General features: G+C 34.6%; 1 pseudogene; it reads right to left on the bottom strand.

Annotated features, from left to right (window-relative positions):
- Positions 1-16,308: 16,308 nt before the first annotated feature.
- Positions 16,309-41,220, bottom strand: LOC124994474 (UDP-glucuronosyltransferase 2A3-like; annotated as a pseudogene).
- Between the last annotated feature and the right edge of the window lie 9,677 nt (positions 41,221-50,897).

The raw sequence follows: 50,897 nt of genomic DNA, 5'->3' as shown, positions 1-50,897 counted from the left end.
CAATCTGCCATCCGCCCGCCTCTCCCATACAGGAATTTTCGGCCTCCCCATCACCTGTCAGTCTGCATTCTGCCTGCCTCTTACGTTTCAGGAATTTCTGGCTTACGCTGTCGCCATCTTCCTGCCTCCCACATTAAGTCCTAACATGCTATTGGTTCCTTCGAGCCCAGGAGATTCCAATATCTGGGAGAGGCCACGCACCATCTTTCTCTTTTCTTCCCTTCTTTTCCCCCAGCGGACGTGAATCATCCCCATAAAATAAAGTCCCTTGTGTGAGATCTCATGTCTTCGGAGGGTTTTTCTGGGAGCTATTGATGAGCCACAACTACCCCAACAGAAATGATGTTCATGATGGAGTAAGAAAGAAGCCAGAGGTAAAATCCACATAATGAGTGGAAGGGGATCCATGGAGATTGGTCATTTGGTGGAGAAAAAGAGAAAAGGAATCTAGGAAAACAGGTGAGAGGAGAGGAAAAATACATATAAAGAGAGAAAAATTTTAAATATAAAAATATACAAGAGAACTGTAAAACACCATGCATATATCACTGTCCTCAATGAACTGATACGAAAAATACCTTGCTCCAATTATAGTGGAAAGAAAAATATTAAAATAAAATAAATCTTGATGAAAATTTGAACAACTGTCTCTGTTGGTGTTTGAATGTTTTTCAGCCCAGTCTCTGACTTCTCATGGGATAGCCTGTCCCAGACTGGTCCTGGCAGACCCAGTCACTATTACACTCTACCAGACTTCAGGTGTCCCAGGTTCAGTCACATTTCATTTCCAAGATCTCAATGCTTTGAGAGACAGCACCAGGGATGAGCAATCCCGAGAAACAGCAACTATACGGCGGCTACAAACACTCCCAGGAGGAAGACTCCAGGTACAGCCAAACAGCAGGCACCCTAATACTGAAACTCTAGGTCCTAGCAGGAGTCCCCAGACGGGGGTGCTTGTGCCCAAGATGTTGATGACAGCACACCTGGTCCTGGCCAGCATCTCAAGATGGATGCAGCTATGTGCAACCAAATCTGGAGTTTCCCTGGCAGCAGACCTCTGAGTGGTGGTGGAAGAAGTAGTGGCAGGGATTGGTGGCAGCTTGTCAGTAGCAGCTCCAATAGGTCATTGACTTTCACAGTACATGGGGGGATTAGCAGCAGCAGCAGTAGTGGTCATTGTCACTGTAGTTGCAGCATCACCCAGAGAGAAGACCTCCAGGTGACCTCCAGGGGTCAGCAGTGGCACTGGTGGCAGTGGTGTTGGCGGCAGCAGTGTTGGTGCAGCAGTGTAGACAGCAAAGGAACCCAGAGGAAATTCCTCCCACCTTGCCTGCAGGGACTTTGGTGGCAGGGGAGCCTGGAGGAAAGACCACCAGGCATCTGGGGCAAGGGAGTCAGGGGCAGCTGAGCCCTGAGAGAAGACCTCTGGGTGGGGGCAGGAGATCTGTTGCTATGGTATGTTTTATTTTGTAGAAATGGAGGTTTTGTGGATCCCTATCTATATGCTATTTTTCCCACTCTCTTTACTCAGGAACCAATTATTCAAGAGTTAATCCTGAACTCCCTTGACACTGGAAAGAAAAAGAAGAGATCTTCCCATTGGAGAGTCCTAAGGAAGGGTATAACCATGATGATAATTAATGTGAGACTTCCTCATGAATAACAAGTGGTACCTGAATAGTTTTATTGTCAACCGTGACTGGCAGATTTTGCCATTGACATGTTCAACTGTAAGGACTTTTCCCATGTCTGTAGTGTGCAAAGAAAATCTATGACTGTCTAAATCTGACATGTTCTCTATCTAGTGAGCATTTCTTTCTAGTTGCATACCAGGGGAGACCAATTGAAGCCAGAATTAAGAACAGGTAGTTAGTGTTGAAATAGGGGATCGGGTCAAATCCAGAAAATGGAGACTATAAAGCCATCTGCCTCTGGAGACTTCCCCTGGAAGAATGGAATGTCAAGAATCTCCAGAGCCCATTGATTACCAAATTTACCTGCCTTTATCAAGGACTGCAAACAAGGAGCTAATAATTGGTACCCCCTGGGCCCTTATCTGCCTGAGTCATCCTGGCCCTCCCCCTGCCCATGGTTTCTCACTTAATGCAAAACCAGGCCTAGTCATGTAGGCAGGGAGGAGAAATAAGGGGGGAGAGAACTGGAGAACAAAAGAGACTTTAACCTATAAAAGATGTAGTGTGAGCACACTTCTTGGGATTTTTAGAACATCAGCCATGGCCCCCTTCTTCCTGCCAGGAGAAGTCTGTATTATTACCTTTAAATAAAACCTGCTTAATATGCTTGCCTTGGCGTGCTTCTCTAGTGTTCAATCTTCAACATTAGAAGGAGAAGAACTCGTCACTGGTAAACGGCGGTATCACAATTATCTGGTAGATAAAAGCCTTCAATCTTTGTTTTTAAATATTTTCATGTAATTTTTGTATTTGAGTCATAGTACTTTGTGTCGTCAAATGTGCTTGTGTCTACGTGTTTTTTACATAGTGCCAGATTACCTCATAGGTAAATGTGTGTGTATAAAATTTAAAAAAATAATGAAATAAAATAAAACCAACAACCTTAGTTGACATGAGGATGGATAGACTTAAAAAATTTTGTTGGTATGATAAATGTAAAGATGTTTTTAAAATTACTACAAAAATTGATCCCCTAATTAATAAATGTAATTTTGTATACAAAGGATACAGAAAATGAATATGGTGATTTAATGAAAACAAAATAATAAAAGCATAAATAATATTATTTCATTAATGATAAGGTAATTTTTCTACATTCAAAAATTTCAAAAGAGTTGATTTAAATACTAAACTTAAGAGAAGGAGAAAAAGTTGAACAGAATCAACCATTAGGAGTAATATATAAGATTGTTATATATACAAAACTCTATTTTTGAAGACTTTCTTTTTTATGAGAAAGAATTTGGTATCGAAAAGTAATATTTTCATCCAAAATCCAAGACAGAAAGGAGAGAGATAGGACAAATCTAGGGTTGTAAACAAGTTACAGATTGTGGAAGAAACTCACCGAAGCTATAAATCTTAGGAAATTTGTATATGGATTAATTTGGTTCTATTGAAAAGGTTATTTAAGGACTGTTTCTGGGGTCAAAATTCAATATGCTAATTTAAGAGCAGAATCTAATTTTCTATATGTAAAACAAACAGGTTTTCTTAAGATATTGATCTTCTCTTGGTTAAGTTAGCAAAAATATAAACCAATATGAAATAGCAAATTGAATATGTTCAGCACCACATCTCTGAATATCAAGGCTGTAATCATTTGAGGAAAAACAGTTGTTATGTCATTAAACACAAAAATCTCTCAATGTAATTGTTCAACTTTGGTGTGATGTCTGGCAGATTTTCAGTGTTAAGTTACAGCAAATTCAAAGTTATGTAAGCATGAATAAGAATGCTAAAACTCCCAATATGTTTGGATTAGCCAAATTTCAACTTTCTCTAGAATCTCACATAATGTAGTGATGTGATGGCAACATCAGATCTCATTGTGAAATAAAGTTATAAAAACCTTATTGCAAGAAACCAATGTCTGGAGAAAGTGTTCATACCCACCCTCAGTCTAACCCTTTGGAATAACTGCCCTAGCAGTCTGAGCACTCCCTCTTGAAATGTAACAGATTTTCTTCTTATCTCTTTCTATAAACATGCTTTATGTTAGACACCATGCAAAGGCCTTCAGCCTGATAGATTATGATTGTTTTGAGAAAGGAGAAAAAAGTCCCAATGATAGGATGGGTCTAAGATGACAAAAAATTATGTATAAATTTTGTAAGACATGGTGAATCCAGGCTCCAAATCTGGAATTTAATTTTCCCCTGGCACTGCCAGCATAAAACAAAGTTTGGAGTTCTCATCTTCTCTGAGTGTTACTTGCTGCTACTCCACCTGTTCGATTTCTACAATACTGAATCATACTGGAGTAACAAATACTAGTTTTCTGGAAGGAGTTAGCATATATTTCAAGTAAGAAAATTATATCTCTGATTTTCTGATTAATTATCAAGGGAAATGTAAGCTTAAAAATTTCCCCAGAATAATTTACTTCTGGATGTCAAACATAAGGGGGCATTAATGACATATTAAGGAAAGATAGGAGAAAAGGAAAGAAGAAAGGAAAAAAGAGAGGGAGAGAGAAGGGAAAGGCAAGGAAGGAAAAACCAAACCAAACATTTTATGATTTTTTTTTAATAGCACAAATAATTAACTACAGAGCTGAGCATGGTGCATATAATAGAAGTCCTCAGTAGGATTTTGAAGCAAAGGATCCAAAGGTTGAACCCAGCCTAGGTAACTTATGAGACACCATTTCCAAATTTAAAAAAAAAATAATAATAATAAAGATGTTTCTCAGTGTCGTAAAACACCCCTGAAATCAATCCCCAGCATAAAAATGTTATAACTCTAAATGACAAATGAATAGGCAACTCATTTTTTTCTCTTCAAAGAATTGAATATGACAGATCATTTCTAAAATACATGTACCAAGTCACCTCTCAATTATTACCAGACAAAATGAATACAACTCTAAAGAATACAATAATGTCAACCCACTGGAATCTCGTTTTCCATCCCATCATTTCAATGTATAGAACATTATTCTTTTAGTAGTAATTTCCATAGTGATTCATATACATGCAGATCCTTTTCTTGGGTTTTAAGGTAAAGATGTATATACTATTGGAAGGGGACAATGAGGACCATGAGAACACAAGGTTAAAAGAATAATTCTATGAATTGATTCACTTTACTGACTCTCCACATGCTTTCTTTGCCAAAAAGCTATCTGCCTGCAGTGCCACCTGGCCTGAAAGTCAGGATATGTCACATTTGTCAACAAACAAACTAAGGCAGGGGGAAGAAGTTCTGGCAGTCCATGTAGGTAAGGAATGATGGGTATTGAGAAGATCAGGGCTGGTTATCAAAGAAAGGGCAATGCCTTGCTGAGAGCTAACTGCCAGGATCACACTTCCCAGTACAAGGAGTTACTAACAATTAGCCCCTGTGCTGCTCCTTCCTAACCTTCCTCACAAACATGGAGGAATGGAAGAAGAAAGAGAAGGTGTGTTGTTCTGGGGTCTATAAAAGAGCAAGACACACCCACCCCCATTGACACCCCATTCTGCCCACCCCCACTTCCAGAGAAGTCTGCTACCTCTGTCCCTGGATTAAATAAAACTTGTTTCCTATGTTGTTTTAGTGTCTCTCAGGTGCTTCATCTTCAACACTGGGGGATCAAGGATCTGAACCTCACCTGCAAGACTGGTGTCAGCTGGGGTTTATCCAGGATAAACATGGAGGTAATCTCCAACACACCTCATATCTTTCACAGGTGTGTTTTTACATCTTTCTGTCTCTCTTTCTTTCTGGAGTACATGAGCTCTACAAAAGTCTTTCTACTCTTCTGTCCTGGCTTTGGCATGTCTAGTGCCCTGGACAGCAACTCCTAATACCAGTTTGCATTTGAAGCTGAGGAGTTGAGTAAAAGAGGGAAGCAGCTGTTCATTTCTTGCTGGGGCAATTTCCTGGTGAATCTGATAGGCATCTCCCCTGACTTCCTCTCCTGACACCCCTCTGGGTATCCTGTGGTAACTGGTTGATCAAGTGGTGCTGAGTCAATGTCCCAGTAACCTATAGCACATTTATATGACCTAATCACCTTCTTCCTCCCTCTGCTCATTCCTCCTGGCACCCCTTCCCTTGACAATCAAACTCTAGCCATGAAAGAGGGACACTTTACATAAACTGATTCATAGAAAAATCCTCAGTCCTTCAATTGACCTATTCCTTAGATTTCTCCAGGGAAAGGGCATTAAAATTTCCACAATGACTAGTTGTCATCCTTACTTACTGGAGATTCCTTCAGCCCAGAGAAAGCTTAAAGACTTTATTCCGCCATTTACCCCTATTGTTTTCTGCTACCAAGCATGAGCTCAATACAGACTCAACAAGAGAATCACGGGCATCAGAGGAAAATAGACATTTTAATAACATTTTACAGCTTAACCTGTTCTGTAAAATGAGAAAAATAGTCTGAGTGTCATTTGTAGAGGCCTAAGGACATCTCATACTTTATTTATAAACCCAAGTTGTGCCAAAAATGTAAATTAGACTCAGGTATGATCCTCCATTTGGAGTGACGCCCAATCTCCCCCACATAAAATCAAAAAGTTTATTAACTAATCCTAAGCTCAGCAAAAACAGGTCAGGAATTATTACAAGATACATATCTAAGGATCTCATGATCTCCAAGAGTAACAAGTCACATGGTAGGTGTGGATAATTCTAGGCTTACACCTTTTTTGTGGCAACCAGGAAAGAGGAGAGAAGTTATGACCACATTGATAAGGTAGCAGTTCATACAGAGGTCATGGGAGGAGAGGTGGAAACTGCTGACCCCCAAAGGCTCCAGGAGTTACAGGCTCCAAGATCAGGGAGATGTCCCCTAGCTAAAGAGACAGTGTCCTCAGAGCAGGTACCCATGTTCTGATCTCTTTCATTCATTTCATTTTTTTGTTCAGAAGGAAGTTTTGTCCTAAAAAGTAATAAGGGGAGATGACATAATCACAGTTGATAAAAAGGAGATTCCTTATAATTTTCTACATCCAAATATGGCCTGATTTCCAACTAAGTGGATGAAAAATGACCAAAAGTAAAAAAATAAAAAGTATAATACCCCACCTTAAGAGACTGATTTTACAAAAGGGGGAAGGAAAAAGGGTTAAAAAAGGCCTTTGTATGAGGTTTTGCATCTCACATGTCAAACAATAGTTTCCTTACTCCCTAGCTTTTTTCCTGATCTCTATCTCTCTAAGGCTTGCATCTGAAATGTAAGCTACAGAAAAAAATTGTCCAAAACCTATTTGGAACCAAAGCAAAAAAAAAGGTGTCACTTTTAAAATCAAACTGCTCAAGGATCTGAATGTCTATCTTATAGGCTCTTGCACTTTGTGACTTTACTCTCTTACAACATCACTCCCTAAATGCTACAGTACTGAGAGGAACAATGAGTGATCTCTTATGTACAAGCATTCTTTACCTTGAGAATCATTGCCTAAGGATTTCAGGGTGCTCACATTCTTTACATTTGGGGATTGGCGTTACTCTGACCCAAAGTACACTCTGATAGGATGAAGATGTTCCACCTGACCCTTAACTAAAATAATTACAACAGTTTCACTTTTTCAGGACTCCTGCATTTTTTCCAATCTGTGTTTTTGAGATCATGGTTTTATGGTGAATACATATTTGCTCCAATACGCTTAAATAAATACAATTATCTTATCAGTTATGCTTTATCTGACTGTGAAGTTTAGGTTATTTTGGTTCTTGTTTTTTACCACTCTGTCTTTATTCAGAGGTCAATACCCAGAGGAAATCACAAATCCTTGTTTCCTCTTCAGTTTTATGTATATTTTTTTATACCCGTGTATTGTATGTGTGTCTATATTTCTCTGTTCATACAATTTGACATGGTACCAAAATTGGTCTATAGAAAAATGAATACTCATAAAATAAAATTTAAGAAAAAGAATAAATCCAAATACCTTTTAGTTAACATGACATCAGAAAATACTTCAATTTTAATTGGGTAAAAAAATGAGAGCAAGATGTCTTAGAAACTACTAACCTGCAAGATTTTCTAGGTGTTCAGATAATTAACATAATTTTTTTATAAAATATCTAGAGTATAGAATCCATTGCTTCTATGTCTTTATTTCAACAGGGAATATATGGCTGATACCACTAACTACAATTGTCTGATATCTGGGTTTTTGCAATTAAAAATGAGTAAGTTAGATTTAACATAAAAGGGATTAATCATAAATATTTTTACTAGATCAAATGTCTGATTAATTTATGATATTAAAATGCTAAAACATCAATTTCTATAAAATCAAGTACTCTAGACTTTTTCTATTCCATAAGGTAATATATATATTTAAGTATTAGATGTGTTTTCATAAATTGAAAATAAAAAAGGAAAAGTGTTCAAGACTATTTTGTTTCTGTATCTTCAGTAAAAGCAAGATTACTAAGAGTTAAAATTCTAACAGGTGTAATACTATGTACAAAGAATACAAAAAATTTCAGTTGGGTTTCAACCAAAGTACTATATAAATATCTTATTGAAATGGAGTAATTTGTATAAATTCAGACATTTTTTAATGATTGTTTCAGAATGTAAATTTTGAAAAGGGTCAATAACTAGGAAAGACATATATATAAGAAACTTTTAGGGGCTGGGGAGATAGCTCAGTCGGTAGAGTGCTTGCCTTGTAAGCACAAGGCCCTGGGTTCGATCCCCAGCACCAAAAAAAAAAAAAAGAAACTTTTAGGTATAGAAGCACTTTAATGTGGAAAGTAGAAGGAAAAAAGGAAAGTTCTGGTTAAGAAATTCTTTTTTATGATAAAGTAAAAAGTTGTATAATGTCTAAGTATGTAGCACGATGTTTGTAACGCAAGGGGAAACTCAAAAATTTGTGTATAATCATACACAAATTAAGTTGGCTATTATTAGTACAATCAGGTAAAACTATGTAAGTTTGTTTTCTAAGATCAAATATTAATGTACTTATATAAACCAAAATTTAATCCACTATGTGTTGAGCATCAAGTGTTTCTTAAAACATTAATCTGCTCTTATGTATCTAATAATTTTTATTGACTATTAATTTTTTCATTAAGAGAAACTAGTTATGAAGGGATTAGAGTTTGTGCAACTCTGGTTAAACAACTACTATTATTTTAGTGTATTAAATGAACTATGAATTCTAAATTTTTTTTAAACTAAATTTGACTATATAAGAACATCAGTAAAATTGTGCTGCTCTTACTGGCTTCATTGTACACTGCATGTATTTATGTCATCCATATATAAAAGTCTTTAAAATACAAGATTAGAGGAACATTTTACCAAGTGCAAATACTACAAACTAAGGTTTTCTGGAGGAAGAGTCTCTTTCAGATGTACATAGTAATAACAATTTATTTATATCAATTGATGTGTTTAATTGGATGAAAATAACCTGTCATCAATAAGTTATGTATATCATTTTGTGTTACTTTTTACACTGGAATGGGTACTTAAATATATTTTTTGAAGGTAATAAGAAAAGAGTGGTTTATTTAATGTATAACATTGTGAAATAATAAGACATTTTACCACTTTCTCACAAAATCAAATTAAAATCTCTCTTATTTTCTTTCATTCATGGTTCAGATGTGATGTTGAATTGTGTTAACTAACATTAGGAAGCAATATATGTCCACTTTGTAAAATAATATTTTAGAAAGAGGCAAAGTTCAGCTTCAAAAACAGAAGACTTTTCCTAAGATTTTCAACAAGCCTTCTTACCTAAGTAAGGACACTGATTCTTGCCTTATTCCATGTTATAATAACTACTTAAATTCATTCAGAGTTAAATTCAAAAGATTTTTTTTATTAAGATTACTGTGATGTTAAAATACATAGGGAATATAATAGATAATGAAGTAAACATTTGGGGTTTTAAAGATTATGTTTCTTGGTTCATAGCTGAGATACAAAACAAATGTTATTGGTCTTCTTAATTACATTTTTCTTTTATCCTTTTAAACTTTATAATTGTTGCCTGTTGGTGCATTATAGAAGTGCAATTTCTAATATAAAATCATGAGCTAACTTGAGATAACAGGCCATCTCCTATAGGACACATTATAAAAATGAATGTCATGAATGTGTTTGTAACATCTCTCATAATGTTTCTAAAGCCTTAATTGGTCTCCACGTACAAATAAGTAGCATGTGAACCACATGTTGTCATTTTCATGGTTTTCAGAGACCAGTTCATAATACTGATTGCTTTTATAGTAATTGTTTACAAAAAAAAAATAATTCTTTCCTGGGTTATTTAGTGTTGTGTCAGCATGATCCCTTCCCCAGATACACCTTGTCTAGTACCCCAACAACTGGTACTGATACCAGCCTTGGAAATCAGAATTGGGTCTTGGTTCTCCAGTATTGAAGATTAAACACTTGAGAAATGGCAAGGTAAGCATAAAGAACAAGTCAGCTCCTTGTAGGAATTTCAGGTCAGTCAATGTACAGAGGAACAAAAGTCCTTAGAGTCGAGTGAATTCCTCAGTACAGAAGAGGTGTACTGTTGAAATGGCTTAGAAGTCCTCTGCAACTCCTCTGTCCTTGAGGCTGGGAGATACTATCTTATTATAATAACCTTTGAAACTAGTGAACTCTGAGAAGCAAGCAAGTTATGTGATGTGCACATGCACAAAGCTAACTGCACTATGTAATCTAGTGTAACTTGATATGACCCTGGAATATATAATAAACTGGACTGACTTTCCTACAGAGGCCACTACTTCTTGCTCTTCACCATCCTATGTCCTGGCCTCTTTATTAGCTCTCCCCTTAACATTTATAGCTTGACCCCAATTAACCTTTACACCTCCTCTTCCTTTCTTGCCTATATGACCAAAGGCAGGAAACAATAGCTCCAAGGGGTAAATCATTTGTGTTAGAAAGTGAGATCTTTTCCCCCACCAGTGGTATTTGCAGCCAGTTGAGCAGTTGGACGTATTAGCATACCATTTCCTTTTATTTGATAATCAGTCACCGTCTTTCCAACACAATCACTTATTATCTATGCTGACTACTTGTCCTTGACTTCTGACTTATTCCTCTCATTGACTTAAGGGAACCCTTACTGCTGTAAGGGGAAAGACATGAACTGCTCTAGCTGCTCCAGGTTGAGAAGGGATGATGAGGGCAAGCATTTCAGGTTTCTTCTTTATGAATATTTGGGTAGGTGGAGGGGATCTGTGGCAAAAGTCCGGTTCTGAAAGAACAGGTTGTAAAGTCATCAGAGAGGTAGGTGCTCTTTGTAAGAGCCAAGAAGTCATGAGTACTAGGTTGTGATTAATACAAAATAAATGTCACAGTGTCTGAAACATGTCAGCGAATATTATAATAATGATAGAGACCAGCAGTTTCTTCACCGGAAAGTGCTAAAGCTAAGAATTTGTTCCTATGACAAGGCCAGTGAGGACATGACATATATTTGGACATGTAAGCCGTTTAAGATATTAGTTACATTACCAGAGTTATCACAAATGTAAATATGACACTTAAATTTATGTCACAGATACCCCCATAAGATATCTTAAATATCCATATCATCTACTTTTTTAAAGTACCTTTCTATTTGCATAATCTCTGTGTTTAGTACAGATACCTTTATTTCTGTCCCTTAGGGCTATATAATCATACTAGCAAACACAGACCAAGATTACATACTTGGATTTAGGAGGATTGAATTGACTACAAAAAAACTTTTAACTCATACTCTCTTTTGATAGTGACCATGGACTCCTGTCTAATAATTCCCCTGCTGGGGATGTCACAAGTGTACATCTTAAGTTACATTAAGAGGAATATATATATATACATGCTAGAGATTAGTGCTCTACCTGATATTTGTGTGGTAATATTTTATCCCTTTTCACAGGCTCTCTCTTCATGTTATTATTTCCTTTGCTGAGAATTTAGTTATTTTGCTTGAATTCATCCCATTCCTGTTTCTTGATTCTTGATTTTGTTTCTTATGCTTTAGGACTCTTGTTAAGTAAGTCAGATCCTAAGCTGACATGATGAAGGTTTGGGCCTACTTTTTCTTCTATTATGCTCAGAGTCTCTGGTCTAATTCCTAGGTCCTTGATCCACTTTCTGTTGAGTTGACTTTAGGGTGAGAGATAGGATTTTAATTTCATTTTGCTACATATGAATTTCTTGTTTCCCCAGCCCCATTTGTTGAAAACGCCATCTTTTCTACATTGTATGTAATTGGTGCCTGATCAACAAATAAATGAAAATTTGTTCAACATCTCTAGCTTTAGACAATTGCATATCAAAACTACTCCAAGATTTAATCTCTCTTAAGTCAGAATGATAATTAACAAGAATAAAATCAACAGTAAGTGTTGGTGAGGACATGGGGAAAAGGCACACTCATACATTGCTGGTGGCACTGCAAATTGGCACAACCACTCTGGAAAGCAGTATGGAGATTTCTCAGTAAACTAGAAATGGAACCACCATATGACACAACTATTCCACTCCTCAGGTTATATCCAAAGGACTTGAAATCAGTATACTACAGTGATGCATTCACATCAATGTTTATAGAAGCTCAATTCATAATAGCTAAACTATGGAACCCACCTAGAGGCCCTTCAACATATGAATGGATAAAGAAACTGTGGTATGTATACACAATGGAATATTACTCAGTCTTAAAAGAGAATGACATTATGGCATTTGCAGGTAAATGGATTTGGAGAATATCATGCTATGTGAATAAATTCAATCCCCAAACAACCAAAGGGTAAATATTTTCTCTGATGTGTGAATGTTGATCCATAATGGAGGAGGGGAGGGAAGAATGGAGGAACTTTGGATTGGGCAGAGGGGAGTGGTGTATGAATGGGAAGGATTATGGATTAAATGGACATTATTAACCTATATACATGTATCATTGCATGAATGGTGTATTCTGTTATGCACAATTGGAGAAGTTAGAAGTTATGCTCCATTTGTGTACAATGTGTTGAAATGCATTCCACATGTATAACTAAATAGAATAAATTTAGAAAATCAAAATGATTAAAACCTCGAAAGAAAGAGTTATTACGTTTCCTTTTACTTGCTCAGGTTTGACTGTGCTTTGGTTATAAATTTCTTGCCTGGTGTTTAAGACCAAGTTGAACACATTGATCCTGTTTTCATCTACAGTTAAGAGTCATGTGAGATTCCTCAGGGGTTAACTCTTGGGAAGTTGGAAAAACCTCTTAGTTCCTCTATTGCCCTCTTAGAGGATAGATCAGGGTCTTGTTGACCATATGTGACTTTCCTTGAGATCATTAGGTATATTTTCCTCTCAATGTCCCTCTTCATTGTAATATGTGCACTCTTTGACCTTCTGAAATCCAGGTTCTCATTGATCCTTCTCTAATCAGGAAGTTATATGGTCCAGAGTTGCAAAGCCCTTGGAAAAATTCCATTGTTCCTTGGGTTTGAACTTCCTCAGAGAGCATGACTTAAATATTGGCTATTTTCTTTCTTGAACCTCTTTCTACCTTGACATTAGTCTCCAAGTTCTGGTTTTAAATATCTGTCAGGTCAGTTTTACCAGTTTTGAAGTAGGAGTACTTAGTTTTATCTTTAACATCCATAACTTTACAATTACTTATCATTTTCATGTTTTGGGGCTCAGTATTAGTGCTGAAGGTTAGCTTTATATACTCTGTGGTCTATACATAATGACCTGTTATCTGAAATTATCTTATTTGCATTCAGAAACAATCCTTATAGAATTTCTGATACATTGCTCTAATTCAACAAAATGAAATACTTTATGTTTTTTAGTCCTTTAATTGAAACCTAACAGAAATATTTTGTACTCTGTCTATATAGTATTACACTTGATATAAACTTACCTCTCAGTAACTTTGATTTTAGTGAACACACAGAAAAAAAGAAATCCAAATCTTTTTCCATTTACCATATTAAAAACTCATATTTAAAATTTAAATATATTAGCTCTTGGATATTAAGAAATCAAGAGTGCTTGATTTTATAAATAAAAGTTTGTGTTCCAGCATTTTAACTTGGTAAATTAATCAGATATCTTCTCTAACAAACACATTTATGAAGATTGCCCATTTATTTTAAATCTAATTTACTCATTTTACTGTAAAACCCCAGCTATCAGATAAGTATCATTACCGGTATTAACCATGTCTTCCCTGTTGAATGAAAATCTCAGAAGCAATGGATAATAGATTCTAGATATTTTTTTTAGAAATTAACATTTTCTGACCACCTACAACAACTTGTGAATTACGAATTTTAAAGACATCTATACTCTCATCCATTTACCTAATTAAAAATAAAAATTTTTAGGTCACATGAGCTAAAAGGTACCTGAATCCATTTTTTATGCTAAATATCCTTAATTCTCCAAGAACTTTGGGTTTTTTTCCCCAAGACATCACCATAAGAAGCCAAAACAAGTTGATACCCAAATACTCCAAAAGAATTTAGGGGCCCAAAGTCCTTGAGGGGGCAATGTAAGGGGACAACTAGATGAGGACCATGGGAACACAAGGTTAAGAGAATTATTCTATGAAATGATCCACTTTACTGACTCTCCACATGCTTTCTTTGCCAAAAAGCTATCTGCCTGCAGCCCCACCTGGCCTTAAAGTCAGGATATGCAACATTCACCTACAAACAAACTGAGGCATGGGGCAGAAGGTCTGGCATTCAGTGTAGGATATGAATGATGGGAACTGAGAAAGTCAGGGATGGTTATCAAAGAAAAGGCCATGGGTTGCTAACAACTAACTGCCAGGATCATATTTCCCAGCACAAGAAATTGTTAACATTTAGCCCCTGTACTGCTCATTCCTACCCTTCTTCACATATATGGGAGAAGAAAGAGATGATGGGGTGTTCTGGTGCCTATAACAGGGCAAGAAACACCTACCCTCAAGGACACCCAGCCTGGAAAAGAGGATGCACTGACCATAAAAATAAATTAGTCTTTGTTTTCCATGTTTAAAATTTTATTGATTGATGTATTTCTAAGAAAAATAAGCAATACAAATGGAGTAGATAAATTTGGGGAGGGAATTACATGGGGTAAGGAAGGACTATTTTAAATGAAATTCAAGTTGAAATAAGAAGGATTAGTTGGAAAAGGCATGTCAGATAAAAGATACATGATATAAAAGACTCTGAGAGTTAGCTATTTTTCTGCTTTGTAGAACAGGAGTCCACATTTCATGAGCGCAACATGCCAGAGAGACAGTGTGGGTCAGAATGACTAGGTTAACCAGAGTTTCATCATGCAAAAGGTGCTTTTGGGACACAAGATACTGAGGTAGACGATGTGACTGAAGGGTTTGAAACTGAACAGAGACACAAATGATTTAAGATTTAAAATATCGCACATGTTGAGGACTGTAGAGAAGATTTTAGGAAAATAGGGCTAAGATGACTATCCACTAGAAAATTGGCAAATGGATGCAAAAAACAGTTCTGAAGAGAACACAAAAAAGACTTGATGCTTCTGGGCATGCAGATGAAAAGTTGAAGGAATGAATGGAAATGATGTGCATTTTGCTTTATTGATATTAACTGCTATGAAAGTATTGTCATTGGGTGTGAAAATTTTAAAAACTGTAAATGTCAATGATGTGTATAATGTACAGCTGAAAATCTAGAAATCATTTTCTTGTTTCTTTTATTGAATAAGCTAAACTCTCCAAAAATTGAAATGTAATCCTATGTTTGCTGCTTATAATTACAAAGCTTTCAAAAATAATAAAATTATTAATGAAGATACAGATAAACTGGCAAATTTTTCATTGCTTCTGGAAACATAAAATGATGGAGCCACCATGTAAACATTATAGAAGTTCTTCAAATGTTTAAAAATAGAATTACCATGTGATCTAACAAAACTATTCTGATTACTTATCTGAAAAACTGAAATCAAAATATCATAGGTGTTATTTGCAATCCAATATTCATTGAAGTATTAATCAAAATAGTCAAGATATGGCATTAAGCAAAGTGTCCATTGATGAATGAATGGATAAGGAAAATGTGGTATATACTTAAAATACTATTCAACTTTTTAAAAGAATGACATCTTGTTCTATGAAACAGTATGGATGAGTTGTAGGGTGTTCTGCTTGGTGAGATAAGCCAATTAGAGAAAAACAAACACCCAGAATTTCACTTAGGTGAGATATTTGAAGTGCTGATGCCCTGGACTCACATAAAATATTTTGCCCAAAAGTCCTTTACACTCTCTCCTGATCCCTACACTACATAGCAAAAGTAGTCATATGCTTTTATTAACATTTAGATGATACTGGAAACTTGACCATAACTATGCTACTTCTTATGTTCATTTAGTTATAATAAAAATAGAAATGGAACTGAACATTAACAATATTCTACTATTAAACATTAATAATATTCTACTATTAAATGGATAATATATATATATATATATATATATATTGGGGTAAGAAAGGACTATTTTAAGTAAACATATATATATATATACATATATATATATATATATATATGAGAAGGCTTGACCAATTTTAGGTAAATAAGTAAATTTTCATATCTTACTTAGAATTTCATTGAACCTATTAATATTTTCAGAGAAATCACAGTAATTCACCATCAAAGAACCATGGAGAAAGCTTTTATTAGAAGCAGAGAAAGTATTACAGGAACAGGTTCCGTAGGCTTGCATTATATTCACAGAGCTACAGGAAGTGGTCTTTGATATTATCCCATTCAGCAATGTCACTGAAAGATAATTGTGAAAAAAATCTTTCCAATTACAGAATATGAAGCACCACAACTGGTTAATTTTTGGGTTCATGTGAGGAGGTAACAATGACTTGTATTACAAATCTACGGTCAGGTCAGTGACTAATGAAATTGACTATCAGAGCAAAGACTTGATTTAGAGTGGAAGATTCATGATCAGATTTCTAAGCTAGGATTACATCAATGCCACTTGGATTTGGCATAAGTATCTAGTATTTTCACATTCCATGGTACTTCCCACCTGAAGGCCTAAAATCCAAATAGTATCAATAATAAAGTGGCCTGATGACCCGTCCCATGGGAGTCAATCTCTTCCTCCAACACTCCAGAATTTGGATTAAAACTCATGTACAAAAGAGCAGCGATGACTGGAATGGGGACTATGCATTAATGTTCAGCATGAATGTTATCACTAAAATCAGTCTGGTTACTGATGCTGCCATGCCCTTTATCACTTAATAGCAATTATCTCCCCACTGCTTCCCAAGAAGGTTTTACTCTCTAGAGTTCTAGCTAGCTACAGGTAACAGATTGTCTGCTCACCTTCTACCCTACAGGATGCATCAGAAGAACTTATAATCACTGTAGCATTTCTGCATGAAATTTGGTGGACATAAAGAAGTCCTAGAGAAAATCATGGTATCTGTCTTCATGCTGAATATGACCAGGTAATATATTAATAGGAAAGGAAATACAACAAGGTCAAAAGTCCAAAAATTTGCAGTTTTTTTGCATGTTATCATTACTTAATGACAGCTGTTTAAGATTTTATTTAGGAGATCATACCTTAGGTATTTGAAGGGATAAACTGAAGGATATATTCTATGTTTTAAATCATAGCCTGATATTTGATGTCTTTTTATTTTAGTTTGAGTACCTAAGTCTGGAAGTCAAGAAGTTGAAAAGGAGAATGGGGCTAATAGGAAGTAGTCTTTACTCTTTCTCTCTGAAAATTTTGTCTTTCATTATTATGATCTGGAGTCAGAAAGTTTGGGGGTTGCATTTTCAGGGAAGAAATGATTCAACCCAGGATTAGGGCCATGATTAGTTAGATTGGATGATATGAGTGTTCTATTATTATTCTGTTTTTCTCTTTTCCAAATTCAGTTATAGAAAGCAATGCTATCTTGTATATGTGGTGACTGGTCCAACTAAGTTGCAGAAACACGTTGGGTGCAGGCAAAATTCTGTCTAGTATTCAGCACATTACTTGGAAACAACTCAATTCTCTGATGTTCAGTAGTAAAGTACAATGGAAAGTTGTGAGAAATGTCAAGAAACATGTTATCATATTGATTTGGAATTGATGAAGTTTGGTTCATCCTGCCGTTAACCTTAAGCACTGGAGAAGCAGCCAGAGGATACCCTGTTCATACACATGGAATGTATATGAACAAAATAAGTTAAATTATCAACTTCACTCTCTCCTGCAGCTCCAAGGGCTACAAAAGAGCTATGCAGAAGCATTGTATTGATGTGCCAAGGCCTCTATTTAATGGTGTCTAGAATTTCCATATCTGAATAGTTTTAGGAATGACATTAAAAGAAGTCCATTCCCAAACTTTTTTTTTTTTTTTTTAATCTAGATTCATACCATAGTTATATGGGCATACTGTAGTTACCCAGGAATTTCTGCAGCTAAAACTTCTTTCTGAAGATATTTAGGCAAAAGAAGAGACCAGCAGAATATCAAAAAGCAGGGGAGAAAAATCCAGTGAGCTGGAACTCTTGAGTAGCAGTGAATCTTGTATAACATGGTGACAAGTTTCAGGGAGCAAAAGGGGGCCTGAGCCTCAGCAGGGCTCAACCCACAGAGTAGTCTACTGCTCCCTGGAGGAATTACAACTGCAGAAGACAACCTGATCATGGACTAAATATAAAATCTCTTAATAAAAATACAGTAAAGTGGTGAAACTCAAAGCCCATCAATATGAACTACCTTTTTTAAAAGTTCTTCAAATTTATCAAATGCATTTTGAGCCTTCACAAAAAATTTAATTTGAATTTTCTATAATGTATATTTTCATGAATATATGCAAGTCATACAGTTACTTTTAAAAATGAAGTCTTATTTACAATAAAAAAAGAAGTCATTTTCAACATACACATAAAAATGAATAAGAATTTTAAAAATTTCACTAAGGCAATGAATGTCATTTATGTCAATTGTATGTCAGATACTGATATGAAAACAAATACACATGCCATTAAGTTTATAAAAGTTAAAGAAAGTAAAATTTTAATATATTCATTAATTTAATGCAAAGATTATTCAAATAGCATTATTTGCCTTTAATATTATTTTTCCTTGACAAATATTTATTATACCATATGCTTGTTCAAGCAGATATACTCATATATCTTTTGAATGAGTATTAGTAGATGAATTTAAAGTTATAGAAGATAGAATGGAAACAATGATCTCAAATTGAAAATAAGAATTTTCTGACAGAAAATTAAATGTTTATAAATACAGATCAAAAGTTATGAATATTAATGTTTAAAACATAATGAATTGATATTTATCAATAGTACTGTCACTTAAAAATTTTATAAAATAACCAATATTGTTCTGTGTTCCTAATTATTTTCTCTAAAAATGATCTCTTCACATTTATTCCTGATTCTGAAAAAAAAATTGATATTTTCCTTTTCTGGAAACAGTACCTAAATCCATCCAGTAGAGGACACACAAGAATATTTGTTGAAGAAAAGTAGGAAAATGACAATTATTATCTAAATGTGTTCAATGAAAATTTTGTAGACCTACTGTGGTGGACCATCAGTTATAAATTCATGCTGTAATCACTGTAACAATAAAGAAGCAGAAGAGTTGTTTTTTTTTTAATTTTAAAGATAAATTTCTTAACTAATTTCCTATGGTGGTTCTTCAATTTTGTGTTATATGGGGATTTTTGAATTTGACTCCTGAGTTCTCTACATCCATCAAATTCCATTTACATTTTGTGCCTGTCCCAGGATTCAGTATATTATTAGTCAGCATAATAATTTGATGTTAAAATTTTAAATTACCTTATGAAAAGAACATATGTAGACTTAGTAGTGCCTCTGTGTCAGGAAAGTGAGAGGAAGATGGTAAAGCCAGCTGGGAAAGAAAGAATGGGACACACTCACTATCGATGATCATATTGAACTCTAGGCTTTTCCTAGACCAAGTCAAAGGACTGGGATTTTGTTTTGTTTGGTTTTGTTTTGTTTTGTTTTGTTTTCCCTTTTTGTGGAATTATGGATTGAACCCAGTGCATCCCAGGCAATCACTTGATCAACTGAGCCCAGATTAGGGTATCTGAACACAGCATGCAGATGGGTTTTCAATAAGATCTTGGTTCCCAGAGTTATTAGAATTTCCCCATTCAGGACTTTGCCAAACTTAGAAAGGTCTGTTCCCTCTTTCTTGATCTATTCCCTCTTTTTCTTCTTTCCTGTCTTACCAGTTTTTTGACATAAAAACAAACAACATTTTGTGACCATGAATATAACAGTTGCCATGCAGGTCAGGAAGAACCCAATCACATCTAAAGAGTGGTACTGGAACCAGGTGAGGTCATGGGAGGCTGGCCTGAGGTGCTTGGCTCCTTTGTGGCGCATGACAAACTCAATCCAGAAGACTGCTCTGTCCAGAGGCTTTATAGGCTGATCATGGTGAATTCTTGATAACCTCATGGCATTCTCTTTATAACTAAAAGACAAATTCATAAAGTTAGTTTTGATTTTTATTTTTTGCTGTGGTTAAGTTCTATGTTGTATGAATCAAAGGTTATACAATGTGTTATAAAACACAAAATTCATAGACATGTTGAGGGAAAGTTTATCTTGCATGAACTTAGTTGCCCAGGATTTTAAGAGTCATAACAGGGTAGATGTGCTAGATTCTTAATAAAATGTGGTCTTTAGACATAGAAATATATAACTGAAAGCAATGGAATATTTATTTGTGAATGGATAGCCTAATTTTTCAATAAAATAATTGATTTTATGTGACCTATATTGTCCAGAACTGCTTAAGATGAAGATGTGAATGATCCAATATTATTGGGTAATATCATTTAAAACATCAATATGCATGGTCACTGACATTTAACTACTTTATATGGCAAACATGGGGAACTGGTCATAGACATTAATGACTCACTTTACAGTGTTGAGATCTTTGCAAGTGTGGTAATTACTCCTTTGCACATATTTGCATATTTGAGACAAAAATGAATATGTCTTTATTGGCGATGTCAGGAATGAAGGAAAACACTAGGATAATTTAAAAATAGCATATCCAAGTGCATTAAGTTCTTGAAGCTAATAAACATGTCTCCCTAGAATGAGATTCCCTAATCAACATGGCACTAAAATAGAAAGAGTCATTGTTAACAGCTCTAATCATTTCTGAAGAGAAGTCTATGTATTTAAAAGATTAGGTATGTCTTCATTGAAGTTTCCTAGTAGCCGAGACAGAATTAGTCGGTTTCTTATTGGTTTGTGTCGTGTCCAGACTGGCTTTCATGGAGATGAGAGCAGGTATGTGATTTGTGACAAAATATCCTGGTGTTGGCATGACATTTTTAGTATCAGGGAAAGACAGTGTACTCATCATTCACAAGTGACTATCATGCACTACATCCAGAGGGTGAGATTATCAGCATGCACTCTTCATGTATAATGAAGAAGAGTCATGCTGCCATTCACCCGCATTGAACTATAGGAGAGATCAAGATAATGGTTTTACATGGTAATTCTATTGCATTTTAGTCAAAATGTAGTTGTTATCAAAACCTTTCTCTGGTGCTGGAGTTGTGACTCAGAGGTAGAGCACTTGCCTAACATGTATGAGGCATTGGGTTCGATTCTCAATGCCACATATAAATAATGAGTAAAAAAAAAATAAATAAAGGCCTATCAACATCTAAGAAATATTAAAAAAAACTTTTTCTGCAAATCAGATTTTGTTAAGATTTTCATTTTATAAATTGAGAATATATATATATATTATAGATAAATGTATACAAATGAATGCAGATAAACTATGTCTTTTTAATGAATAAGAGAATAATCAAGAAAAGTGTTCGTCAATGTATTATTTCATATCTTAATGTGCTGCTTCATATTTATGATACAATATTTTGAATAATTAAAATTACTATGATTTATATATTCCAATGTAATATTTTGTGCTTATATATTTTTTAGAATAAGACAATGGAATACCATAAATCCATATTTATTCTCTGCATTTTACCATCCTTGTGTGTTCAGGATAATCTCAGCTGTAGTATTAGGTTGAGGGTTACTATGAATACATTTTAAATAGACAACTGTTAGTATTTACTTGGAAATATCTATGAGTATTAATAATTCCATTTTCTTGAATCAATACTTTAAAAATTAATAAAATTCAATGGACAGTCTATACATTAGAGTTGAAAAGAATCACAAAATAGATCTACTTTCATGTGTAATAAAATGAACCAAATTATCAGTGAGTAACGTCTTTGTAAGAATGTAATCAATTAGATATCAAGATCAAAATTTACAGGGAAAAATAATCATACTAAGAATTATTGAAATTCCTAACCCCTAGCTATCTCATAAATTATGATGTCATTAATATCCTGAAGATTATAAGTCATTCAGAAATAACTGTTACCTAAGAGCAGTATTTAACAACACTGTTTAACACTGAGTAGTAGTAGTTATTTGAATGTTTAATATTGGGAACATTACTGCTTCTATTTTGTAGTTAATAAATGGCTTATGATATTTAAATATTTTTATTCATGACATTATACAAATAATCCAGAAAAACAATGTAAGTTCTTCTATTATATGGTGCTTATTTTGCAAAACATTGATAGATTTTTTGAAGCCAAGTTTTGTTGCTGTTATTGTTGTTATTTTATTTTCATCTCAGGAAACCATTTTACCAGTTGGGAATAAAATAAATGGTTTTACATTAGTCAAGCTATATTATTTGAAAATAAACCGATTACAAAGTTATTAGGTAGTGGAACTTTCCTAGGATTACCGATACCATAATCACTGGCAGAGAAGTCTTTAAAAGTAGCAGTACTCACGAAGGTTCATAAATGACTGTTCTCAAGGCACTGAGCAAATCCGCACTTGTCATTGTGTTGAAGTTCACCTCCACAGCTGCTCCTTTGGCCTTCATGTGAGCGATGTTATCAGGTTGATCAGCAAACATGGGGATTCCCACCATAGGTATCCCATGATAAATAGCTTCATAGATCCCATTAATTCCACCATGAGTGACAAAAGCTTGGTTTTAGGATGACCTAGTTTGGAAATAGAGTGAGAGTGGGCATCAATTTCAAGCCGATATATTGGCAAATTTTCAGAGATGGGAAGAACAAAATCTATAGTATATAAGTCACTGAACATGCAACATTTTGGTTTGTTTATTTGTTTTTGTTTTGTTTTGTTTTGGGAAAAGCTTACCATGTAAAACAATGCTACCCTAGAAAACTGTGATCCCAGAAAGAGAATAAACTCCTTCTTAATTTTCTGGGAAGGCAATACTTAGGAGATGTTATCAGAGCTGGGACTGAATCTTGAAATGTGAGGAGAGTCTTAACAGAACTAGGGCATGAGTCTAGGAAATTAATGGCCAATTGTTTCATTACACCTGCTTTAAATCTGGAAGACAAAAATTGAAATATTTGATTATTAAATATTTTTAAATGCATTTTCTGTTATTTAACAGCAATGTTATGTGACAACAAACTGTCACAAGCGATTACTTTTCTGTTACCCAATTGTATAGCTTTTCTTCTCCCACAGGCTTACCAAGAAGGTCATTCTGAGGTAGCCAATCAAACATCCGAGTATTGGCTCCTAATGTGGCTGGCTTCTTTCCTTTGTATCTCCATACGACCTGTGGAAGACAATGCTATAATGTTGCAGGTACACACAGTGAGGTTGTGTTAAGTCTGTAGACTTATTTAGGAATCTCATTCCTCCATATTGTAGATGCCTGCTGAGAGCGAGCACAGAGAAAGAGTTTGCAGCTTATAAACACTGAGGTATATATTAGAACTGCTCATGTCTATCTGTAAAGGCTTCTACTCAAAGTCTATTAAGAATAGTATACATATTTTGAGGCATATCACTTTAAAATTATTGGAAGTGATTCTTTAAATAAAGAAATAGAAAATAAATAGGACTAGTCTAAAAAATCAGAACATGGAGGTTGAAAATATTAAGAGAAACACAAATTCTTTGTAAATTTATTTATTTCATTCTACTTATCATGTTACACGTATAATTTTATTCAAAAATATAATTAGTTTTAGGTTTTTAGTGTTTTGTTGTTGTTGTTGATGGTATTTTCTTCCTGGATTTCCTTCCTCCTCCCTCCTTCCTTTCTTACTTCTGCCCTTTCATCTTTCTTTACTTTTGCCCTACCTCTCTCCCCACTAATCTGTCTTATTTTTTTAACTTTTAGGAAAGGGGATTAAGGTAAGTATTTCCTTATATTTCAGTTTTCAGAAAAGTATTTAAAACTAGTATATTAACCATTTTTATACATATTTTTCTTCTGGGGGATAAGGCAAATTTTAAGAGATAAGAATAGAAATAAAAAACAGAAGTTCTATCATGCCTAATTAGCATATGTACCTTTCTATCATTCTAGGTAGTTTAATATATAAGAATAAAGAGTACCAGAATAGATGATGAACAGGATTATATAGAGAATATAATATAGACTTCTAATTACAAAAATCAAGGTTAATTGATAACAAATTACAAATGTATATTGCTTGACAATAATGTTATGCTTTTCTTTTTAACTGTAGAATATTCAGTTTGGGAAAGAATAAGTGAATCTAATCTTCTTCTAAAGCAACTACACTTTGATAGGGTTTTTAAAAACTCAGAAATTTGGAGTATATTTTTTAGCATGATTTTTCTCTACTCTGTGTATAATCTTTCTGTTTCCCTGTACCATGGAGCTAACATATTTCCGAACTAGTCCTTGAGTAGTTCAAGAGGAGTCCATGCAAACCAAATGTTACAAATGGCCTAATATTTATACCTCTATTCTATTAAAAATCAATGATTACAATGTGAGTTCCCATAGAAAAGTCAAGGTGCAGTCAGCAAGTGATCAAATGTACTTAAGTATAAGATTTTAATGTTATAGAAATATTTACTTAGCACTGGTGTCAGTTATATAGTGTTCATGAGTTCCAGCATCCATCTGGGAAGAGTACTATTAGGCAATTGTTTATCCCATTAGTAAGAAGCTGTTGATCAGAGTTTCAGGTTATACCAACCTTCTGTGGAAGCTGGGCAAGGGCTGAGGCAATGAAATTGGCCTTTTCTTCTGTGAGGTTTTTGACCACTGACCCGAGAGAAAACACCACAATACCATCTTCACCTGAGCTCTGGACAAAGTCTTCCATTTCCTGCAGACATACATTCTTTTTATTAAAAAGTGCAGCATCATGAGGAAAAACATATTTGTCTATACTTCTAAGTAGAAAAAGTAAAAAGTAACGTCAGAAATTGTTAGACTGGTTCTGTCCTCTGACATAAAACTACATGTCTGTTTGAAAGGAAGTATGTCCCTGAAACTTATGGCTAAAATAGCTAAGTGATTGGAAGTGTAAATATGAATCAAATCACCACAGAAACATATAGGCAATGATGGCAGCTCTTCTCCTGGCAAGTGGAACTGTTATTCTCAAGATATCATTTTCCCAACCAAGAGAGTTGTCTACAAACTTGTAAAATTATTTCATGGTAGGAAACCCAAGAAAGGATCCAGACCTAGGTTTTTAAAATTACCAGTATGCCTGTCATATCCAACAATGTACCTTCTTGTGAGACAAACTTTCAAGATAATTTTTCAGAAGAATCCACTTTTCTGATTAATAGGGCTATGAAGAACTTTGTTAAAAATGTGATATATAGTAAAATATTTTGGAAGGAGACTCCACAGTTTATCTACAGCTACAATAATAATCACATTTTTAAGACAGTACTTTTAATTTAAGCCTTAGAGCAGAACTAAAGTACAAATTCCTATGTAATAAAATTCCCTTAGTCACTACTTAGAGATTTGCAAATTGGACACTGTAAAGTCCAGGACTGAAACCTTTTACATAATAATCTATGTGAATGCCACCTTCTAAAGTTATGTCCTATATTCTCTGTGTAATTATTTGTGTTCACTCTGTTAATACTTTATCTCTCAGTTAATGGCTAGTAAATTATCAGGGGCGGGACAATGTATTGAGAGGGAGTGCACTGTAATTACCACCTTGCTTAATATCAGCAGAGTGTTTCTGAGGTGATAATAATTGTTTTCTCCTAAACAGGAGTTCATTAAGCAAATCAAAACATACCCACACACCCACACACACACACACACACACTCACAACCACACTGATCTGTATTTTTAACTTAACTGGGTCCTTTACTTCTTTATCCTATTTATTTAGTGACTAGCATAACTCATTTATCACACATAAAAGCTATGATTGGTAGTCCTACTCCTTGAAGTTTGTATCAATAAGTAATCTGAGTATGGAATTGAATCACTAGCACTTCTTGTAAACCATGTTTAAATTATTTTTTGTGTAATTATTCATGTGAAAGGGGAGAAAAAAGGATAAATAGTATGGTAGGGGTATTGTCTAGTGATAATGGATGTGTTACATCTCTCTTTGCATATCTTTTTAGTTATTGTTTGGTTAACTGAGTACTGACAGTACTCAGCAAAGCTTCTCTGCATCCATAAACTTGTCTGCTAAGTAAAGAAGATTCATGATCTTGAAATGAAATTTTAAACTGAGGTATGCTTTATTTATGTTAAACAGAATGCAGGAACTCTCCTGTGCTATCCATTTGACCTGCACCCTACTAAGGAGAATATCGTTGACCTACAAACCAGATTAAAAAATGTTTTTTCTCCTCACTCACCTCAATTAATAATTAACAATAATATTCTTACGAAGGTGATCTAATGATTTCTTTTGTTTCTTAAAACTTATTTTTACCCAATATTTCTGGCATTCCAAATTTAATCATTGAAAACTTTGGAATTTGGCATACAATTTTATTTTACACTCAAAAACCAAATTCTCATTATGCTGATAGGAAGCAATAATATCATTGAGAGTCTCTTTCTCTCTCTCTCTCTCTCTCTCTCTCTCTCTCTCTCTCTCTCTCTCAATAATGATTGACTTTATTTTGACCACATGAGGAATGCTCACAGTCAGAAGGTACATGGGCACCTCACCATGCAAATGGAAGGAAAAATGATCTTATATCCCTCTTTCCTCCCCAGAAAACAACACTAAAGGCCATGAGCAAGATTGGTGGGGTATACCACTCCTGGAAAGTGGATCTCATCTCTGGTATCATTTCACATACACTGGCAGGGACATATTTTGTATTTAAATTACTGTTAAGTCAGTATGACATGAAATTTTCTCCTGTATCCATGCTTTTCAGGCATAGTGTTTAAGAAACCTTGTCTTCTCTCAATGCTTCTTCACAATAACTTTCTTTACAAGAATTCCATAAGACCCTAGGCTGTCTTCCATATCTCCCAGGGTCAGGGCTGAGGCCCCTTGGGGTAACTGGGAGGAAACACTTGGGGCAGCTACTGCTCAGGAACTAAGGTTCTGCTGTCTCTTGCCTGCTTGCTGAAGTGTCTGAGTGATCAAGTGCTGCCACAACCCAAGGACTAGATGGCAGGACCAAAAAGGAGGAGAGATGGGGTTAACTATTCAGCTGGTTGTTCCCAGTAACTCATGGAGTGAAGGCTCAGGCCCGTGACTGTGCAGCATTGTGTTGGCAGTTGTGCGGAAGTGGGGGCCTTAGGCAGAGGCTGTCTTTGAATTTGTGATCCTCCTGACTCAGCCTCCTGAACTGCTGGGATTACAAGCATTGCCCTCCAAGTCGTTCAGTTTTATTATTATTTCTGTATGTGATGACTGTCAATCTGTTTTTAGTGTTTTTTACCAATGCTGAGATCTTGTACTACCCAATTTTCAGAAATTACATGAAAATCATTTGTGGACAAAAACTAAACTCATCATTACCTCCATGAAGTTTTTTCACCAATTGTTACCTCTGACAATAAAGGTTACCACTATGCAATTACCCTCAGGATTAAAATCTAGGAATGCTACCTTATTCCATGTCTTCCCTTAATATTTATATTCTTATTCAATAAATCCTGTGCAATTCACAAGGAATTCTCATGAAGGCATCTTTCTCTATCAACCCTTTTGGAAAATGTGCGGGGTGATACTTTCTTCATGCATGGGGAAAACCAAAGTGTTCACCTTGGTGATTCCCATGGTTCTACTACCTGTCCCTGCACTCAGTATCCATACCAAGAACACAGGTATTTTTAGTATACCACAGGAATTATTTTATTTTTGTCTACAATCTCAAGTAATTCCATAAGACCTGATGTAACTCAAAAAAGACACCTACAATAAAGAAAATAACCTGGGAATGACAGACTCAAGATATTCAAGAACATATATGTGCTATTGGAGCTGTAAACTTTAAAGGAAAATGGGACAATTTTCATTATCATAGACTTACCTTAGGTAAAGGTTTGGCAGGTTTGCAGTGCAATCCTCCAACATACACAAAATTAGGTAAATATGGACGAGGAAATTCAAAATCCCAATATGTCCGGATTAGCCAAATTTCAGCTTTGCCCAAACTCTCACATAATGTAGTAGGTCTTCCTGGAGAAAATAAATATTTGTGTGGAGAAAGTTAATATACATATTTGCTAAGAAAAAAATGCACTACAGATTATCTTATATGCTATTAAGGAAAAGAATTAAGACCTCTAGAATATTTACAATGACAATATGTTAAAAGTAAGAAAGGATCAAAGAAAAGGAGGAAGAACAGAAAGAGAGGGTAAGGGAGAGAGAAAGAAGGAAGGAAGAAAGGAGTAAAAAGAAAGGTATTGGGGGCACTGAAGGAGAAATGATATGTAAGTATAAATTCATAACTGTAAAAGAAACAAAAATTTAACAACTATTGAGAAATTTAGTACTAATTTTTTCTAAGTGTAGAAAATAGAGAAACTTCATCATATAAGCCTCATTCAAGTCACCTCTCAACAATTTCCCAGTTTTTATACAGGAATGCATCTCTGTCTTACAGTTTCTATATTCTGAAACATATCATTGAAGGACCCATACCTAATTCAATCCATAATTTTTTATGGATCAAATCCTATTAGTTAAATTGATTTCTCATTATTTTTTTAGTAAACAGTTCCTGATTAATTCACATCCAATACTACCCCCTTATAAGTGAGATGCACATATAAATAACATTAATCGCACATATTTATTTTAGCGTTAACTTATATGATGGTTTTTGAAAGGGGCAGATTCAAGTATTAACTTTAGGAGTTTTGTAAAAAAGGATGAGTATTTGTAAATAAAATCAACCTCTCCTACACACAAGAAAATGTGTATTGCAACTTAGAAATTAAAAACTCAAAGGAGAATATATTTACTTACTAAAAACGCTAATTTAATTATTAAGTATAAGTGCCTGGAATACAAAGCCTCTTTGAAATAATCATTACTTAGTAGTGTTTGAAGATATGTGTGAAGTCACATAGCCAATGTCCTAAAGTGATCATGAAGAAAGATGGCCCAAAGATTCTTAGCTTGAAATTTCCAGAGATTGGAAAAGATTTTTCCCCAAATCTTTCACATCAGACTGTTTAAGCCCTGTATGTGCCATATTTTGTGCTGAGCATGTAGTTCAATGATAGAACCTAGCTGTACAAGGGACTGGGTTTGACCCCCAGCATTCAAATAATGGGTGCTTTATTTCATGTGTGCTTCATCCCAGCCTAATCCTAATTCCCTAAGCAAAGTTTATGTTCATAAATTCCAGACCAAATTTTTAGGAAGACCTAATTGATTCGGTAAAATAATTGTAGTTTTAAAGCAGTGATTCACAATTTCACACATATAGTCAATGAAAAATAAAAATAAATTTGAACAAAGTTATACAAAATTGGCAAATAATTTCATAAGACATTTTAAAAGTTATACTGAAGAACTATGAATAAAAGTACTGAATTAAGTTATCATCAAATCTTTTCTCATAATTACATTATTTATATAAATAGTAGTAAACAGTGGACAATTATGTGAGCAATATAAAATTGATAAATTATCAAGTATGAGCTGCCAAGTGAATATTGTTATTAATTGCATCTATTATTTTAAAACTATATGTGAGTCTAAAAAAGATGACTTTTAATTCAAAGAACTCGTGGAGGTAACTTGAATTTATTGCTACATACCTTACTGTAATTGATGTAGACAAGAGTGACAGTTATCAATTTCTGAGGTGACATGTTAGCTAGACTAACATGTACAGATGACTTCTAGGCTACCTAGATATTAGCTTATTTCCAATGGCATGTGAGAAAATTCATATGCACAATTTCTGGATCACATATTTTAAAGAGTAAAAAGTATATTCTCTATTTCACTTCACTTTCCTTCAGGTTAGTCTACAAATAACCTAGTCCAATTATTTGAGCAAGAACAGTAACAGAATGTATATAAGAACAATTACATAATTATTTCTGGTTACCTGGATGACTTTGTGATTAGAATTTACTTTATTCATGTGGATAGTTACATGAGGGAGAAATAATTTCGGTGCATTTATAGTGTTTTGTTGTATATGTTTTTACTGCACCTCACACTGTAGAGTCAATTGTTTCATGATAGGTGACATATCATAGTAGCACAAAACAGAATAGTAACTATGGATGATATGAATGCTTTCAAATCCTACAAACATTTTGAGAACAGATATGACGGGATTGCCAGTCAGATAATTTATATACTGTGAGAAAAGAGTTACATGTGCAATGAGCCCAGTTCTTTTTCACCTGAGTAACTAAAAGAACTTAGTGTAATTGAATAAAATGGGAATGACTTCCAAAGCATGTTTGGTGTCAGCTAATTTTTGAAATACAACTAAACATCCAAACAATGATAGATATCTGGAGTTAGAGATGAGCATTACAAGGGAGACAGTCTACCCCAAATTGCAAATTTTGGGGTCATTGGCATACGAATAATAATTAAATTCAAATAGTTTTATGAGATAGTCAAAGATCTAAGTATACACTGAGAATATTTAAAATGAAAAAAATTGGTTCACTTCTAACTTAAGAGGCATATTTACTTATACTGTGGTAGGTGCTGAGGACATTCTAAAGACAGACTGAAATGTTTGACAGCCCCACAAATAGAAGGAAAACATGAAAAATAAAGAAAACTTTAATTAGTTCCAAAGTCTCTAAAACATAAGTGGTAATAGAAAAAAATAGAAAAAGCAAAAAAATAGAAAACATAAAGCAGTTGTAAAAATAAAATATGCCAATTACCTGAGGAAAGGAAAATGTATACAATGTATGGCAATGTATACAAAGTCTCAGGTTAAAGACATGGAGTTTACATTGCATTTTTAATTCAGTTATATATCAATTGCATACTAAAGAAATAGAAAAAATAAAGACCAGAAAACATAAAGCAGTTGTGAAAATAAAATATGCCAGTTAACCCTGTAAATAAAATGTGTGAAAAGTCTCAGATTAAAGACATGAATTTACATTAGATTTTTAATACATTTATATACTGATTATCAGAAACACATCAAAATATTAGTATAATAATCAACTTCCAAGAAAGAACTGCTAATGAATTATTTTTTCATATAACCACATATGTATTAGTTCACAGATTTATATGCAATACATTTTTCTGTCATTTTACTTTATAGTTTTTATATACTTTAATGATTTAGATGGAGACTTTTTGACCAAATTATAATTAGATCTTTTTAACCTAGTGTTTTCTCTAACCGGAAACTTTTGTCTATGTGATTTTATTTTATTTCTACAATTATTTCATGGATTTTCTAACTTTTATATCCCTCCCAACACTTTATTGTATTTTTATTGCTGGGTGACTTTAAATTTATTAATCTTCTAGTTTTCCATGAAATGAACCCTGTAAGGAAAACATAATGGAATTTTAGGTGAAATTTAAACTCCACCATAATTGAGAATGAATGTTACAGATTATTCAGAAACTGACAATATTACTAGAAATTCAGAAGTAGAGCCATCAAACTGACCCCGCTGAATCTATGAGCCCATTTGCTATAAGGACTATTCTGACAAAATAAAAAAATTAGATCTGTTACAAAAGTTTACTCTCCCATCAACTAATTCATAGATTGCTATACACTTAGAAATTTAGAATCACTTTTCAAAAAACCTTTGTCAATGATGAAATCAGAAACTATTTAGAAAAAATATTAAAATTGCATAGAATAAAAATAAATGGGAAACAGCAAATATGAAACCTGAAGTATAGTTGTAGCATTTATTATAATTAACAAAAAAAATGCTTGTAACTTAGGAAGTTAGAGAAATAGTAGAATTTAAAAAAGAAAATGAATAATTGATGTGTTGTGGAAAAGAATATATTATATATAGAAATAATATTAATATCATGTTAAAAATCAACCCTATTGTATTTTAGATGCTATAATCCTATAATGATTAGTTAACTGAATACAGTAATATTTTAATGGAAGATAAAAAGAAGAATTAGACTTGTTCTAGCAATTAATTGACAGTTTAAGTTTTTAAAAAATGTATCTACTTTATTCATAGGTAAAGAGCAAAATCTTATGAGCTTTTCAAGAAATAAAAAATAATATTATTCATAAGGCTGAAAGTTATTAGTAAATTAGGAACAGGAAAGAACTCTCTTACAGTATCAGATGCAAAATTTTTAAAAAGCTACATTAAATGTAGTCTTTTGTGCTAAAATATTGTAAGCATTCTCATCAGGATGAGAAAAAGTCAATGGTATGTATAAGGACATATCAATCCAACAATGTTCTACACTACTACAGTTAAATAAGAAAACAATTATGTGAACAAAGAAGATCTAGGTGATTACCGATCTAATGATGCATTGTTGTGTCTCTAATCCAAAAGAAAACACAGATAAGTCATTAGAGTTTGTGACAGTTTAAATTTTGAAAGATATGGCAAAATATAAATAACATGTCTGTGAATAAGCAGATGAAAATTTAATTTACAATGTTTTTTTAAATTTAAATCTGAATACATTCTAGAAGATTGTATAAACTAGGGGCTGAATTGTAGCTCATGCTTTGATTCCCAACATCAACAAAACCATGTGTAAACTATATTTAGGATTATAAAATCTTATTAAAACTCATAATAATGAAACAGCTAACATGTTCATGGACTACAAGGGTCTACATTCATAAGGATGTCCATTCTCCCAAATTGATCTGCAGATTTATTGTAAATCTTACTACAATATAAAAATCAGAAGTTTCACAGAACCTGACAATTTCTATAGAACTTTATATGTGCCTCTAAAAATCTACATGGAAAAGCAAAGAGCCAAAAATAATGAAGAAACTCCTGTCAAAGAGTTACAACAAAAGTAGGGATTATCCTACAGATGACAAGAAAGTAAAGGAAAGTAAGTAGGATAACAAACAGCAGCAAAACCACTTTGGTAACAAAAGTTCTGAATTCCAAAGCACCATTTCAGATATGTAGGGTAAGAAAGGAGCCTTCAATAAAGATTGATGGAAAACTCCCCATCCCTGTGCAAAAGTAGAAGAAAGAAATGAGATGAGGAAGTTTGAGGAGGAATGATTCAAGAGAAGAAAGAGGAAATAGAATTTGAAAAAGTAAAATGCAAAGAAACTGATCCACCTTACAAAATATGCAAAAATAAAATTTTAAGTAGACTAAAATCTTCAAAGAAGGAGCAAAATTATAGTATCTTTTAAGTCAATTAAGTTGAAAATATTTTCCATTGCTCTTATAGAACAGAAGACATATACCAGAATGCTCTCAGCATTATACAAAAACTAAATATAGACAGATGTCTTGCTATAGTTACATGGTGGACCACTACAGAAATACATAATTGTATCATCAAATTACTATTACACATAAGTAGCAAGTCCAAGCATTCCTTTGTACACCATTTAAAAAAAATTAACAGTACAATGTTTAGAAAATAACATACATGTTAGTACTGTCAATTTTTGCAGAAGGATGTTAAAACCAACTACGCAAGATGATTTCTAAACTATTGGTAGCAATCTCTTAACTATAGGAAATAGAGAAGTTCATTCTATTATTTTAAGGATGCACTTAGACTAAAATTTATATGCCAATATGTGCACTGAAAAATATTTGTAATACATATCACAGAAAAGTCTTACAATGCCTAAAATGATAGAACAGTTACAGGTCAAAAGATAAAGAACCCATTACAAAATGGAATAACTGTATTTGCTGCCCAACTTCAGAAAAGTATTGAGGATAAATGCTAAGTGGCTTAACAAGACTAGAAGGCATCATGGCAGAGACACAAATACAATCAATTCAATTTAATGCTGTTTGTAGTGGCAGAGTTGGAACAACACAAGTACTTCTCAGAACTGAAGTAATTCAGTGATTTCTTATGTAAAAAAACTAATATTATTAAGGTACTAACAAGAATGGTGAAAATGTTATGAATATTAATGGAAAGATTTTCACATCTCTATCAGGTTAAAAAAAAGTAGAAATGTATATTTAGCATTTGTCCCTATTGGACAAAAAGTTATATATGAACTAATGCTAAATAGCATAGAACACGTCTTAATATGAAGACAAGCTAATGGTGCTTGCAGGAAAAAAGTCAGCTATTTTTAATTTAAATACACTGCTCCTTTTGATTTTTTTTTAGCCATTTTCATTTGTCCTTTTATTGACATTATTCTTGAATTAAATTATATTCTTGGTGCATTGTATTTGCCTAGTAAGTAAGGAATACGGGAAAATGAAGGAATAAAATCAATGAGAGCTGGGCACAGTGGCACATGCCTATAATCCCAGTGGCTTGGGAATCTGAGATAAGAGGATCCCAAGTACAAAGACAGCCTCAGCAACTTAGTGAGGCCCTAAGAAATTCTGTGAGTCTTTGTCTCTAAATGAAATGGCCAAAAGAAAAAAAAAAAAAACAGTCCATGAGAGCACTTGCACCAAAAGGAAGATCTTCTAAGAATGAGAGATTTATTTGCCATATATTTTAAGGATTACATTTTCTCTATAAACTTTATATAGACAAAATCCCATTCCTTTTCTCTGTTTAAGCAGATATCTCTGAAAATTATTATGAAATAGGGAACCACCCTAATTTTCAAAATAAAGAGGACCTACACTATCTTGTAGTTTAAATAAAGATGTGAAAATATAATGATTTTCTAAATTTTCTATTTTCTGAAATCTTTAACACCTATAAGGTCAGAAGAAAGAGCAATGACAAAACAACCTCAAACCTTTATTTTTTTGTACCACAATTTGAACTCAAGGGCACTTAACGACTGAGCCCCAACCTCAGCCGTTTTGGAGATAAGATCTTGCTAAATTACATAAGGCCTCCCTAACTTGAGGAGACTAGCTTTGATCAATCTTGCCTCAGCCTTCAAGGTGGCTGGATTATGGATGAAACCATGGTGTGCAGCTTCAAACCTATTTTTAATTAACTTTTTTTTACATCTTCCTTGCTTGTTAGCTACTGAAAGAATAACAACACACATTGTTTGAATTAATCATTAAATTGTTAGCCACAGTTACTTCAAAGGACATTTCTTAATTCCACAAAATAAATTAGCAAACAGAAAAGTGACTTTAGTTTTCAAAGAGAACCTTACATAGATCATAGGATCAGTCTGAATAAAAAAATCTGAATTCATGTTTGGAAGTGACTGCATTCCAGAGACTATGTCTACATATAAGTAGGAAAAACTCCAAGGGGAAGTTGAACAAAAGTAAATCACTTTTCTTCAACTCAATGTGTCAAAAAAGAAAGCTGTTCTCTAAGGATTGTGACTTTAAATATATTAGGGGAAAAATAGTCCCTTGATGGGTAATGATGAAAAACTAGATAGTTTGGTAGAAAATTTATCAGTTTCTATGCATGCTTCCTCTCACTAAAGCATGATTTTCTTTATTTCATGGAATAGCTTAACCTTTACTAAATATACAAAGTTAGGCCCATGATTGTCTTAAAGTGGTGACTATAGAGAATTTAATTGCTTACAATGGATACTAAGATGCAAAATATTTATTGTTCAATGTAACCCAAGTAAAATGGAAAAGCAGTATTTAAAAAATGACATAACAAGGTCAGTGTACAACTTATGGCCATTACAAAACCTGAGCTTATAACCAGATATATTTAGATACAAATATGCCTACTATTTTGTTTTAAATTGTTTTCTGTTTTGACATTGATATAATCTAATATCACTGATTACCTATGGAATAAAGATCTTGGATGTTATACAAATTATCAAGGAACCCATTCAAAGAGAATAACACGTATTTGCACTCTTGTTAAAAGTACAAGATTAGTTAAGAGGAAAAAGAGATAGCTATTAGAACATCAGAAGAAAGATGAAACATAGGAAATCGGAAGTAAAAATCATAACTATATCATGAGAGACCAGGGTGAAGAGACCAGGATAGGAACTGTGTTGTCTTAAGCCAGTATGAAAGTCTTATGGAGATAATGAAAGACCATTCTTTCTTTTCACCAGAGGAATCATCTTGTAAGGTTTTACTAAAACTTTGCTATCATAAGAGGGTCCCCACACAAAAAAATGCATATTTCCAGTACATTCTCTATTAATGTAAGAATACCCCCCATTTTATTCTGGTATGATAATATTTCTGCTTCTGCTTCCCTTTAATTTATATTTCCAAAAGACTTCATTCTTAATCCTGTATACCAAAGTTTCACAGTGATATATTTATGGCTCTATCTCTTCCATTTGTCTCTGAAGGCAGAATTAAACCAAGATCATGGTCTTATTAACCTTAAGTCCAATTTACTAGATGTTAAATTATTTACTGAGATGCTATTACAGTATCACACTATTTCAAAACCTTGTCTAAAGCTAAGAATTTAAAAATGACATTACTTGAACATTATTATTTCAATGAAAATCAGTGTCATATGCACAAATCAATAAATGTAATACACAACATAAAAAGAACAAAGGACAAAAACCACATGCATATTTCAAGATGCAGAAAGGTGCTCAACAAAATACAAAATCTCTTCATGATAAAATCTCTGAGATAACTAGGGATAGAGGGAAGTTACCTTGCAATAATAAAGGCTGTGCATGGCAAATCAGAAACTGTCATCATATTGAATAGGAAAAATGGAAAGTAATTTCTTTAAAATCAAGAAAAGAAAGAGTTGACTATCCACTCTTTCAACTCATGTTCAATGTATTACTTGAAATTGTAGTCAGAGGAATTAGGCAACAGAAGAAATAAGTGGTACAAAGAGGATAACAACAAATCAAATTATCCATATTTGTAGGTACTATAATCCTATACATAGATGATCCTACAGATTCCACCAGAAGATTCAAGAGTTGATAAGCAAATTAATCAAAGTAACAACAAACAAAAATCAATGACTTTTCTGTACTACAATAATGAAACTGCTCGTAAAAAAATCAGAAAAGTAATCCCATTCATAATAACTTCAAAATATAAAATATTTGGGAATAACCTAACCAAGGAGGTGATGACTTCTATAATGAAAATTACAGAATGCTGAAGAAAGAAATTCAAGGAAACATTAAAAAATGGAAAGACTTCCAATGTTCATGAATAGGCAGAATTCATATCATTGAAATGACCATTTTCCTCAAAGTAATGAATAGAGTCAATGTAATTCTCAACAAAATAACAATAATATCCTTCAAAGAACTAGAAACAACAGTCCTAAAATCATGTGGAAGAACAGAAGACCCCGTATAGTCCAAGCAATCCTAGGAAGCAGAGCAGTACAGGAAGTATCTCAAGACCCTTTAGAAAATGTAGGAGAGTCATAGTATCAAAAGAGCATGGTGCTGGCATGAAAACACACATACAGCATAGATCAACACAACAGAACAGAAGACACAAAGACAAACCCACACAGACACACTCATCTCATCCTTGACAAAGATGACAAAACCATATATTGGAGAAAAGAAAGCCTCTTTGACAGATGGACAGGGAGTACTGAATAGGCACATATAGAAGAGTGAAACTAGATCCCTGTTGCTTACCATGTACAAAAGAGAAATCAAAAGGTATTAAAGACCTAAATATAAGACCAGAAACTTTAAAAGTAGTTAGGAAAGAAAAATTGCACAAACCTTTCAACATATAGGTACAGGTAAACACATTCCTATGACTCAGGAAATAAAAGCAAGAGTCAATAAATGGGATGGCATCAAATTAAAAAACCTCTGCACAGCAAAAAAAAAAAAAAAAAAGAAAAGAAAAGAAAAAAAAATGAACAGAGTGAAGAGAAGACAGACAGAATGGTAGAACATCTTTGCTATCTGCTCTTCAACAGAGAAATAAAAACCAGAAATATAAAGAATTCAAAGAACTCAAAACAAAAAAAAAGAACAATGACCCATAACCAGAAGAATGAGAAATTATACTCCACTATATATGCTGTGTCAAAATATATTCTCCTGTCATGTATAACTAGTTAAAGCAAATTCAAAAATTTTTAAAAAGCAAAAACCCAATCAATAAATTGGTGGGCAAAATTACATGAAAAACTATTTAACATCATTATTCCCCAGGGAAATGGAAATCAAATCTACACTGGGATTCCAACCAAATGGCAATATGCCTGTGAGAATGGCAATCATTAATACTACAAGTAATAAATGCCGGTGAGGATGAGGGGAAAAGAAGTTCTTAGGCAGTGTTTGTGAGAATGTAAACTGGTATAGTCATCATGGAAACCAGTATAAAGTTTCTCAAAAAGTTTAAAATAAAACTATCATAAGATCCAACTATATCACTCCTTCTTAATTATCCAGAAGAATTAAATTTGGCATACTACGGTGATACATGAATTCTCATATTTATTGCAGCATAATTCACAACAGTCAAGTTGTAGAATCAACCAAACACTTACTATGTCATTTGCAGAAAAATGGGTGGAATTGCCAACCATCATTATGAGTTAAATAAGTCAGAGTCAGAGAGGAAAGCATTATTTGTTTTCTGTCACATGTAAAGCTGAAGGAAAATAAATAGGTAAATAGGAGCGAATGCCATGAAAGTAAAAGAGAAACCAATGGGTAGAGCAAGGGATCCAGGAGAAGGAAGAGGAGCAGGTGGGCGAGGTGTTTGAGAGTAAACTTGATCAAATTACACTTTCAAGTATAAACAAATATGCCACAATGAAACCCACCATTCTGTATAAATAAAAAGCACCAATCAATGTATATATGAAAAAGAAAATCAATGTGATGGACTCAGTTGTGTTTTCCCAAATTCCCTGGTAGAAACCTGACTCTATTAGTAGGAGTAGTCCTTAGAAGTGATGAAGGTTAAGTGAATTAAAGTGTGAGGCCCTAATCCAATATGACTGGTATCCCTCTGTAAAAGGAAAACACACCAGGGCACAGAAATGGAAGAGGCAAGGCCTTGTGCAGACACAGGATTATGTGAATCTGCAAGAGGGGAGAAACCCCAAGAAAAAGACACCTTTGCAGCCCTTGATATCAGACTCCTAGCCTCCAGAACAGGATAAAAGTACATTTTTAAGTCACCAGAGTCTGGTCCTTAGTTTAGCAGCCCTAGCAAATTAACACAATTGTGGAGTTTAATTAGCTATTATGTTTTAATACCCACTATCATCTTTTGTGTGGAAGCTTGTATTTCCTCAATATTCACAGTTGAAATGCAAGCCTTCCTTTGATGGGTTCAGAAGAAAATTAGAAAGGAACATCAATCACTAGAAAACAGGTAAGCAACTAAAAATAAGTTGAATAAATATTACCAGTGAAGTAAAAAATTTATTACATTTTTAATGTATTGAGAAACAAACTCTTTTAGAGTATTTTATTTAAGTTTTCAACTCTCTGTTATATACTCCCTGAAGTATAAAGCACCCTAGGACATTCTTCATTATGACCAGCCATGGTGAAGCAGTTCACAGGACATACTGAAGTTTCCTACCTGATTAATGAGATGCACAGAAATAGTAGGTACACTGATCCAAGTCAAGAAATTTGAGAGTAATAAAAAGTTCGTCTTTAAAATTGAGGAAGCAAAATTCAAATAAAGTCAAAATTCAGATTAAATTCATAATGGATTTAATTCCATTCTCAAAATATTCTCATTTCAGTTTATTAGTGGTATTATGCAAGATTTTCTTATTATGTACACTCTGCAATTTTTCTCTTTTTCTTTTTCTTACCCTTTAACCAATAAGAAGCTGAATAGCATAGTAAAGAGTAGTTCAATGTCTTACATGTATTTATATACAATAAATATATCTGGCAAAAAAAAAGGCTTCTTCCCTTGGATTAACACTGATTTGTACATGGTTTTATGTCTTCTTTTTATAAGAATCTACTAAGTTTCAAGGTATCTTACAAAACACTTTAATAATTACAAAGCAGTAACCTACAGGGTGGTCATGCAACTTTTAATTCCCTCTCAGCTAGAGAAAGGACAATCACAGTTCAAGGACAGACTCAATAATTTAGCAAGAAGCTCAGCAAAAATTTAAAAATAAAATAAAAAGGAAGGGGGATGTACCTCTGTGGTAAGACACCATGGGTTCAATCCTAAGAGAACTTCCCCCCAAAAAAAGGAAAGAAAAAAGAAAAGGATTAATCATGGCAAAAGAATTCTTGTTTTCCCTCCCTAATTAGTTTAACACACCATTCATTTTTATCAATTAGAATTTTATGTGGAAATCAATGATTTGAAAAATGTATTCCTTACATTTCTGCAGGTTTTCCTTTGGCTTCCTAGGGTCTTTGGATATTAGTGTACCATGAGAAGCAGAGTCTCTTACCTAATGCTTCACTGTAAAGTTGATTCCAAAACTGAAAGTCATATTGCTGGAGCATGAAGTCAAAGAACAATATAAACATCATATTTTTAACCCTTTCCATGAAGGTCATTCTGTCTGTTAGTCCTCCCATGGAAACAGGCACGTAGGAAGGCAGAACTGGAAGATGCCCACAGTACCTCTCCATAGTGTTGCCCATGGACAGCCTTATTGTGTTCACAAAAGGGACCCCAAGCAACTCAGCCACCAGCTCCCCACAGGGAACCACGGGGTCTATAACCATGACATCATACTTGGTTTCCCGGAGCTTCTCCATGAGGGACTCATTGTAGACTGTTTTCCGACAGAGTTCTCCAAAATGTTCAGTTAGATCAAGAAAGAAGTTTTGAAATAATTTTGCCGACTGCCAGAGTGACAATGTTGGCATAATATTCACGGCTATATGTAAAAACTCATTTATTATTTTCTCTGCATCCTCTTGGTTCCCTGACACAGAGATAACCTCAAAATTGAATGCTGAAGGTTTGTGATAGTCAACCAAGAAAGTCTGTGAAGAAGTCAAAATTGTCACTTCATGTCCCCTCTGCAGGAGTTCCTCAAGAATGGTCTTCAGGTTGAGCCAGTGGCTCATTTCACAGGGCCACACGAGGACCTTCCCACAGAATCCACAGCCAACACAGCAGAACTGCAGCAGAAGAATTGTCAAAACCCATTTCTCAAACATCATGTCAGTGTCTCTCTGCACTGATCTTTAGTGGTGGAGTGTTCACTGGGTTAAGTAAGAACCCTGGAAAGAAAAAAGTCAAATATTAACTTCTGAAAGTAGGAAAGAACACATGTGCAGAGAACTTTGTCAATCTTATTGTCTGGGTGCAGCGCTTATATGACATTTGTTAAATTATAAGAACCTTTAAAACTTTTGTGCAGAATTTGTTTTAGTATTCTATTAATTCTGCATTAAATATCTTAAAATAGTAAAAATTTGAATATCTTCAGATTAATAATTCAAAGTACAATAGAAGAATGCATTTAAGGAAGTTCAATAAATCGTGTGGTGTATCTTATGGAAATGATAATTGATAATATGGGGAAACATAAATACAGGTTTTGCCTTAAAATTGTTATATAATAGTATGCAGAAGACACATAATATAATGAAAGGAGGTAAATACTAATCATCAAATAGTGTTCTACTGTTTCAGGACTCCAGAGAAAGATGCCTCACTTTCATATGAAGGAAATCAGAAAACCTTCTGGAAGTGGAGCAGTCTTAGCAGGTGTGCCTAGAAGCAAAGTTGGCAGAAGAGAGTTACTCAGGAGGAGAGGAACTCAAGATAAAGAATGATAATGTATAAATTGTGGAATTGTGATCACCTAAGTTCAGTATGTGTGGAGCACAGGGTGACACAGAAAGAGTGTGGAAAAGGAAAATTTAGGTGACTTTGGAGAGATTTGATGCTGTTCTCTGGTTTCAGTTTTTAACTCTAATGTTGGTTTACTGATGGAAAGCATAGAATGAGTTCTTAGAACTGATAAGAAGTGAAAGGGGATCAACCTTTATGTAAAAAGCAAAGGAATGGCTTATTTTATAGTTTGAGGAACCAGAGAACAATGACTCAACAGAGACTGTGGGAAATGAATGTGGGAAAGGAATGTGGGAAAGGAATGACTGTGGGAAAACTTTTTGGACTGCCAGCTGTGTCATGTCTGTGGATATACATACATTTGACCTATAAGTACTTGAATCTCAGGAGAGAGGTAAAGATTAGAAATACAGGTTTTGTGTCCAATTATCCACCCTTATTTCAATGTGATTTCAGTTTCTCCCTTCTTTATAATATCATGCATTTTACAGTGTTTAGCACTTGGTATATGTCAGTTTTTGTACTATGACAGGACGTAGAGATCCCAATATCCTCCCATTTAAAAAAGAGTTCACACTTTATTTCAGTATGGAGTCAGTTAAACAACACTAACTACAAACATAAGAGAGATGGGTCTTAGCAGGTAGGAGGGAAAAACCCTGGAGACAATTGTTTGGCTGAAAGAAGGAAATGATGAAATAATACTTTGTTAAGACTTTAAGAGTGAGCTGAAAATTATAATTTTGAAGGAAAATTACTGATGTAAGGACATTGTATAAGGAGTGATACTAACTATATCAAGGGTTAAATTCAATAATAATATTTAGTGCAATAAACAAATTATTGAAATCTCAAATCTCATGACCCAAAATAGATTTAGTTAGAAAACACAACAGTAAAGCTGTGTCGAAGATTAGAAAATTTTATTTTACGATATGACTAGGATTTAAAGAATTTCTGGTACTAGCTAATAAAAAACAAGGCAAAATATCAGGAATAACACCAAATACATGGGCCATCAAATAATATTGTAATCTAAGTAGGTAAAAGTCCTTTCATACAAGAAAATTGGAGCAATTAGGAAAAAAAAACAATGAATTTATGTACACACTATGACAAAGTTTATTATGTGCTATAGAATACTTTAAACAAAGACAAAGAGAGAAATAGTATATAACATACAAAGATTACATTAAAGTATATGTATTATTTGAGATATGTCTATAAATTATTTCATTATGCTAGAAATTTAAGATATAACTCTGGTAATAGAACTTTAAAAGGATGGCAATATTTTCTCTAATGGCAAACTATAACATTTAAAAGATTCTATAAAATATAAATGGATCTCATAAAATTTATTTTTGATTTTGCAAGAAAATTAAAATCAGCAGTCTGTCATAAACAAGTAAAAACAGCAATTCTGAAACACAAGCTTCCACCAGAAATTCAGCTATTCTTGCAAAGGATACACAGGGTGCTTGAGGAGTGAGGAAGTGTTAAAGTTCAAAGTCTTATCCCAGCTCCCTACTCCACACACATTCACTCCAAAATTCCACCCTCACCTTTGCAAGTGAATTTCAATACACACAGGTTTACACAAGGAAAATTGCCTGTGTAGAGTTGGCATTGTGTGGAACAACAATATCCTCCCTGTGATTTGTTAGCACAGGTAGCCCTCAGGTGGATTTTTATTCATTTCAAATTCAAGAAAGAAAAGGAATGATTCCGACTTAAGTTTCCTATGTACACATATGAATACACCTCAGTGAAACTCTACATCATGTACTACAAGACTGGGATGCTAATTAGAAGAAGATGTACTCCATGTTTATATAAATAAGTCAAATTATTCTCTACTGTCATGTATAACTAAAAAGAACAATAAAAAAGATTATGTGGCTGGGCTGGTGATGCACATATGCAACCCCAGGAGGCTGAGGCCTCTTTGAAGAGGATCTCAAGGTCAAAACCAACCTCAGCAACTTAGTGAGATCTTGTCTAAAAATGACAACAACAAAGAATAAATTTAAAAGACTAGGGATATAACTTAGTGGTAAAACACCCTGGGGTCAATAAAGAAAAAAAGAGGAAGAAGCAGAGACAGCAGCAAGAACATAGATACTAGCTTCTAACATTTATAACAGATAAAATTGTAAATTAAGTGAGCAAATACTATTCACTATGAAACAATTCTTAATATCTTGGAGTCAGCAAAAGCTAGAGACAGGTGTGACACTCCTACTTCAGCCTCCTGTGTAGCTGGGATTATAGGTGTGTATCACTGTACCTGGGTTAGCATTGTTTCTTACACCTGAACATCTGTATTATCTCTAACTTACCCATTCAACTGAAGAACAACAATTACAGATTAGCAATTAGTAACATAGAAAATAATTAGTTTGCAAGGACATGAAGTGTTAATGTAAAACTTGGAAAGAATTCAGATGCCATTAAAAGAGGAAGAAATAAATGAACCACGTGGTATTTAATAGAGTGGACATCATATAGCAGTGAAACTACATGAACTACTAGTACATCTATATGTAACATATATGGTATATAACACAACATGTAACATCAGGTTATGCATATAATATTGATATTGGAAAAAAAACTATGTGAGCATGATGAGCATAACTGTGTGGGTAATTCAGTAAAACAAAACTTATTTCATGTTCGCAAAGAAATTATCCCTGTAAAATACTTCTCTGTTAATTTAAATATACAAGCACAGTGAAAATTCCCCAAAACAGCATTGAAATTATTTATTTAAATTTAGTTCTTAGATTTAAATGTGACTTTAAATAGATACTTTCAATTATCTTTAAAAACATTATAGCCCAAATTCAGCCTGAGAAGTTACTACTTTTAAAAGACTCTGAACATGTAGATTTTGTCTTTCTCTTTTGCAATGAGGGTTTACCAACAGTTAAATATATATATATAAAACAGTTAAATATATATATATATATATATATATATATATATATTCTCTTTAAAAAATGGCTAAGGTAAATTTCTCTACTATTCCATTTTGCAAAATTATGACATTTTTTTCTATTCTAAAAAGGAAAATCTGTTTTACATGCCTTAATATCAAATTATATTTTTGCTTTTTATTGATTCTTTTTAAAAAACAGATAGCTCAGGCTTGAGTTAATCCTAAAACCACTGAGACACTTTGTGGTTTTATTGACACTAGTTACATGGACTTTGGATGTAAATAGACTTGCATTCACATATTCTGCAATCTGATGTTTGTCAATGAGAGTGTTACATTATTTCTCTCAACTTTCATCACCCACTAAAATCAAATTACTGATACTATTTTAATATATTATGAAAAGTAACAATGGCCCATATGGTAAGAAGAAGATGCTTCTATAGAGGATGAAGTCATCACAGATTTTCATATTAAGCTGAACATTCCATCATAAGAGAGTTATTATCCACAGACTGACTGACTTGCATTGATTCTGAGAAACAGGTCAGAGACCAAAAAATATAACATGATTAATAATGCTATTCTGGGAGGGGGCCAAGATGGCGGACTAGAGGGCGGCTGCATTTCACGTTGCTCCAGGATGCAAGATTCAAAAGAGGAGATAGTGAGAGACTTGGGACCAACTCAAAACTGCCGGGTGAGTCTCTCCCATTGGGGAGGCGTCCCGGATGGGGCAGTAGACCCGGAAAGCAGGGAACTTTGTGAAGTAGAGTTGCTCGGCGAGACGCCCCTCCCCCCGCTGGAGCGGTAAACACCGACAACTGGGATCATCGTAGAGGAGGCGGCTCATCACAGCGCTTGGACTCGGACAACCACTGGGGCTCCAAGCAGCTACCTGAGGAGGAGCTGCGTGGCGAGCTGTTTACACCCAGAACGACCGCTTCTGAACACCGGGGGGTTGCCCGGAGGAAGAGAAGCCCGGAGGGTCGCTTGGTCTAGGAGTGACTGCATCAGAACCACAGGCAGTTGCCAGAGGAGGAGCTGCGTGGTGAGATGTTTGAACTCAGAACGACTGCTCCAGAGCGCTGGTGGCCTGCCTGGAGGAGGAGAGCGGTGGGACACTTGGTCTAGGAGTGACTGCATCAGAGCCACAGGTGGTTGCCAGAGGAGGAGGCGAGTGGTGAGTTGATTGGACTAAAAGCGACCGCTCCTGAACACCGGTGGCCTGCCTGGAGGAGGAGCGTGGTGGGTCACTTGGTCTCGGAGCCACCGCTCCTGAACACCCGGGGGGCTACCCCAAGGAGGAGGAGGAGGAACAGGGCAGGTCACTTGGACTTGGAGTGACTGCCTAGGCCTATGGGTGGTTGGCGGGAGGAGGAAACCCGAAGTGAGTTGTTTGGACTCCTAGTGACTGCGTCGGAAACCAGGCGGCTGTCTGGAGGAGGAGGTGTGTGGCGGGTCTCTGGGTCTCGGAGCTATTGTACGGGGCTCCAGGTGGTGGCTCAGAGGAGGGGCTGCATAGCCAGGCGATTGGTGCAGAGCAGGGTCCCAGGAGCTAGGTGGTGTCTTGCTGGAAGAGCTGCACAGAGACACGCCTAGGGGTGGAGCGAAGTTTCCAGGGCTGCGGGCAGATTCTCTGGGAGAGGCACCCTAAGGAGACTCGGCTGCGAAGGGTGAGGCTCCCAGGCCCAGGACGTAGGTCCAGGTCCCTGGGATCGTTGCAGAGGAAGACAGCCCAGCCCAGGCGGTAGCTGTAGATTGAGGGGAACCTCTAGGAGGGCAACTGACCAGCGAGACGTCCCCACCGAGTGAGTCCTCCCGGCCGGGGGAGGTTTTCCCACAGGGACGGTAAAACCAGAGACACAGGCACAAACAGGCCTTGCCTCAGCCCGCAGTCTAGTTCCCCATTGGATGACCATTAGTCAACAAGTGGAGGCACCTCTGCCCACTAGCAGGGAATATACGCCATCTGAGGGTCACCACCCCTAGAGAGGCAGCTTCTTCATGGAGCTCTGCATTATCAACCTCCTCCAAGACTTCAGGCTACTGAGGGATAAGAGGGGATATACTAGCAATCTTCAGGGACATTATAAGTTGATAGAGGAAATCTGCAATAGCTTAATGACCCACTGATTCCTGAACAATATGAGAAAACAAGGGAAGAAAATGCCCCAAACAAATATAGATGTTACATCAATAAAATCCAATGACAGCATGGCAGAAAAAATGACAGAAAGGGAGTTCAGAATGTACATAATTAAAATGATTAGGGAAGCAAACAATGAGATGAAAGAGCAAATGCAGGCATTGAACAATCACACCAATCGACAGTTAACAGAGCAAATTCAGGAAGCAAAAGATCATTTCAATAAAGAGTTAGAGATATTGAAAAAAAAAAACAAACAGAAATCCTTGAAGGAAACAATAAACCAAATTAAGAACTCCATAGAAAGCATAACCAATAGGATAGAACAGCTGGAAGACAGAACTTCAGATATTGAAGACAAAATATTTAACTTCGAAAACAAAGTTGAACAAACAGAGAAGATGGTGAGAAATCATGAACAGAATCTCCAAGAACTATGGGATATCATGAGAAGGCCAAATTTGAGAATTATTGGGATTGAGGAAGGCTTAGAGAAACAAACCAAAGGAATGAACAATCTATTTGAAGAAATAATATCAGAAAATTTCCGAAATCTGAAGAATGAAATGGAAAAATCAAGTCCAAGAGGCTTATAGGACTCCAAATACACAAAATTACAACAGACCCACACCAAGGCACATTATAATGAAAATACCCAACATACAAAATAAAGACAGAATTTTAAAGGCTGTGAGAGAAAAGAACCAAATTACATCCAGGGGGAAGCCAATACGGATATCAGCAGATTTTTCAATCCAGACCTTAAAAACTAGAAAGGCCTGGAACAACATTTTTCAAGCTCTGAAAGAAAATGGATGCCAACCAAGAATCTTATACCCAGCAAAACTTACCTTCAAATCTGACGATGAAATAAAATCATTCCATGATAAACAAAAGATAAAAGAATTTACGAAAAGAAAGCCAGCATTACAGAACATTCTCAGCAAAATATTTCGTGAGGAAGAGATAAAAAACAAAGAAGCAAATCAGCAAAGGGAGGAATTATCCTAAAGGAACTGTCAAATAAAGGAGGAACCAAGATGGGTCAAAAATTTTGAATATGAACCAAATGACCGGGAATACAAATCATATCTCAATAATAACCCTGAATGTTAATGGCCTGAATTCATCAATCAAAAGACATAGACTGGCAGATTGGAATAAAAAGAAAGATCCAACAATATGTTGCCTGCAAGAGACTCACCTCATAGAAAGAGATACCCATAGACTAAAGGTGAAAGGATGGGGAGAAACATACCATGCACATGGACTCAGCAAAAAAGCTGGAGTATCCATCCTCATTTCAGATAATGTGGACGTCAAGCCAATGTTAGTCAGAAGGGATAAAGAAGGACATTTCATACTGCTTAAGGGAAGCATAAATCAGCAAGATATAATAATCATAAACATCTATGCCCCAAACAGTGGCTCATCCATGTATGTTAAACAAATCCTTCTCAATTTTAGAAACCAAATAGACCATAACACAATAATACTAGGTGATTTTAACACGCCTCTCTCACCACTGGACAGATCTTCCAAACAAAAATTGAACAAAGAAACCACAGATCTCAATAACACAATCAATAATTTAGACTTAACAGACATTTATAGAATATACCATCCAACCAAGAACGAATACACTTTCTTCTCAGCAGCACATGGATCCTTCTCTAAAATAGACCATATATTATGCCACAAAGCTAATGTCAGCAAATACAAGAAGATAGAGACACTACCTTGTATTCTATCAGATCATAATGGATTGAAGTTAGAAATAAATGAAAGAGTAAAAAACAGAAACTACTCCAACAACTGGCGATTAAACAATATGCTATTATATGATGAATGGATAAGAGAAGATATTAGGAAGGAAATTTAAAAATTTTTAGAGGTAAACGAGAACAAAGAAACATCATATCAAAATCTCTGGGACACTATGAAAGCAGTACTTAGAGGAAGATTTATTTCATGGAGCGCATTTAATAAAAGAAGTAAAACTCAAAAAATAAATGACCTAACACTACAGCTCAAAGCCCTAGAAAAAGAAGAACAGACCAACACCAAAAGTAGTATAAGACAGGAAATAGTTAAACTGAGAGCTGAAATCAACGAAATTGAAACGAAAGAAACAATACAAAAAATTGACAAAATAAATAGTTGGTTCTTCGAAAAAATAAGCAAAATTGATAAACCTTTAGCCACACTAACAAAGAGAAGACGAGAGAAACCCCAAATCACTAAAATTCGGAATGAACAAGGAAATATCACAACAGACACGACTGAAATACAAAACATAATTAGAAACTATTTTGAAAATCTATACTCCAACAAAATAGAAAATTTCGAAGACATCAACAGGTTTCTAGAGACATATGAATTGCCTAAACTGAACGAGGAGGACATACACAATTTAAATAGACCAATTTCAAGTAATGAAATCGAAGAAATCATCAAAAGCCTTCCAACAAAGAAAAGTCCAGGACCAGATGGGTTCTCAGCCGAGTTCTACAAAACTTTTAAAGAAGAGCTCATTCCAATACTTCTCAAAGTATTCCAGAAAATAGAAGAGGAGGGAACTCTCCCAAACTCATTCTATGAAGCCAATATTACCCTGATTCCTAAACCAGACAGAGACACATCAAGGAAAGAAAATTTCAGACCAATATCCTTAATGAACATCGACGCAAACATTCTCAACAAAATTTTAGCAAATCGCATACAAAAACATATTAAAAAGATAGTTCACCATGATCAAGTGGGTTTCATCCCAGGGATGCAAGGTTGGTTCAGCATCAGGAAATCAATAAATGTCATTCACCATATCAATAGACTTAAAGTCAAGAATCACATGATTATTTTGATAGATGCAGAAAAAGCATTTGATAAAATACAGCACCCCTTCATGCTCAAAACACTAGAAAAAATAGGGATAGTGGGAATATTCCTTAACATTGTAAAGGCCATCTACGCTAAACCCATGGCTAATATCATTCTAAATGGTGAAAAACTGAAAGCATTCCCTCTAAGAACTGGAACAAGGCAGGGATGCCCTCTTTCACCACTTCTATTCAATATCGTCCTTGAAACTCTAGCCAGAGCAATTAGACAGACCAAAGAAATTAAAGGGATACGAATAGGAAAAGAAGAACTCAAACTATCCCTATTTGCTGATGATATGATTGTATACTTAGAGGAACCAGGAAATTCCACCAGAAAACTTTTAGATCTCATAAGTGAATTCAGTAAAGTAGCGGGATATAAGATCAATGCACATAAATCTAAGGCATTTTTATACATAAGCGATGAATCTTCAGAAAGAGAAATTAGGAAAACTACTCCATTCATAATAGCTTCGAAAAAAATAAAGTATTTGGGAATCAATCTCACAAAAGAGGTGAAAGACCTCTACAATGAGAAGTACAGAACACTAAAGAAAGAAATTCAAGAAAACCTTAGAAGATGGAAAGATCTCCCATGTTCTTGGATAGGCAGAATTAATATTGTCAAAATGGCCATACTACCAAAAGTGCTATACAGATTCAATGCAATTCCAATTAAAATCCCAATGATGTACCTTACAGAAATAGAGCAAGCAATTATGAAATTCATCTGGAAGAATAAAAAACCCAGAATAGCTAAAGCAATCCTTGGCAGAAAGAGTGAAGCAGGGGGTATCTCAATACCAGATCTTCAACTCTACTACAAAGCAATCGTAACAAAAACGGCATGGTATTGGTACCAAAATAGAAAGGTGGATCAATGGTACAGAATAGAGGACACGGACACAAACCCAAATAAATACAATTTTCTCATACTAAACAAAGGGGCCAAAAATATGCAATGGAGAAAAGATAGCCTCTTCAACAAATGGTGCTGGGAGAATTGGAAATCCATATGCAACAGAATGAAACTAAACCCATATCTCTCACCATGCACGAAACTAAACTCAAAATGGATTAAGCATCTCGGAATC

This window comes from Sciurus carolinensis, chromosome 10 (genome assembly GCF_902686445.1).
Source record: "Sciurus carolinensis chromosome 10, mSciCar1.2, whole genome shotgun sequence".
NCBI classification, from domain to species: Eukaryota; Metazoa; Chordata; class Mammalia; order Rodentia; family Sciuridae; genus Sciurus; species Sciurus carolinensis.
Note: the sequence above shows the minus strand (reverse complement) of the source record. Positions and strands in the feature narration are given on the sequence as shown.